At 40.9% G+C, this 59,294-nt stretch overlaps 1 protein-coding gene and 1 long non-coding RNA gene across 4 annotated transcripts; one reads left to right on the forward strand and one right to left on the reverse strand.

Moving 5' to 3' along the window:
- Positions 1–386: 386 nt before the first annotated feature.
- Positions 387–34,004, reverse strand: SERPINB6 (serpin family B member 6). Of its 3 annotated transcripts, none has more exons than XM_015073572.3 (7): positions 33,848–34,004; positions 13,253–13,427; positions 10,023–10,169; positions 6,353–6,470; positions 5,180–5,322; positions 1,114–1,269; positions 387–930 (listed from the first exon to the last, which is right to left on the reverse strand). In XM_015073572.3, the coding sequence occupies exons 2-7, from the start codon at positions 13,415–13,417 to the stop codon at positions 526–528; spliced, it is 1,134 nt and encodes a 377-aa protein (XP_014929058.1). In that variant the 5' UTR covers positions 13,418–13,427; positions 33,848–34,004; the 3' UTR covers positions 387–525. The 3 variants fall into 3 exon arrangements, with proteins under 3 accessions (XP_014929058.1, XP_026895978.1, XP_014929057.1); XM_027040177.2 differs by lacking the exon at positions 33,848–34,004 and adding an exon at positions 33,548–33,690; XM_015073571.3 differs by lacking the exon at positions 33,848–34,004 and adding an exon at positions 33,152–33,358.
- Positions 34,005–38,114: 4,110 nt separating this feature from the next.
- Positions 38,115–43,410, forward strand: LOC106976160 (uncharacterized). The gene is made up of 2 exons (XR_008298684.1): positions 38,115–38,616; positions 38,970–43,410. It is a non-coding gene; the product is annotated as an uncharacterized LOC106976160 (long non-coding RNA).
- The last annotated feature ends 15,884 nt before the right edge of the window (positions 43,411–59,294 follow it).

Raw genomic sequence — 59,294 nt, forward strand, 5'->3', positions numbered from 1 at the left:
GCTTTCTCTCCTAAGTTAACTGCTCTCCCTGCTTCTCTGCAGACTTCTGGGACACTCGCTTGCAACAAGTTTTGGGATAGAGCTCACCACAGGGGGTCTCCAAGGCCTGCAGCTCCTCACAGGGTGTGTCACTAACAGTGCCACCGAATAGAGAAGAGAGAGGCACTAGGTACCCTCTTGTGCCTGGAAAAGAGCCACACTCTGCCCAAGTGAAGACCTGAGGGCCTCGCGGCTACGAGCATGGATGGGACCTCTCAGAGCAGGGGGATTTGCTAAGCGGCTAGTGCTGGCCCGGCCGACATGAGCACAGACCTTCCTGAATGGCAGTTTCGGATCCTAGAGAACATCAGACCTATGAACACACGAACATACACGAGTCCAGAACATGGGATTTCAAAACGGGGCCTTTTATTTTTGGATTGTCACCAAAGGTCACTTTGCATTGTAGGCACATTGTGAAGTGTCAGAGGAAAAGTGGGTCAGCAGGAGAGAGGAGAAGGACCACGAACAGTGCCAACCATCTCCTTATGGGGAGGAGAATCGGCCACAGAACAGGATACTGTTGGTTTTGCTGTGCTGGATGAAGAAAAGGAAGGGGTGGTCGGCACAGAACCTGGGCATGATTCTTGCACATCGCAACATCATGATGGCCGCAGTGGCAGCCGCGGCCTCTGTGCCTTCCTCGTTGACCTCCACAAAGGACTTGTGCACCACCCTGGACAGATACAGGTCTTTCCTGGACGACATTCCAGAAAAGTCTGCCTTGGCCTGCTCGAAGGCATCGGTCATGCCCAGCGTGCAAAGGACGTTCTCCATGTTGTAATTCTCCTCCAGTTTGAATCTAGGGAGGAACACTTCCACCTCTTCTTCATCCAGCATGTCTGGCCTCGTCCATTCTGTGAATTTCTCATAAGTGATTTCTTTCTCCACCTAGAAGAGAGTAGAAGATTTTTAGATCCAGACCCGTGCTGCCCAACAGAACTATCTGCTGGGATGTGAATGCTCTGGGCTTTGCGGGGCGAGACAACAGTAACAGGAAGTGACAATAGCTTTAGAAACTGTTCGCACAATCCCCTTGCGATCATAGCGTGATTATTGCTCAGCATTTGTTACCGTTTTCAAATCGATGTTTTCATCTGGAAGCATGATGATCATATTCAGCTCTTTACCCACATAGGGAAGCACCAGAATTTGGGTGAATATTTCTCCAATATAGGTTATTTTAAAGGTGGATTTTTTAAACATCATTTGCACAGGTTTCTCCTCATTCTAAAATGGAAACAGATAAATGTTAGGTTGAAATAAGACCCAGTGGACACATTGGACAAATCGACAGAACTGGCCAGCCTGGGTTCTACAAACACTTACTTCCTTGGTTTCCAGAATACCACCTCAGCCCCCTCTTTTGCCAGCCCATCTTCATTGCCTCAGCCTCCAAACCCTGGGGTACTCAGGGCTCAGTCCTTACACTGCTTGTCTCCTGGTGACCTCAATCCTGTGACTTTATATTTTTTTTTTAACGTTTTTTATTTATTTTTGAGACAGAGAGAGACAGAGCATGAACGGGGGAGGGGCAGAGAGAGAGGGAGACACAGAATCGGAAGCAGGCTCCAGGCTCTGAGCCATCAGCCCAGAGCCCAATGCGGGGCTCAAACTCACGGACCGCGAGATCGTGACCTGAGCCGAAGTCGGCCGCTTAACCGACTGAGCCACCCAGGCGCCCCAATCCTGTGACTTTAAACAGAATCCCCCAACTTAGATTTCTAGCTGGGACTTCTCCCATGTACTCCACATATATTACACTCCCAAACATCTTACTGCTTACTTGGGACCTGCATTTGTACATTAAAGAAACCTCCAATGTCATATGTCACACTGGGCTCTTCATATTCCCTTCCAGGTCTGCTCTACCTACAATTTTCTTCATCTCAAGTGATGGCAATGCCACTCATCCCATTGTCAAAAACTAAGGAGTACCCCTGACTCCTGTCTTTTACCGCACAATGGACTCATTAACAAATCACATTGGCTCTGCTTTTAAAATATTAACATAAATGAGATCACACCTTTCTGCAGCTCCCCCTCTACTCCCAGGGAGTAAAAAAGCTCAAGTCCTTAAAAAGACCTGTAATTCTGACAAGAGCTTGTCCCGCATGCCCTGTGCTCCCATCTCCCTTTGCCCCTTGATGGTTCCATGGTCAATCCCAACAAGTTCGACCCCAAAACCTGGAGAGCCCACCTGAAACCGTACCCCCATCCACAACCTGTGTCCCTCCTCTGTGTCTGTCTCTGGATCACTACCACTATCTCATACACTCTTCTTTTCTTATTTACGCTGTCTCACCCCCAGAAAGACCTAATCTTCATGGGAGGGATGAGTCGCTGGTTTTGTACACACTGTGATAGTACCTTGCACGAAGCCTGCTCTCAAACCAACATCTGCTGAATAAATGGATAAACAACTAAAGGACAGGAAAACTGAAAGGACCAGGCAAAATGAACACATCTTACTAGGAGAAAAATGCATTTGCCACCAGTGCATCCCCAGCCAGGCAGTAAGAAAGATCCAAGGACAGCAACCACATCTCAGCCAACAGCCCTCCTCCGCTCCTGATTCATGTGCAGTGTAAGACCTACAGCTGCTGTGAATCTGTCTGGCCCCAAGCTGCAGTCCCCAGTTCTCTGGGGCAGCACATAATTCTGTATCAGATGGAAGAAACTTCTGTTACCGCCTTCCATTGGTGCCTCTCAAAGGCTCGCCTGAACTGGCCTCAGCCACACCTGCCCCCTCGTTCCTCGTTCCTCATTCAGTCCTCGGCCAGTTATCAGCACACTTGTTCTATAATAACAGGCCAGGTAGTAAATATTTTCAGCTTTATGGACCATACAGTTTCTGTCCCAACTGCTCAACTCTACAGTTGTAGCACGAAATACCTAAACAAATAGATGTGCCTGTGTTCCATTAAAACTTTATTAAAAAAAAAAAAAAAGTGGTGGGCTGGCTTTGACCTCAGGGTGCATGCAGTTTGCCAAGCCTTGCCTGAGGCAATTTCTCCTTCTACCCATCCAGGGCTCAAAGCCCCTAGTCTTAGAATATAAAAGGATCCAATCTCAGAAAGGGAATGATTCATTAAATACACAACTGTGTATATAAATTTAATCTTATTTAGAAATAAAGTCATTTTAAAAATCCAGATGAACTAAAACCTGTTCACTTTCAGACACAATGACCTCCACCCCCCAAAGGCCTGTGCACTCAACACCTACTACCCTCCTTCTGTCTTTCTCCACTGGGGAGATGAGGAAGCAAGACAGAAGTCTTCACCTCCCCCCAGCTATGGCAGAAGCCACACCTGACAGAAGACCTAACTCTGGCCCATGAGATACAGAAGACAGGTTTCACTTTCTGAATGTCAGAACCCTGAAGGAGGCTTTGCTCTGCCTTTTGTCCTTTCCCTTCCTCCTGCCTGGATGACAGATACCATGACGGTGACCCTGAAAAAGGGCCACATGCTAAGCATAGCAGATCAGGAAGAGAGACAGTTGGTTCCCTGGGAGCGCCTGCTACCCCGGTACCCCGGCAGCCCTACTCCCTGCCCACCTGCAGGTCTCTGCTAGGGGACATGAACTTTCCATGAATCAAGTCCTAATATACATCTTATTAAAGATTAATTTCAAGGAAAGAAATAATTTCCCCAGGTGAAAACAGGGCAACTCATTTCAGAATAAAGCTCAAAGGGGGGCAGCTGGGTGACTCAGTCAGTTAAGCATCTGACTTCAGTTCAGATCCTGATGTCACAGCTCATGGGTTCGAGCCCTGTGTCGGGCTCTGTGCTGACAGCTTGGCGCCTGGAACCTGGAGCCTGCTTGGGATTCAGTGTCTCCTTCTCTCTCTGTCCCTCCCCCACTCGTATTCTGCCTCCCTCCATCAACAGTAAACACTAAAAAAATTTAAAAAAAAAAAAAAAAAAAGAATAGGAGCACCTGCATGGCTCAGTCGGTTGAGCATCCAACTTTGGCTCAGGTCATGATCTCATGGTTCATGGGTTCAAGCCCCAAATCAGGCTCTGTGCTAAGAGCTCGCTCAGAGCTTGGAGCCTGCTTCGGATTCTGTGTTTCCTTCTCTCTCTGCCCCTCCCCTGATTGTGCTCTCTTTGTCTCTCAAAAATAAATGTAAAAAAAAGTTTTTTTCTTTAAAGAATAAAGCTCAAAGGAAAATACATTTCTTGAGAAACTGAAAGTTCAGGCTCATGTCTGCTTAGAAGATCTAACTCATGGTCAGTGATCCAGAACAGGCTGTAATTGATCTATTCTGTCTACTTAAGGTGTATGTGCAAAAATCTCTACAGTTAAAGATAATTTAAAAAGAAAGAATATACTAGATTCGGTGACAGAAAAGATATAAGGCCACCACAAATAACCTCTTCAAATGTGGGGATAGCTCAACATGATGTCTATCCTATATACATGTCCTTTTGTTTGCTTGTTTTTAAACAAAAATTAGTGTTTGTTATCCTTATCATCCAAACAAGACTGCAGATGGGACATCTGTTCAGTATTTATTGAGTACCAACTACATGCCCGGCACTTGTGAGACAGCCATCTATCTGCCCTCCTCAGGTGGTGCTGGGTATCCAACCTCTGCAGTGCTACCCTGAGGACCCACAGGGGGCACTGTGGCCACTGAGAGGAGTGGGACAGAAATCCCCACGGGGAAGGAGGACTGTTAGGGAAGGTTTCCAGATGCTCCTGGAAAGGAAGGAATATATAGGTACTCATGGCAATGAAGACAGAGAAATGGAGATAAATGGGTAGGATCCAGGTCTGCAAAGAAACTTATATACCATATTTTGGTCCAAACTTTATCTCAAAAGTTCTAGAAAGCCAAAAAGACCTTAAGACTGACAACTGACATCAGATTTGTGACTGTAAACAGAACACCTGGCAACAGTATGGCAGGTGACATGGGGAGCCAGACCGGAAGCCTCTGAGTTCAGAGCTACTTTTGATGACACAGCAAAGGAGAAAGGGAAGGCGTGATGGGGAGCCCTTATGCTGGACTGCTGAAGGCCATACAGGCCACAAGCTACTTGAGATGAGCTTTCTTGCAAGTTTTAAAAACCAGGGTGAACACAGGGACTGTTTCCAAGAATCTCCTTTGTTAATGTGAAATATTTACCTTGCTGACTTTAAACGGTCTTTCTGTGGTCTGGCTTTTGTTAAACTGACTATCCCAGTTTCCTTTGAAATAGATGGCATTCACGAGAATCAGGTTTGTCACTGGGTCAACTGAACCTGGAGATAACAACTGTGTAATTTTACCTGAAAAGAAGAATTAAAGAATCAATGAATTTCCCGATGGTCAGAGAAAGACAAATACCATGTGATCTCACTGATATGTGGAATCCAAGAAACAAAAGAAAGGAACAAAGGGGAAAAAAGAGAGGGAGAGACAAACCAAAACAACAGACTCTTAACTACAGAGAACAAACTGATGGTTACCAGTGGGATGTGGGCAGGGGACAAATTGAAACAGGTAAAGGGGATTAAAAGAACACTAATCTCGATGAGCACTGAGGAATGCACAGACGTGTCGAATCAGTATACTGTACACCTGAAACTAATATTATGCTGTATGTTAACTAACTCGAATTTAAATTAAAAAAAAAAAAGAGTTTCCTGATACATTCATCAGGGATAATATTTAAATTGGGCAATCCCCTTGTGAGGTACACAGATAAAGGAGTTCACAGTCCCCCAAATATAACCACATAAAGGGATTCTGGTCCTTATAACAACAGTAGCAACAAAAACTTAAAAAGCCCTGGTAAGAAAAATACCATGCCTTGAAGAAAACATAAGATGAACAAAGAAGTATGTGCAGGCTGAATTCACAAGTTGGACAGAAGGGAATGCTTGGTCCCTTGACGAAAGAGATTTGATGGACAGTCAGAAAGGTGAGAGGCTATGAGTGCACAGAAGAGTTTAAGAGCTGCAGGTGAATAAGGGCCTAACCAAGGATCCTGCAATAACACACGGTAACTATACAGGATGAGACCTGTATCTGGCTTTTTCTTTACTGTACATTAACACTAACAACAACAATGGCAACAAAGTGGATCATTCTGGAACAGCTGTACCGAGTACTGAGAGATATCACAGACACATTGACAAAAACAGGGAAGAGCTAGAGAAAATAAGCATACACTGACAGTATTTCAGAAGCAGATTTTAAAAATTTACAGTTATTTAGAGAAAAGCATCATTCCTCTTTACATTTTGATGGTCTTGTGAAAGAGGACAGTGAGACCAACTAAGCTACTATTAAGATAGAGCAATGGTGTATTTTCACCTTCCGTCTTTTCGGCTACCCAGGTGTTGATGTGTTCCCTGGACTCTTCTGTAGCGTTAATAAAGTCGAGCTCTTCCATCTCTGCCTGGTAGAATTTACGGCAGGAGTCTTTGAAAGACTAGGAGAAACAGAGCAACATCATCACATGGCTGCAGAAATAATCAACACTTACAGCTTATTTCTTCACTGCACCAAATCAGAATGTAGGCAATTTTGATTTACATACGTAACATACAAATAAATACGAGGAATTAACTGAAAATCCTATTTCTCGTTTTTCAGCTACGTTTAAACTTAGCTTCTAAACCAAGTAAAACAGTTGTCTGAACATCAAATATCAATAACTACCAGATTCTTTGAGGGATTAACTGCACATCAGTGAGGTAAGTACAAAGACACGGAGACGCAGCTACTACAGAGTGTCGTTCCTGACAAGCCGCTGCGTTTGCTCTGTGAGTCCTGCCCACAGCAGGAGCCACAGCTGCCTGTGCATTTCAGAACAATGGACTGGAAACAAGGGCCTGCTGTTCCATACAATGGTGGAAAGTGTATGATTCTACACCACCCCTCCCACTACAACGTTCTGTGATGATGGCAATGTTCCAAATCTGCACTGCCCAAAACAGTGCCACGTGCTGCTATTGAATGCTTGGAATATTGTCAGTGCCACTGAGGAACTGAATACTGAACTGTAATTTTAATTATTTACACTGAAATTTAAATAGCTACATGTGTCTAGTGGCTACCATTTTGGATGGCTCAGTTTTAGAGAATGAGCAGCTCTCAAAAAAAAGTACAAACTGTATCATGTTAACAAAGTCTATTAAATGATGATGACATTAGTGAACACATACTTTATGCCATATAAAAGCAGAAAATCTGATAGAGAGTAAATGGAGTGAAATAACTAATTTGTGGAAAGCATGCTATGGAATGGTTTCCCAATCCTTCTTTTGACCAGCTTACAGCTAAATATTTAATTTCCCTTTTCAGGACTGTTTTTCTATTACAGGATTTCACATTGCTCCTTTGATATAGTGTCAGAGAGGTCACGTGGCACAGTAATGTAGCTACAAACACAAGTCCTGCAACTTATTAGCTGTGTAGCCTTTAAAAAGTCACTTTGTTTCTCGAAGCTTCCTTGTCTTTCCCTGTAAATGAGGATTCGGCATCCATCCGAGGACCAGATGAATTCTTATCATCAATGCTGTTTTATGAAATCTCAGCATGTCACAGACACTGCACTAGGTGATCTAGGTATATCGTTTTACTTAGTCCTCAGATACTTTGCACTCCGCCAACTTTGCTGCTCTGCTGTTGCTCAATGCCTTTGAAAATGTTTTCAGTCTCTCAATCTAAGAAAATAGTCTGGAAGCAAACTGGGCACTCATGTATTGATCCTTGGGTGATTTCTACAACTTTTTATTTATTTAAATCCAAGTTAGTTAACATATGGCGTAATCATGATTTCAGGAATAGAATTGAGAGATGCATCACTTATATATAACATCCAGTGCTCCTCCCAACAAGTGCCCTCCTTAATGACATCACCCATGTAGCCCATCCCCCTCCCACACCCCTCCAGCAACCCTCAGTTTGTTCTCTGTATTTAAGAGTCTCTTATGGTCTGTCTCCCTCTCTGTTTGTATCTTATTTTTCCTTTCTTTCCCCTGTGTTCATATGTTTGTTTCAATTTCTATAACTTTTAAACACACTTGAAAATAATTGTTTGCGGGGCGCGTGGGTGGCGCAGTCGGTTAAGCGTCCGACTTCAGCCAGGTCACGATCTCGCGGTCCGTGAGTTCGAGCCCCGCGTCAGGCTCTGGGCTGATGGCTCAGAACCTGGAGCCTGTTTCCGATTCTGTGTCTCCCTCTCTCTCTGCCCCTCCCCCGTTCATGCTCTGTCTCTCTCTGTCCCAAAAATAAATAAACGTTGAAAATAATTGTTTGCTATTTAAATTACTATTTTATAAGCAATGACTAGTCAAACTGAGGGAATATCTAATTATTAGTTGTGATTGGTATTGGATTCTTGGAACACTAAATTGATAAGAAATTATTGAGAAACACTCCTAAACCCTCTATCTTCTATTTCAATATCAAAATAAGATTTGAAACATCAATGATTTCTTAAAAATATCCATCAGAAAAGAAAGTAAATTAAAGAAAATCAGCCAATTCTTTGTGTTTATTGGAAGTTTTGTTTCTTCTTTATACCAAAGGCTTATAAAAAAATGAGGCAACAGCCTAGGAAGTAGCTAAGACTGATAAAAATAAGTAAAACAGGCTGTAAAAAATTCACACCATAGTGAACAAATCTTAGCATTATTTGACCTCGTGCTTGACTACATTTACTTTACTCCAAATATTTTAAAACAGTGAATCTGAAGCAAGTTTAAAAACTGAAAAAAAATCATGTAATAGAATAAGATTGATATCCCAAACATAGAAAAAGAATAAATCAGTAAGAAAAAGACAGCCCAATAAAAAGTATGTAAAGAAAATTCTCAGAAAAGATACAAATTTCCAATAAACATAAGGAAAGATGATCAATCTTTTAATAATAAAAATTTAAGAGGTTAACAACATGCAGTGTTGATGATGAAGAGTTGAAATGAGCACTCCGCTGGTACCCCTAGAGAGAATGTAAATGGCCACAGTACTCTGGACAATTTCAATATTTGCTATAGCTTCAAAGCTTCACTCCCTTCCTCCCTGCTACAAATCCATCTTAGAGTAACACACATACATAGGGCACAGGAGTCACGTACACTAACATTCACTGTCTGAATGCCCATCAGTGGGGGAATGGCGTACTAAGTATGTTTCAGTACATCCATACTTAAGAATAGCAGATAACAGTTAAACAGAGTGAAGTAGATCCTCATATATGCAAAGAATTTAAGACACAGTGTTGGGTGAAAAGAAACAAGTACAAAATAATACTTTGGTATAATGACATGACGTAGAGAAAAAACCCACACAACAGATTTGTATATGTACGGGGGATACACATCAGATCTATGAAAGCTTACACCGGGGAGGGAAATGATGAGGTGTGGAAGCGGGTGTGAGGACTCTTGTTTTGAGTGCTTTATTTGCATTTTTATGTAACAAGAATATAGTCATCATGCAACAAACATATACTCACATACTCACATATTACTTGAGTAGTTTTTGAAAAATGATAAAAAGCATTAAAGCACTATAAATAAACAGAACCAGTATAATTAGACAAGTAACTTTACAAAAATTCTGCACTGGAAAAAACAATAGAAATATTTGCATGTGTAAAAAGTTGAACAAGTATCACAATGCATAAAAAATTACTGATATATAGAAAACAATGATTAGAAATACTCATTTTGATCACTTCTTTGTTTCAGCCAATTCACTTTGAATTGTGTTTGTTCCATGTTAGTTCTTTTGTAATTGTCTCATCAAAGCCTCACAAAAATCTGGACATTATTTGTTATAAGGCTCATTTTACAGAAGATTAAAATTGAAACAGGGTTCAAGGGAATGCATGAAGTTAGTAAGTGGAGACCTGAGTTCATGTGCACCTGTATGAATTCATAACCCACAGGCTTTCTGCTATACTGCGTGACCCCTCCTCCCCACTACCCCGGTGTCTTTACTTTCTTAGTCAAAAACAGCAAGTATGACTTACTGAGAGGAAATCATAAGACTTCTCTCCAAAGAGCCTGTTGGCAGTTCTAAGCAAGTACCGTGCATCAGTCCTGTTGATTTCAGTAAGAAGCGACTGGAACCCCTGGTGGACATCACCTCCTCCGCTGCTCTTACTTAAAGAAAGTGTCTGAAATGAAAAACAGAATACAAATACCTAACTTAAGTGTGCCTCGACTACAGGAAATGGATACAACACCAAACTCTGCCTAAGAACTGTACAGATCCTAACTAGAGCTTAAAAGAAGATGCATCCAGTTGAAGACAAAAAGCAGCTCGAAAGCCACCCAGTTTGCCATCCTCCAGCACTTTCTGCAAGGAGTCAGGGCACTGCCCGCACTGGCATCAGTGGCAGTGCCCCTTCACACACCGTATTCTATGTGCTCTATAGGGCTGCAAATAAGGCTGCCAACAGGCCTCCCATCTCTGCAAACACATGCTGCTCCTCATACTGAAAGGTCTGACCTCTCCCATCCATCCTTGGGTATGGCTGGTGCTGTGATGGGGTCTGGCCACCAGAATGCAGAAGGGACACTATTCCAGGCCGGGGCCTTACAAGGTCTGGCAGCTCCATATTTAATCTCTCACACCCCAGCCACCATGATGTGAGGAAGCCCAGGGTATCCCGCTAGAGGCCACATGGAAAGTCCTGGAGAGCTGACACCACATGGGGGAACTACCTATAGGAGAATGGAGGCCCCAGACACATGATAGAGGCCTTCCTAGATCATGCGTGATCCCAGCTGACACCATGTGGGTCAGACCACAGAATCTGAGAAATAATCAGCCTTTGCTATTTCCAACCACTAAGTCTGGGACAATTTGTTTTGTAGCCATAGAAGTTCATGCAGCAATCCAGACATGGACTTCTGCCCTGACAACATCCAAAACATGGCAGCAGCTTTGGGCCCAGGCAGCTGGCAAAGGCCGGGAGGAAGGAGAGTGAGGAGATGGTAAGCAGAGGCTAGAAAGCCACTGAAGAAATCACTAGCAGTGGCTGGAGAAAAGGGGCTCCTGGCATGTCCCAGCAGAAGAGACTGTAACCTGAAGTGGCGAGGAAGGTTGGGCGTTTCCCCAACAAACCAGGCATCTGGCTAAGTAGATGTCCAGAAGGAATGGGGCTTATAGCTGCCTAGGATAGAGTACAGGAAGGGAAAGAAGAGGTAAAGAAGGAAAAGTTTCATTTTCTTTTTTTTTTTTTATTTTTTTAATGTTTATTTTATTTTTGAGAGGGAGAGAGAGACAGAGAGTGTGCAGTGGAGGGGCAGAGAGAAAAGGAGACACAGAATCCGAAGCAGACTCCAGGCTCTGAGCTGTTAGCACAGAGCCCGACACGGGGCTCAAACTCCCAAAATGCAAGATCATGACCTGAGCTGAAGTCAGAGGCTTAACCGACTGAGCCACCTAGGCTCCCCTAGGAATTATTTCATTTTCAAGCAGAATTTAAAGGAAAATTTTCCAACCTAAGACTTGGTGGGTAGAAAATTAAAAGGTTTCTTATTCCCAGCCTCTCCAGCTGGCAAATGATTCTAAATGTGAGAAATGGCCTCAGAACAAAGATCAAGTCCAAGGTATGGGCTTCAAGGCAGGATCAAGTTCTACTTTACTAAAACCTGAGAAAGATGAAGGCAGACTAGGTGCCTCACAGACCCACTCAGCTAGACAAAGGGGCTTCTGAGCATCTTAAGGACATTGTCAGCCAGTACTCTCATCCCAGGCCAACACAGAGTCCTGCCTCAAACAGGTTTGTGCATATTATCATTTATATCACTATGTCAATTATAAATTGACACATAGAAACCCCACAACTGTTTAGAGGAAAAACTCTGCCGACATCTCGATCTCACACTTCCAGGCTCCAGAACGGCAAGGAAATACACTTCTGTTCTTTAGGCCCCTCGATCTGTGGTACCTTGTTATAGCACCACTAGCAGACTCAGACATCCCCCCGCCATTTTTGAAGAGAATGTCACAAAACTCTGCACCCAGGAACCATACTAAACAACCTCATAGCCCTGCTCCTCCTGGACTTCAAGCCCAAGACTGGACCCTCTGGGGTCTTGGGAAGGGGGTAAATGTACCTTACCTGTGGAGGACTGGGAATCACTAGGGGCCAAAGGGCAGACCACGGCAGTCATCAGTAACCCAATGAGTTAATGCCTTCAGTATTCACATCGTTATACAGCCCCTCTTTGGCTGACTTTGGACTTGGCCACCTGACTGATGTCAGCCAACAGCACGTTAGCAAACATGATGTACCAGAGGCTTGATAAGCATTTGTACATTTAAGCTGTTCCTCTTGGAAGCTGGGTACTGTCCTGTAAGGATGCCCAGGCTACCCTGTCAAGGAGACACCACATAGAAGCCGAAGGGAGGAGACAGCACATGGAGGAAGCCACATGGAAGAGGCCCAAGACCCCACACCAGTGACCCAGCTGGGACTGAGTGGAGCGGAGGCATCGCCCAACACATTCAGAATCCTGTAACAGTAATTATCATCTTAAGCCACTAAGTTTTACGGTGCTGTTACTCAATAAGAAACAACTGAAATACTACTGAAAACATTTTTGGCTGACAAGTGTCACTCTAAGAAGGTTTTACACTTAAATGAGAAAATTAAAACAAAAATTTCTAATAATTGGGGTGCCTGGGTGGCTTAGTCGGTTAAGTGTCCGACTTCGGCTCAGGTCGTGATCTCACAGTTTGTGAGTTCGAGCCCCACGTCGGGCTCTGCTGACAGCTCGGAGACTGGAGCCTGCTTCCGATTCTGTGTCTCCCTCTCTCTCTGCCCCTCCCCCACTCACACTTTGTGTCTCTCTCTCTCTCTCTCTCTCAAAAATAAATAAACATTAAAAAAATTTTTTTAATTTCTAATAATTGAAAAGCAAGTGACAATATCCAAAATATATCACAGAACTCAACTTGAACCTTGTGACTTTACCCCTACTCAAAAACTCAAACTCATGTATAAACTATCATCAGGGTCAGTGAGATCACTCATTCTTCTAAATGGAGCACACCACTTCTTCCCCAACAGATCTGAGACATCCATTCCGGGGTGCCCACTCGCACAGCGCTAACTCTCTGTCCCCATCCTGCAACACCAGCAGAGGGATCTGTCAAGAGCAAATCCTGGATGTGAAAGTGGAGGACCAGCCCAACTGACAAATTAATGGCATTTACGGTTGCCCAGAAGTAGCTTCAGGTACATACCTGGGCCATCTGGGCTGCAGTGTTTCCCTTGGCGCCCATGAAGACCATGGACAGGGCAGAAGAGATGCTCATGGGCGAGAAAAACACATTTTTTGAGTTGTCTTCACCCAGCTTTTTCAGCAGACTTAAGGCAAAGGTGCCGTTTGCTTCTGAAAGAGTATCCATGATGGTGAGCCTGAAACAACAGATTTAAAATCAGTATCACATAAGTACAGGCTTACATGCTGACTGTATTTCACTCTGTTATTAATAGTTACCGTTTTGGTTCAGTGGGCAAATGGGTACCTACACAAAACTCTATTTCTTTTGTGGGACCTCAAAATTATTTTGCATGTTTCTAATATTACATGAAAAAAAAAACCAAACAAACAATGATATTAATAATACAATCCTGTTTTGGGGGGGAGCAGGGGACTGCTACATGCACTTATCTGTGAGCACAGAGAAAGCGTGGAAGGTTGCACACTTGACAGCTTACCTGAGTTACTTCCTGGGGGTGGGACCAAGAAAGGACTTAATTGGCTTTTGCTTCTATTTCTGTATTGTTTGGCATGATGTGGGGCTTATATGTGTTGTTTTATAATTTAAAAACCATTCAAATGATAAATCCAACCACAAGGTTACACACACAAAAAAATATGGTTGAATGCTTTTATCATGTGGGAAAGAGGAACCCAATTTTAGGGTAGCCTGTGGCCTGAAGATAAGAGATAAATCAAACCACATACGAAGTCATACAAATGCCTTAAAAACAAGGACTTTTGACCTTCAATTCTCCTTCTATGAAACCTGTGCTTGTGTCAAAGCCCAAACCCAGGGCCACGTTCCCCAGATCTGTTACTGCCCACAGGCCCAGGCCTTCTTGCCCTTTGTTCTGGACAAGGGCACTGGATAGCAGGTGCCTGCCCATGGCCGCCTCTGGTTACAGGCTTCAGAGGTCAGGGGTCAGACAGCACATATTGGGCATGTAGGGCATGTGGCCACATCCCTGGTGGCCTAGGCAGGGTCCAGAGGAGGAACAGTTCTGGGCAGTCAGGGATAGGGTGGATGTGAGAGTCTTCAAGCAGGTTAAAGCACAGTACGTCTTTAGAAAGACCTATTATTGACTCCCCTTTGCCATGGGGGATCTGGAGTTCACAGAAGTGAAGTGATGTTTCCAGGCTAAGGAACTGAATAGCTAAGGCTGAACTCAGGGCCAACAAACTGTCTTTCCACTGCTCCTCTAGATATCCCCACTTCAGGAAGAGCCTGAAGTACAGCACAGAGGGGTCAGGAGAGAAGGCAAGAGGCAGCAAGGGGTCCGAGCAGTCAGTCAGCTGTAGATGCAGCAGAACAGGCTGGTGGGGAGCAGATTTTGGGGAAAGCAGCACCTGCCTGCTCTGATATCACTTACAGAAGTTTACAAACTATGTTTCCCCAGATTGAGGAAATGACTCAGTTGAGCTATGGGGGGGAATCTACAGAACAAGGAAAGGGAGAAGCAAGAGGGGACATCTTCATGGTGTAGAAGGGAAAGGGAAGGAGGTATCTAACAGAAAGACCCCGTGAAGAGAATGAGGAGTTAACCATTCTTCCCCGAGGATGGCTTTATGATTATAACTACAGTGGTTGGCTGCATATGGGCAGCAAAGATATGCCCATACTAACCCTTGGAACATGAGAATGTTCCCTTACACAGCAAAAGAGACTTTGTAGATGTGATTATAGAAAGGATTTTTTTTCATGTTTATTTTGAGAGAGAGAGAGAGAGAGAGACAAAGCACAAGCAGGGGAGGGGCAGACAGAGAGAGAGAGGGAGAGAGAGAATCCCAAGCAGGCTCCTCACTGTCAGCACAGAGCCTGATGCAGGGCTCAGTCTCAGAAACCATGAGAACATGACCTGAGCCAAAATCAAGAGCCTGACACTTAACTGACTGAGCCACCTAGGCACCCCTAAATGAAAGATCTTGACGTGGGGAGATCATCGTGAATTATTCAAGTGGTCCCTAAATGTAATCACATGTATCCTTATGAGAGGCAGGCAGAGAAGAATTTGAGCAATGAAGAAAGCAATGTGGGGACTGAAGCAAAATGCTACCATGCTGGCTTGAAAACTGGAGGAAGTGGGGACAAACAAGGAATGCAAAAACTGCATCTCTAGAAGCTGGAAAAGGGGTGGTGACAGACTCCCCGCTACAGCCTCTGGGGAAAGCACGACCCTGTCAAAACCCCGGTGTTGTTCAGTGAAGCCTGTCAGCCTTGAGGCCTCCGGAAGCATGAGAGAACAAATGCGCTGAGCTTGCGGGCATCTGCTACAAGAGCCACAGGAAACTAATATTGCAATTTACATACCTGATAAATTTTATTTACTATCCTTGTTTTAAACATTTTGTTTGCAAACTCTATTCACTATAGAGAATAGCTGGGGTGCTGAGCACTCCTGGTTTGCTCAGACTTTCCATACATATCTGAAATTACTAATTTCTAAGAGAAGTACACAGAACATACACCTTATTAAAATTCTTCTGAAATAATGGATTCTTTGTTGATACAGAAATAACTTCAAGATTTTGCAGACCCTTGGGAACATCAATAGAAACAAAAGTAGCTATTCGATGGAACTGATGCAAAAATTATATTGTTTATTTGGATTTTACATCAGCAAGTGCTGCCTGCTTCTCAATTTTAAGAGAAACAACTGTGAAAACAGGTTTAAGAATGAAGAATTAGGTACAAGGACGTACCACAGGGCAAGAGGCACAGTCCCAAGCATTCCTGACACAATCCAATGTCAAGACTCAGGCAGGTGTCTGTGGGTCCCCCACCACACAAATCTTCCTCTTAGCTGGGGACAGGGACACCTCTGGCCTGGCCCCCAAGATGGCTCAGCCCCCACTGATGCTGGCTACCCAGCCCCTCAGCGAATTGAGAAAGCTCAAAGAGCAGTAGTTCCTCAACATAAAGCAGCTTCAGTCTTCTGGCTTTAAACACTGATGCTGGAAAAACCAAGCCAGGACATTCAGAGGAAAAGGCACAAGTCAGGAGGGAGATGAGGTTTTCAGTTCCGGCTCTGGGACTCTGAATGTGTTACTCGGTTCCTGCTCCCTGCATGAGGAAGAGGAGGCCAGGTAATATGTGTGCCCTGCCGTCTTCGATGTCTATTGTTAATATCAATGCAGAAAGAAGAGCCAGAGAGGAGTTTACTCTTCAAAGCCCAAGGTGAAGTCTAACAGCATTCCATTTCTCAGCTGACAACGACGGATAGCTGTTAAAAGTGAAATTATGTTCACACTCAGGGCGCCTGGGTGGCTCAGTTGGTTGCGGCAGACTTTAGCTCAGGTCGTGATCTCACCATTCGTGGGTTCAAGCCCCACATCAGGCTCTGTGCTGACAGCTCGGAGCCTGGGGCCTGCTTCAGATTCTGTGTCTCCCTCTCTCTCTGCCCTTCCCCTGTTCATGCTCGCTTGTGCTCTCTCTCTCTCAAAAATAAATAAAACATTTAAAAAAGTTATATCCACGTCCTATGAAAATTGTTAAATAAGAAAGAAACATGAAATCAATGATGGTTGTAGGCTTATTCCAGATATGCAGGATAATCTTATAGCAGAAAATAAGTTAATCTTGAAATAACTGAATTGCCCACTCATAACAAATGTCCTTAAAACAAAAAGAAAATGGTACTTCCTATACTTCCTTAATGTGACAAGGAGTATCAGCCATCATCAATGATAAAATGTTAGAAACAGTTCCCTTGTGCCTCAAACAGGAACAATAACTAGTGATTACATTAAAAAGTTTTAACTTCAGAAAAAATAAATACCCATTTTTGAGTATATACTACACACTGGGACCTATATTAGTACTTTTCCTAAATGACTCTTATAACCTTGTAAAGCTGGTTGAGAATATCAGCATTTGAAAAGCAAAGAAATGGAGCCATTGCTCTTTTATCACAAGGCTATACAAATGGTAGAGTGAAGGCTGGAAACCAGGTCTGCATGGCACTGGAGTTCAATCACTAAGGCATATACCCTTCCAAAAAAAACAAAAAACAAAAAAAAAAACAAAAAAGGAGAGGTGGAGAGCAAATTCAAGATACCGTTTTAAAACACAATTTTTGAAAGTTAAAAAACCATTAATTTCCAACAATGACTAAGATAGGTATTCCTTCCTATACTGTGTAAATGATCCTATAAATTGCTATGCCAATATTTCCAGAGCATAATTTGCAATTAAAAAAATAAAAATAAAGGACAGGGCGGCAGCACATGGAGAGGTCGCCTCAGCGTCTCTCACTCTACAGAGACTGCAATGGAATCTGCATGGCTCAACCACTGGGAATCCATGATGGAGAAGAGGGGAGGGGCTTGTGACAACCAGCACATGGATCTTTGCAGACCAAGTTCATGCCTGCAGTGTCCACATAGTAATCCCACCCGGAGGCTTTGCTCATCTGTAGAACTAAGTCAGAGATGCACTCTGACCAGGGAACACACCAGAGTGGAGATCTGCCTGATTCAGATCATCAAACGAGGAGTTCTGCCAGCCCTAGAGCCCAGTCTGCCCATGCCTGGGCAAGATGCTGAGTCATAGCCCCACTCGCAGCTGCTGAGAGTGCCTTCCAGCCCCATCTGACCAGAAGGCCTGGTGACAACTCCTGGAAGCTGTGCTGTCCAGTGGTGCTCAAGCTGAGAAGTGGGCAGGCAGAGCTGACTGCCCCCAGAGCAAAGCCAGTACCAGGTACCGAGGCAGTGGGATTAATTCACAGAGGATTGAGGGTAACTCCAGGACTCTCCCAACCAGACAGCCTGTTTGGGAAACTGAAGGTAACTTGGAGCAGCCTTCCCTCTCCCACCCAGGCAAGGTAGCTGAAATCACAGCCCCACCTGCCTGTGGAGAGTATCTCCTGGCCCCACCTGAATAAAAGGGCTGGAGACAACTCCTGGAAGCTGTGCAGCCCAGGGGTGCTGAGCCAAGAGAAGGGCAGATAGAGCTGAGAATCTACAGAGTAAAGCCAGTGGCCCTGTTTAGCAGGGAAATTAGGGTGTGGATCAGCTTGAGTTAAGACAACAAAAAGTTTTGGGCCCCTGGGTGGCTCAGCTGATTAAGTGTCTGACTCCTGATTTCATCTCGGGTCATGATCTCAGAGTCATGAAATCCTGCCCTGCCTTGTGTCAGGCTCCACACTGGGTGTGGAGCCTGCTTAAGATTCTCTCTCTCTCCTTCTCCCTCTCTCCCTCCTTCTCCCTCTCTCCTTTGTTCCTTCTCTATCTCTTAAAAAAAAAAAAAGACAACAAAGAGTTTTACCAACTCTAGACCTGCTTCTCCCACTGCCTTGGAACAGGGATTTTTATTCATAGCCCCACTTGTTGAATATAGCCTTCAGCCTGTCCAACCAGGGAACCTAACCAGAGCACATGAAAAACATCCCTACACACAGAGGCACTTGAACAGAAAGCACTGCCTGTGCCTTCTACCATCTGCAGAGTGAAACCAGTGGCCTCACCTGAGCAGGGAACTCAGTGCATGCTCTGGCCTGATTCAGCCCCCAAACAATGAGTTGTATAGTCCCTGGGTTCTGGCTGTCTGTCCTGCCAAGGCAGGAAGTTATTAATTCACAGCCCCAACTACTACTGAATATAGTACCCAGTCCTGACCATCTACAAAGCCAGACCAGAAAATGCAAGCAACTGCTGAGTCTATCCTATAGCCTCACTTAGGTAGGGAACCAAGCCAGTAGTCCTATCCAACTGTTCTTAGCCAGTGGCACCCCACCATCTCCATCTTCAGAGCTCAAACAGTTGCCTCACCCCAAAAGAGACCATAATAATAAGCCCTACATACCCCAAAACATTAGCAGCAGATGTAGCCAGAAACCCAGCTGGGCTTACTGGTGGAGAGCTGTCTCTCCCAAAACAAATCTATAAAGTCTAGAAGAGGAACCCCATTCATCAAGTGCACAAATACCAACATAAGGAATCAAGATCATGATTAATCAGTTAAATATGAGACCATGAAAGGAAACTAATAAAGCTCCAGTAACTGACCTAAAATAAATGGGGATCTATAAACTGTCATAAAAAGAAATCAGAATAATCCTCTTAAGGAAGCTTAGTGAACAAAAAGAAAATGGTGACACACAACTAAACAAAATTAGGGAAACAATGCATGAACAAAATGAGAAGTCTGAAAGGAAATAACAACCACCATAAAACCCCAGAAAACTGAAATCCTAGAGTTGAAAGTACAACAACTGAACTGAAGAATTCAGGAGTTTCAAAGGTAGACTTGACCGGGGCACCTGGGTGGCTCAGTCAGTGTCTGACTCTTGGATTTCAGCTCAGATCACAATCCTGGGGTCATGGGACTGAGCCCTGCACTGGGCTCCATGCTGAGTGTGGAGCCTGCTTGAGATTCTCTCTCTCTCCCCCTCGGCCCCTCTCCCAAAACTTGTGCACTCTCTCTCGAATAATAAATAAATAAGTAAGTAAGTAAGTAAGTGGGTAGACTTGTTCATGCAGACAAAACAATCAGTGATCTGGAGGACTAGACATTGAAAGTTAGGAGAAACAAAAATTTTCTGTGAAGCAAGTCCATAGGAACTATAGGACACAACAAAAAGAAACAATATTTGCATTATGAGAATTCCAGAGGGAGAAGAGAAATAAAGCGACAGGGAGTTTATTTAAAGCAATAATGGCTGAAAACTTCCCAAACTTGGGGAGAGAAATGGATGTCTACATCCATGAGACCCAAAGGACCCCAAATAGCTTGAACCTGAATAAGGGCTACACCAACAACCATAATTGAATAGTCAACAAAGAAAGAATTTTTAAGAGCAGCAAGAAAAAATAGAGAAGTTACATCCTTAAGGGAACCCTTGTAAGACTATGAACAGATTTCTCAACAGAAACTTTTCAGGCCAGGAGAAAATGGGATGACATTCAAAATATTGAAAAACAAAGAAACAAACAAAACCTGTCAACAATTCTATGGCCGATGAAGCTCTCCTTCAGAAACAAAGAAGTTATAAAGACTTTCTCACACAAATAAAAGCTGAGACATTTCATTACCACCAGATCTGACTTACAAGAAATGCTAAAGGGCTAAACGCTAAATGCGTCAGGCTCTGAGCTAAAAGCTCAGAGCCTGTCTTTGGATTCTGTGCCTCCCTCTCTCTGTGTCCCTCCCCTGCTCATGCTATCTCTCTCTCTCTCTCAAAAATAAATTAAAAAAAATTTTTTTTTAATTTAAAAAGGAAATTAAAAGGATCATAAGAGGTTACTATGAATAACTATATACCAATAAACTGGACAACCTAGCAGAAATGGAAAAATTCTTAGAAACATAAAACTTACAAAACCTGAATCAGGAAGAAATAGAAAAACCTGAATAGACCAATTACTAGAAAGGAGATTGAATTAGTAATCAAAAATCTCTCAACAAAGAAAAGGCCAGAACCATAAGGCTTCACTGGTGAATTTTACCAAACATTTAAAGAATTAATACCAATCCTTCTCAAACTCAAAAAGAAGAGAACACTCCTAAATTCATTTAATAAGGCCAGCATTATCCTGATACCAAAACCAGAAAAGGCTTTCCCTACTATTAAGGAAGACAACTATAGGCCAACATCTTTGACAAATGTAGATGCAAAAATTAATAAAATACTAGCAAACTGATTTCAGCAGCATATTAAAATGATCATTCAGCAATCCCTATCAAAATAACACCAGCATTCTTCACAGACCTATAACAAACAATCCTACAATTTTTATGGAACCAGAAAAGACCCAGAATAGCCAAAGCAATCTTGAAAAAGAAAACCAAAGCTGAACGCATCAAAATCCCAGACTTCAAGCTATATTACAAAACTGTAGTCATCAAGTCAGTATGGCACTGGCACAAAAACTGACACTCAGATCAATGAAACAGAATAGAAAACCCAGAAACGGACCCACAAATGAACGGCCAACTAATCTTTGACAAAGCAGGAAAGAATATCCAATGGAATAAAGACAGTCTCTTCAGCATATGGTGCTGGGAAAACTGGACAGCGACATGCAGAAAAATGAACCTGGACCACTTTCTTACACCATACACAAAAATAAATTCAAAATGGATAAAAGACCTAAATATAAGACAGGAAGCCATCAAAATCCTAGAGGAGAAAGCAGGCAAAAATCTCTTTGACCTCGGCCGCAGCAACTTCTTACTCAAAACATATCCAGAGGCAAGGGAAACAAAAACAAAAATGAACTATTGGGACCTCATCAAGATAAAAAGCTTCTGCACAGCGAAGGAAACAATCAGTAAAACTAAACAGCAACCAATGAAGGGGAGAAGATATCTGCAAATGACATATCAGATAAAGGGTTAGAATCCAAAATCTATAAAGAACTTATCAAACTCAACACCCAAAAAACAAATAATCCAATGAAGAAATGGGCAAAAGACATGAATAGACACTTCTCCAAAGAAGACATCCAGATGGCCAACCGACACATGAGAAAATGCTCAACATCACTCATCATCAGGGAAATACAAATCAAAACCACAATGACATACCACCTCACACCTGTCAGAGTGGCTAAATTAACAACTCAGGCAACAACAGGTGTTGGCAAGGATGCGGAGAAAGAGGATCTCTTTTGCATTGATGGCGGGAATGCAAACTGGTGCAGCCACTCTGGAAAACAGTATGGAGGTTCCTTAAGAAATTAAAAAATAGAACTACCCTACGACCCAGAAATTTCATTACTAGGTATTTATCCAAGGGATACAGGTGTGCTGTTTCAAAGGGGCACATGCACTCCAATATTTACAGCAGTGCTATCGACAATAGCCAAAGTAAGGAAAGAGCCCAAATGTCCATTGACAGATGAATGGATAAAGAAGATGCAGTGTATACACACACACACACACACACACACACACACACACACACACACAATGGAGAATTACTTGGCAATCAAAAAGAACTAAATCTTGCCATTTGCAACTATGTGAATGGAAATAGAGGGTATTATGCTAAGTGAAATTAGTCAGAGAAAGACAAATGTCATATGACTTCTCTCATATGAGAAATTTAAGATACAAAACAGATAAACATAAGGAAAGGGAAGCAAAAATAATATAAAAACAGGGAGGGGGACAAAACACAGGAAACTCTTAAATACAGAGAACAGAAGGTTGCTGGAGGAGTTGTGATGGGGGAATGGGCTAAATGAGTAAGGGGCATTAAGGAATCTACTCCTGAAATCATTGTTGTACTATATGCTAACTTGGATGTAAATTAAAAATAAATAAATTTTTTAAAATAATAAATAAATAAATAAATAAATAAATAAATAAAATGATAATTCACCATGATCCCTTGGGTTTATCCCTGGGATGCAAGGATGGTTCAACATACACAAATCAATCAATGTGATACAACACATTGACAGAATGAAAGAAAAGAACCATAAAATCATCTTTTATGATAAAAGCTCTTAACAAATTAGGCATAGAAGTAACATATCACAACATAACAAAGGTCATATATGACAAGCCCACAGCTAACATCATACTAAACAGTGGAAGGATGAAAGCTCTTCCCTAAAATCAGTAACAAGACAAGGCTGCCCACTCTCACCACTCCTATTTAGTATAGTACTGGAAGTCCTAACTAGAGCAATCAGGCAAGAAAAAGAAATAAAAGGTTATCAGAATTTAAAAGGAAAAAGTAAAACTGTCTCTATTTGCAGGCATGATTCTACATATAGAAAATGTTACAGACTCAACCAAAAACTGTTACATCTAATCAATGAATTCTATAAAGTTGCAGAACACAAAATTAACATGCACAAATCAATAGCATTTCTATACGCTAACAACAAAATTGTTGGGGAAAAAAAATAGGTATCATTTATAATAGCATTAGAATTAATAAAATACTTAGGAATAAATTTAACTAAGGAGATGAAAGATATCTGGGCTGAAAATCATTAAGATGTTGATGAAAAAAATTGACAAAGACACAAATTAATGGAAAGCTATCCCATGTTCACGGATTGGAAGAATTAATATTGTTAAAATGTCAATGCTACCAAATGCCATCTGTAGATTCAAGGCAATCCCTATCAAGATCCTGAGAGTATTTTTTATAGAGGTAGAAAAAACACTCCTAAATTTATACGGAACCACAGAAGATCCTGAATAGACAAAGAGATCCTTAGGAAGAACAAAGCAGGAGGTATCACACTTCCTGCTTTCAAGCTATACTATAAAGCTATAGTCAGCAAAATAGTATGGTACTGGCATAAAAACTGGCAATAGACCAATGGAACAGAATCAAGAGCCCAGAAATAAACCCAAGCATAAACCGTCACCTAAGAGTTGACAAGGGAGCCAAGAATACTCAGTGGAAAAAAGACAGTCTTTTCAATAAATAGTGCTGGGATAAGTGGATATTCACATATTAAAAAAAAAGGAAATTGGACCCATATCTTATACCACTCACAAAAATTAATGCAAAATGGATAAAAAAACTTAAATGTAGGACCAGAAACCATGAAACTCATAGAAGAAAACATAGAAACAAAGCTCCTTGACATGAGTCTTGGTAATGAGTTTTTGGATGTAACACCTAAAACACAGGCAACATAATCAAAAATAAACAAGTGGGAATACATCAAACTAAAAGCTTCTGCACAGCAGAAGAAACCATCAACAATGTGAAAAGACAACCTAGGAAGTGGGAAAAAATATTTGCAAATTGTATTATCTGATAAGGGGTTAATAGCCAAACATATAAAGAACTTATTCAACTCAACAGCAAAAAAAAAAAGCAATTAAAAAATGGCCAACAGACCTGAAAATAGACATTTCCCCAAAGAAGATATAGGAAGGATTAACAAGTACATGAAAAGATGCTCAACATCACTAATCATCAGGGAAATACAATTTAAAATCACAATAAGATATCACCGCATGCCTGTTAGAATGGCCATCATCAAAAAAGACAAAAGATGACAAATTCTAGTATGCATGTGGAGAAAAACGGGACTCTTGTGCACTGCTATTGAGATTGGTATAGCCACTATGGAAAACAGTATGGAGGACCCTCAGAAAATTAAAAATAGATCTACCATATGATCCAACAAATCCACTTCTGGGACTACATTCAAAGGAAACAAAAATACTAACTGGAAAAGATAATCTGAACTCCCATGTCCACTGCAGCATTATTTGAAATAACCAAGACATGGAAACAACCTAAGTGTCCATCTGTGGATCAGTAGATAAAGAAGTTGTGATATATATATAGATATATATCTATAGATATATATCTATAGATATATATACACAGTACAGTTATGCAATGGAATAATATTCAGCCATTAAAAAAAACAAGGAAATCCTACCATTTGCAACAACATGGATGGACCTTGAAGGCATTATGCTATGTGAAATAACTCAGAGGAAAAACAAATACTGTATGATGTCACTGATATTTGGAATAACACAAAACAAACTCATAAGAAACAGTTTAGACTTGTTACCAGAGGTGGGAGTTGAAGGGAGAGGAAACTGGAGGAAGGTGGTCAAAAGGTAGAAACTTCCAAATACAGGATACGTATCACGGATGTAATGTACAACATGATGCTTGTAAACTAATATTGCCATTAGCTATGTCAGAAGGCAGTTAAAAGATAGTTAAAGGGGTAAGTCTTAAGAGTTACCACCACAAGGAGAATTTTTTTCCCTTTACTCTTTTTTTCTTATCACATCTGTATGAGAAGATGAATGTTAGCTGAACCCATTGTGGTAATAATTCCACAAAATATGTATATCAAACCATCATGCTGTATACCTTAAACTTACACAGTGATATATGTCAATGATTTCTCAATAAAACCGTAAAAAATATTATGGACATTGGATGGAACTGGAGAGTATTATGCTAAGTGAAATAAGGCAGAGAAAGACAGATACCATATGTTTTCACTCATATGTGGATCCTGAGAAACTTAACAGAAGACCATGGGGAGGGGAAGAGAGGAATAAAAACAGTTACAGAGAGGGAGGGAGGCAAACCATAAGAGACTCTTAAATACTGAGAACAAACTGAAGATTGATGGGGGGTGGGGAAGAGGGGAAAGTGGGTGATGGGCATGGAGGAGGGCACCTGTTGGAATGAGCACTGGAAACCAATTTGACAATAAATTTAATATAAAAAAATATTATGGACAAAAGCAACTACTAACTACTTCATATGCTATAGAAAAGTTTTAAATGCCCAACAACAGAGAACCACAAATTCTGTCACATTCATGATGGATAGTAAAGGAGGTATCAATTTTTTAAAAATCATACTAATGTTCCAGGCTATAAAAAATTAAGCTGAAAAAGAGGATATAACACTATAAATACAACTTTTAAATGTTCTCCATGTTAACTAGGAAGAAAAGTACATGTAAGCATACTTTAAAGACAGAATGGAAAGAAATATTGTGCACCCAATGTTTCTCAGCTACAGGTCATTTTATGTTTTTTATATTTTTCTGCATTTTCACATTTTCTACAACATGCCTCTATTATTTTTAGGGGCCAGGATTTGGTTCATTTGTATTTTTGTGAAATTAATATTCACACACTTAGTTTAAATGTCAGACAGTGCTCAAAGAGATATAACAAATAACTACAGGTTCTCTTACACTGCTGCCCTTGTCCTTCCCCACCCATGGCTTGCTTTATTAGAGTTAGTAGTGATCAGTGCTAAACCAAGTAGTATCCTAGGGGCACAATTCCTATCACTTAACACTGCTTTTCCTTAGGTTAATATTGCCTTTCCCCCCACATTTCTTTAGTTTTCTATGTAGCTATGGCAACTTCTCCCAAATGTTCTACATGTCACTAGACCTTTCCACTAACTGTTTCATATGCTCAGATACACAGAGTCATCTACTGGTCCCCTTCTCCTCTCCCAGTCTATCGCCCTGCTGGTGAGCACAGGGGCCTTCCTGCCCAAAAGGAATTTTCATAGACAGGGAACAACATTCCCTACTAAAATACTTTCATTAATTGTCAATTGTTTGGCAGTATACGGCTTACACTGCAAAGAAATTATTGTGCTTAAATATTTAAGCATCGGTTATTTATTTTAATATATCAGATTTTTTAATGCTTTTGACATCTTTCAAAGCAAACTTAATGGTCCCTGGGTGGGGTTAAGCATCTAACTTCTGCTAAGGTCATGATCTCATGGCTCATGAGTTCCAGCCCCCTGTCAGACTAACTCTCTCTCCCTCTCTCTCTCTCACAAGAATAAACATTAAAAAAATGAAAAAAAATAAATATTTAAAGCAAACTTAAAAATGTTTAAACCTTAGTAAACATTTAGACTTCTATAAACCTTATAAATCAAGACTTACATATCCAATAAGCTAGGATAATCTAAGACTTTCAAACACGTTTAAAAATATACAAAACATGGGAATGCAAGCTGGTACAGTCACTCTGGAAAACAGTATGGAGGTTCCTCAAAAAACTAAAAACAGAACTACCCTACCACCCAGCAATTGCACTACTAGGCATTTATCCACAGGATATAGGTGTGCTGTTTCGAAGGGACATGTGCACCCCCATGTTTATAGCAGCACTATAAACAATAGCCAAAGTATGGAAAGAGCCCAAATGTCCCTCGATGGATGAATGGATAAAGAAGATGTGTTATATATATATACAATGGAGTATTACTCGGCAATCAAAAAGAATGAAGTCTTGCCATTTGCAACTATGGGGATGGAACTGGAGGATATTATGCTAAGTGAAATTAGTCAGAGAAAAGACAAAAATCATATTACTTCACTCATGAGGACTTTAAGAGACAAAACAGATGAACATAAGGGAAGGGAAACAAAAATAATACAAAAACAGGGAGGGGGACAAAACAGAAGAGACTCATAAATATGGAGAACAAACTGAGGGTTGCTGGAGGGGTTGTGGGAGGAGGGATGGGCTAAATGGGTAAGGGGCACTAAGGAATCTACTCCTGAAATCATCGTTGCACCATATGCTAACTAATTTGGATGTAAATTTTAAAAAATAAAAAATTAAATTAAAAAAATAAATAAAAATAAAAATACACAAAATGGGCACCTGGGTGGCTCAGTTGGTTAAGCATCAGACTTCTGCTCAGGTCATGATCTCGCAGCTCGTGAGTTCGAGCCCGGCATCCGGCTCTGTGCTAACAGCTCAGAGCCTAGAGCCTGCTTCAGATTCTATGCCTCCCTGCTCTCTGCCCCTCCCCAGCTCATGCTCTGTCTCTCTCTCAAAAATAAACGAAAAAAAAAATTTTTTTAAGACACAAAACATTAGTTACAAACTCATTTCTACCCCTGTGCTCAAGTATTAACACCACAGGTTTAACATATTTTAACTTTGTTATATCTTCTTATATATTTCCTAAGGTGATATTAATGCTTTGGGACCATCTCCCCCACACACACAAACACAGGGAGCCTGATTCTTGGTCACCATGCCATCCCAGCTGCTCCTTGGAACCCAGCACTCACTCTAGTGAGTAACCAGCACATTCCAGTAGGTGGGGGAGTTTTGAGCTTCACTTCTCCCTTTGCTGGGATTTTACAAGGCCTCATCCAAACACCAAATTTCAGTTACTGGTAACCCAATGTCTTTCTTTAAAATGAAGTGCTATGCGTTTTCCTCTACCTGCATTGTAGACTCTGTCTATAAGTACTTTAGTTGAATTTTTAGGCCTTTATGGTTGTAGAACTACTGTGCTAATGTTAGCCTAGGAACCTGGAATAACAGAACTTTTTACATAACAATCACATAATGGATCATCACACAGCATTTCCTGAAAAACATTATTCAAATTCTTCTGTGCCTTTTTAAAACTCATTTTGTCTGCCTCATCTGAACTTATTAATGGACTCAGGTATTTTGACAATGCATTTAAATTAGCTGATCTTGGTTTTCTTGTTGGCGTTCAAACGGTCATTAACTGTGCTAGTGGGGGGGGTCTCTTGAAATTGATTATTTTATCTTGACATGTTGATCTCAAACATCCCTGCTCTAGGGCAACAACCCTGGTTCTTATCTATCTATCTATCTATCTATCTATCTATCTATCTACTTACCTATCTTTTATTTCCAGTCCAAAGACATGAGGTATCAGCCCTTCTCCTGGTTTCTTTTAATGGAGAATTGTAAATACAAAATCTGAATCTTCAAGGAGTGTGAGTTTTGGTGTTATTGTTTGGGCCACACCCATGGACAAAGCTGGATAGAGGTTTCCTTGCAAGTCCTTAAGATGCTATGCTGTAAATGAGACTGCCACATAAAGTTTTTATACACCTAATTTTTCTAAAACATAATTGCACTTAGGGGCACCTGGGTGGCTCAGTCAGTTAAGCATCTGACTTTGGCTCAGGTCATGATCTCACAGCTTGTGGGTTCGAGCCCCGCATCAGGTTCTGTGCTGACAGCTCAGAGCCTGGAGCCTGCTTCAGATTCTGTGTCTCCCTCTGGCTCTCTGCCCCTCCCCCGCTCACATTCTGTCTCTCTCTCTCTCTCTCAAAACATAAATAAACATTAAAAAAATTTTTTTAAATACAAAAAATTAAAAATAAAATAAAACATAATTGCACTTAGAGGTGTTCATCTGGGCTGCAAGTGCATCACTTTTCTCTTTCACTATACCTACATGTTGATTCAACTGTTTATCAGCCACATTTTGGACTGCTCTTCAGCCTGCCACACTGCTATCTTCTCTGAGGTATCTCTTTGCTAAACATACCCTTTGTGTCAGACCCCAATGTCTTCCTGCTTCATTGTTTACCTCATTTTGATGAAGGAAATCGTCCAATAGTTTTCTAAAACAGAATGCATACATTTTGGGATCTTGCATGCCCAGAAGTCTTTACCATTCCATATGACTGACAGTTTCTCAGGGTCTGGAATGCACTACGCATTATTTTACATCCAAATTTCTGACACATTGCTTTATTGCTTTCCAGCCTTCAGCTCTGCTGTTGGGAAGTGTACAGCTCCATTCCCCCTTCCCCACATCCTCATTCTTAAAAAGCTCACAAATTCTTATCCTTATCCCTGATGTTCTGAGATATCACAGTGTGTCCTTAAGAGGGGCCCCATTTACTTATTTTGCTGTGCACTTGGGGGACCCTTCCAATCTAGCAATTCAAATTTTCCTTCCTCTCTGGGAAAAAAATTAAGTCAGGAGTTACTTCCCTCAGACTGACTCTGTTCTCTTTTTCTGTATCCTCTATTAGTCAGACACTAGAACTCGTGGACTGATCTACCAGATACTAAGCGCCTTCATCACGGCACACACTGAAAACAGTATTTGTAGGGTGCTGTGAGATGGGCAAGGCTGCTTGCTACAGAGGTGGAAAGCTCTGCTCTTCCTTCTCTTCTTCTCTTGCATTTTCCATCACAGTGCCATTTTTGTTCCATTTCCGGAAGGATGTCCATGACTTTATCTTCCAAGTTTTCTACTGATTTTTTTCTAATTTGAGCCATTATATTTTTAACTTCCAAGGATTTCTTCTTATTCTCTGCTGTTCCTTCTTTACAGCCCTCCATTCCAATTCCTTGGAGAACAACATTACAGTTTTATTGAGATGTCTTCTGCTCCCTACACTCACCATCTCTCTCTGAGGCTTTTGTTGTTGCTGTTATTGTGGTTGGTGTTTGCTTTATCTAAGTCTATTTCATACACAGGCTTCCCACAAATGGGGGACAATCCTTGGGGAGCAGTCACATTTAAGAGGAAAACACAAAACAATGTTGCAAATTCTGTTTACATGGAGAGGAAGTCAGCTGGAGGCTTTCATGCAGTGTGATCACCTGATTGCTGCATTTTTTTGTTGTTGTACAGCAAATGGGAGAAACCTTCTGATCTGGCTGCTGGTGGTGTTCTGGAAGCAAGCAGGGTAGGGCTGGGGAATTTCTATCAGATCAGTAATCTCCTCAATTCAACCCAGTGCTTGGGGTCCCTGAGTTTGAGCATCAGATCCCATATGGCTGAAACCCGATCTTCTGGCAGGTGGCTGCCTAGTTGCCAGGTTCAGGGATACCAGGGGGTCTAATGGATCTGGCAACACGCTTTCTAACAGGGCCCCATTTTGCAGCCCTGCACTTCATTCCTGCCTTTGCAGGTACTGGAGCCTCCAACCTTGACCAATGTCATGGAACTCCTCCTCCATCACTTTCCTCCCAAATTCTGACATCACTTGGCCACTGTTTGTCCCCTCTCCTTTTCTTTGTCCTTTGTTTTTAATGCTTTCAAGGGCTCCTTGATGTCATTTTTAGTAGAGTTTTATGAGAGAAAGGAACTGAACACATATGATCACAAATTTACCAACTACTTTTGTAAGCACAGTTAAACAATAATGTTTAAAAGCCATTTCTTTGGCTATTACCCAATTCCTCTTTTACTTGTGAAATAAATGCCCACGCATTGAATGCTATTTATTAAAATCTATCTTGTCCTAAAATGTGAATTTGTTTTTTTTTTTTAATTTTTTTTAACGTTTTATTTATTTTTGAGACAGAGAGAGACAGAGCATGAACAAGGGAGGGTCAGAGAGAGGGAGACACAGAATCTGAAACAGGCTCCAGGCTCTGAGCTGTCAGCACAGAGCCCGACGCGGGGCTCGAACTCACGGACCGCGAGATCATGACCTGACCTGAGCTGAAGTCGGCCGCTTAACCGACTGAGCCACCCAGGCGCCCCATAAAATGTGAATTTGAAAATAGCCCACTAATTATAGGCCACTAGTACATAATCATAGAACAACTTTCATTATCACTTTGTAATAACATACAAATTCTTAATAATCATAAAAGATCAAAGTGATCTTAGTTCTAGAAGAGAAACAAAAATAAACTCAAATTTAAATAGTTTACCACTCACTACAATATTTCAAATATCAAAGAAAATTATAAACAATCTAGTGAGATTTTTATAGTGTGGGATTTCTTTTTTTTTTTTTTTTTAAGGAAGTGCAAGATTTCTCTTATCCATTCAATGAACACGCCAGTAATAAGGATGCATATCTCACAGATCACATTGGAAACTCAACACCTATCACTGGCTTTCCAAGTCCCTATTATTTTGGTTTCAGTAAGACAGCCAAAAGTGTCCTTCATACACAACACACAGATGTACACATACACGTGCAAAATGCATTATATATTCCAAAGTTATTTATGGTTTTAATAACAGTGTACCTTTTAAAAATAAAAACAATACTTAATCACAAACATAAAAATTGGGTAGTAAGGTTTTCCATTTCACATATGAGTGTGTGTATAAAACAAGACTAACAAATCAAATCTGTCCTAGCACTATTATTTTCCCCATAGCACTATCAGTATCTTTGAGCAATTATTGTTCACAATTGATTTGATTCAACTGATTGTTAACTTTTTAAGGTGTCACTATTTGTGCTTCTTGGATTAAAGATGCCTTAATTTCCTACAAAATCCAACCATTTAAAGATTGGCTTAATGGAAATGTGGGCTTCCGCTTCATCCCTACCTTTGTTTTCTGGTGTACTTGTGTGTATACTGTGTGTAAGCATATGTGTATTTTACTTCTCTGAACAACAGTTCTCTAGTATGTAAACAGGGGATGGTTCTTTCTATTTTTTTAGTTTTTTTTCATGTTTATTTATTTTTGAGAGAGACAGAGCACAAGTGGGGGGGGGGGGGGGCGGGGCAGAGAGAGACAGACACAATCCGAAGCAAGCTCCAGGCTCTGAGCTGTCAGCACAGATTCCCATTCAGAGCTCAAACTCACCAACCATGAGATGGTGACCTGAGCCGAAGTCAGAAGCTTAACCACCTGAGCCACCCAGGTGTCCCTGGATGATTCCTTCTATTTGCAGGTTTACTGTGAGGATTAAATAAAGTAATGTCTGGCACACAGTGGGTATTCAACAAATGGGTAGGATTATACACTATTTCCTTTCTTCTGTCTAGGCCTGATCTCAGGTCAGCAAGCGTGGAAACATAAGGTGTGTGGTTCCTCCCCCACCCCCTCCCCAGGTCTTACAACACACACTTGGTGTGATAGAGGGTGCTCTTAGTATGAACAGAAAATAATGATGACTCCATTCATTCTAATTTCACTCTACTCTTACAGGTGGAGCTAACTATAAGATGCTAAAATGTAATAAAATGCCTTGAATTGGAATTGGCCTTGTATAATTTTAAATATTTAGTTTATGTGGCCAAGTATGACTAAAATTGCACCCTTTCTCTGTGATGGTATAAACTGAAGGATACAATCACTCAAAAGTAATCATGCAATACTGGAACACACCCTGTAATACTGATAACAGTTTCATTCATGTCAACCAGAGTGCACATTTCTTAGCCCCAGAAATACAATGCAGCAATACAATGCTGAATCCAAGGTTATTTTTCTCATCTCATCCCATCTCACCACACCAGTCCTAAACCACACCCAGGAGGAAGCAGATAGCCTCGGGTCATATTCCTGTCCCCAGGTACAGTTGTACAGGCCCAGGCAGCAAAAGTACCAACACTGACCCAGTTCCACCCTGGCATCTAGGTATTCCTGGCAGCATATGAATATTAATTTTCCATACTTCTCTTTTCTAAACTTGAGCTTTATGTGGGGAAGAGGGGGAAGAAAGTAATTCATGTGCCAATTTCATCTAGCACACAAACCCCAAGTATGATTAAAATTTTCCCCATTGTCCTCTTAGCCCTGAAGACACCACATCTTGTAATATTTTGTCTGCAGTAAGTTTAATAAAAAAAAAAAAAAAAAAAAAAAAACAGAGGTAACAATATCTGGCTTAACTGACTGAGCCACTCAGGCGCCCCAGAGGTAACAATACCTGGAATGATGCTCACGATTATCTTCGCAGGCCTGAGTAACCTGGAAGGTGCTGCGGAATTTGCGAAGCACCTGACCACAGGCCAGCAGGCCACACCGGGTGGGCAGGAAGATCACCAAGGAGCAGTTTCAGTGAATAGGCACTGGGGAGCCCAAATTCGGCCGCCTTTGGCACCGACCCCTGGCCTTCTCTCAGGCCTCCAAGCCCCCCACCCTGGGTTCCCAACGCCCGGCGCCTCGCGGACAGAACAGGCGAGGTCACCTGTGGCCGGAGGCCTCGCGGGGTCACCTGTGGCTGCGGGGCCCCGCGCAGCAGCTCTGGACGCTCAGCGCAGCCCCCATGCCGGCTCCCGCTGCCTCCACTGCGGACGCGGGCCTGCGCGTCCGGGTCTGGGCGGCCAGACACTACTCACCAGATGGTGTCACTGTCCGCCAGACCACTGGACTTCTCAAGGGAACCCGAGCCCAAACGCTCATACCCCACCCCCTCCCCGTCAAGATTTCGAGGGTCACGGCCCCGCGTGACCACGCCCCTACCCACGCGCGCCCCGACCCCGGGAGGCCACGCCCTCCCCACGCGCGTCCCCGACCCCCGCGAGGCCACGCCCTCCCTACGTGCCCCCGTCCCCCGCAAACCCTGATCCCTGAGCTACCAAGCTCAGCCCCTCCACGCGCCCCTCGCGGCCCCACCCTGCCTCCGGCGCTTTCCTGGCCTTGGAGTGGAGGACAGGTCCCCGCGGGCCGGGGCAGGTCCCACACCACACGGTACCTCGGAGGGTTGGCGCGGCGGTCTGGAGAGAAGGGAGAAGCTCCGGGCCTCAAATACCGGCGGAGCCGGAGGGCGGGCGGAGTCAGGGGAAGCGAGCCAGCGCACCGCCCATCCCCAGATCCCAGGGCGGCTGTCCTTCAGCAGCCTGGGGCTCGCAGGAGGGCGGTGAAGGGAGGTGACCAGGTGTGCTCCAAGTACTCCACTGCACTTTGACCGCCACCCTGGGGCCGGCCTATGGGCCGCGCGTACTTTTCTAGTCTAGTTGCGTTGACCTCGCCCACTGGGCCACCAGGTAGGTGAATCAAACGAAAACCTCTGGAGTTTTCAGTCAGAAAGCGACAGTACGCGGACACACCAGCGCTTTACTGTGACTTGGTAAAGAGACTGTGACTTAATGTTGTCAGTGACCAGAAAAGTGCCAGTTCTTGGTACGTAGGCATAAGTTGCACAGTGCGGGACAGAAATTTTAAATAAAGCCTACGCGATCATCTTGTGTGTTCATAATGCAGTAGTCTTCTGGCCCATGTGAATTAAACTCCAGGGTACTAACAAATTATACAAATGTGTACAAAGTCCATGTTTGCCACCTTGGAGCAGTCATGGAGAACGGAAAGGTGAGAGGAGAAGGGGAAAACGCTAGCCACGTTTTAACAATGAGTTTAATTTTGGAAACCTCAAATTGTTTTTGCGTTTCCTCCATCCTTACCCTAGGCCAGGGTTTCTCAACATGGACACTGTTAACACCTGAGCTGGATAATTCTTTGTTGTGCTGTGGCACTACAGAATGTTTAACAGCATCCCTGGCCCCTCTACCCACTGCATGCCTGTAGCATCCCTCTCCCAGTTGTGACGGTTTAAATTTTATTTTTGGAGTAGTGAAACATAAAGTAATGCCCAGAGATACCAACCCAGTTTTGTTTAGCTTCAGGCTTGTCTTTCCAGCTGACCTTTTTGCAAACATGTATGTGTGTATGCGTGTGCACGCTTATCAAAAGAGTGTCATTCTATTACCTATCCCTTTGTTATCTGTCGATAGTTCTGCAACTTGCTTTTTTCACTTGACAATAAATTTTGGAAATCTCTGTATTTGCTACACAGCATCCTTATTCCTTTTCATGGCTGATCGTATTTCGTGTGTCACTGGTGGCCATTTGGGTTGTTTCCATTGGGGTCATTACCAATAATGCCACGAATAACCTAGTGCAGTGCTTCTCAAGCTTGAATGCACATGTAAATGATCTGGGGTATTGTTCAAATGCAGATTCTGATTCAGTAGGTCCTGAGACTCAGCATTTCTAACAAGCACCCAGGTAGCTGAGGCTGCTGTTCCGTAGACCATGCTTTCACTAGCAAGATATTAGTGTAAATACTCTTTTGTATTGATGGAGAAATATCCACCAATCCAGATTCCTAGATTCCTAGAAATGGGATTGTTAGGTCAAAGGACAAATACACATATATTTTTGTTAGCTATTGTCAAATTTCTCTCTATAGGGCTTGTATCATTTTGTCCTCTCCCCAGCTATATCTGAGTGCTTCTTCACAGCCTTACTAACAGTAATACATGGACATCTTTGGATTTTTACCAATCTGATAGGGGAGAGATGTTTTATCTCCTATAGTTTTAATTACCATATCCTGTATTATGAGTGAGGTTGAACATCTTTTCATATGTTTAAAAGCATTGCCTCTTTGTTGTTTTGTCCCCCCACCCCCACCCCGCCATGAACCGTTCATGACTTTTGTTCATTTTTTAAAATTGTTTGGTCTTTTTCTTCTTAGTTCTTACATGCTCTTTATATAGTAGCATTAGTCCTTTGTAGTATAAGTTGCAAATATTTTCTCCCAGCTTCTCATCTGTTTTCTGACATTGCTTTGGTGATTTTGGCATATTTTTTGTTTTTAATGTAGTCAAATTTAATGATTTTTCCTTTATTGCATCTAGATTTTTGACTCCTAGTTAGAAACTCATTCTCCAGATTATACAGTTCACCAATGTTTTCTTCCAGTATTTGTATAGTTTCAATTCAGTCCCAGCTGATGGCTGGAGGAAGAGAGGGCAGTAGAGTGGAAGGCAAGAATATCCCAGACCATTTGCCAAAGGCTAGTTGCTCAGGAGTATTCAGTGATCCATTGGTGTCTAATGTTTAGAAAACTCAGTTCAGATACAGCAATGATGTCAACAAATAGATCTGGCTCCAGAGAATGTCTTTTTCATTCCAATCCCGGTTTAATTGCTCTCTGTTGTTAACCCTGCCTGAAACCATATAGCTCAGACTCTCAGCAACAGCATGGCCTTTCATCTCCCAGGACTTCCCTGGATGGGGGACTGGGACTTTGGTAGTCCAGGTAAAATAAAAGTAAACAGAACCTTTTAGGTGTTTATAAAGCAGTCTGAATTTACAATCGGTAAATCGGAAATAAAGATTGACCAAGAATCTTGATTATGATACTAACACAGCTCATTTTACTTAGGAATCTGGGACTGTCACAGGTAAATATTTTGTTTGGTTGTGTTTTATTTTTGAAAATAATTCCCCTTTTAAATGTTGGAAATAATAGATTGACAAAAACCCATTCAAAGAGCGTTCGGCAACCTGTATTCAGCTCATTGAACACAAGTTGATTTTGACATTAGCGTACAGCACAGTAACTCACCCGTGACCAGAACAGTGACTAAAACATCACCCTGAATAAATTCATTCTATTCTGCTGACGTTTCAACCCTAACACAAAAAGAGAAGAAAGGATGCTCCCCTTTTAACTGGGGACATTTCACCGTGACATTTATGTTATGTAATTCTATTGTTCTTTATGTATATTCTCAGTGTTGTGTAGGCTAACTGGAACTAATTTCCATAAAACTGGAAGAGCATTTCTACCTTGATCTAAGCAGTAGAGATGGATTCATATTGATTTAACTAAATGAGCCAAATGTCTAAATAGACACCTGAAGCCTTAAGTGATTAAAAAATAAATAAATAAATAAATAAATAAATAAAAACCCTAATGGATGGAACTATCCCAGATGAGGTCAATTGCTTAGCAAACTCAATTTAATTAAATGGATATTTACCACACATCTGCAATGCAAAATTCTGAGACTAGCCCAGAACTAGAACCTCTGCCCTTCCATTAAAGGCCATAAAATAAGTTCCCAGGCAACTATCTAACATCTATTTGGTTTTCGTTACAGATAGTAAGCATTGCAATGTTTCCTATGAACAACATAAAAGTTATTCAAATGACATGGCAATCCTGTTAGCAATATTACAGTACTTAATGGTTCTTCATATCTAATGTTCTTTCAAAGAAATTGTAGCCACCTCTCCCAGAGATTCACTGGACAAACAGCTTGGGTTCGTGAGTCACTTCTGAAAGACAGACCAGGTAGGTAAGACACTGAAATTGGGGTGCCTGGGTGGCTCTGTCGGTTAAGCATCTGACTGTTGATTTCAGCTCAGGTCACGATCTCACGATACATGAGATTGAGCCCCGAGAGCGCAAGCCTGCTTGGGATTTTCTGTCCCTCTCTTTCTGCCCCTCCCCCCCAAATAAATAGACTTAAAATAAAATAAGACACTGAAATCAAAACTACAACGAGACAACCTCACACCTGTCAAAATGGCTAAAATCAACAACACAAGAAACAACAGGTGTTGACGAGGATGTGGAGAAAAAGGAACTCTCGTACACTGTTGGTGGGTATGAAAACTGGTGCAGCCACTCTGGAAAACAGTATGTTTGAGCAGGTTCCTCAAAAAGTTAGGAATAGAACTACCCTATGATCTGGTAATTGCACTGCTGGGTACTTTTCCAAAGAATACAAAAACACTAATTCAAAGGGATATATGCACCCCTATGTTTACAGCAGCATTATTTATAATAGCCAAGACATGGAAGCAGCCCAAGTGTCCATTGATTGATGAATGGACGAAGAAGATGTGGTATATATATACAGTGGAATATTATTTGACCATAAAAAAAGAATGAAATCTTGCCATTTGCAATGACATGGATGAAGCTACAGTATAATACTAAGCAAAATAAGTCAGAGAAAGACAAATACCATATGATTTCACTCATTTGTGGAATTTAAGAAACAAAACAAAGGAAAAAGAAGAGACAAACCAAGAAACAGACTCTTAACTATAGGGAACAGTCTGATGGTTGGGGGGGGTGGGGGGGGAAGGGGGGAGGAGGTTGGCTGGGGGATGGGTGAAATAGGTGATAGGAATTAAGGAGTGCACTTGTGATGAGCACTGAATGATGTATACAATTGTTGAATATATTGTACACCTGAAACTAATATAGCACTGTATGTTAATTAACTGGAACCAAAATAAAAACTTAAAAAAGATAAGACCCTGCTCAAAGTGGGCAAAATGTGAGAAGCAGAGATCCAATGAGTCTGCAGGTAGTGGGTGGACAAAGGGTGCATACTCCCTCCCTCTGGGAGGTGGTGACACTCCCAGGAGGAAGCCATTTGGAAAACTGAGGTCTTGATTTTTTCTACCCCAGAAAATCTGGCACAATATCTAAAACAAGCTGAAAGGCTTTTCTGGGTTTTCTGTTTAAGGAAAGTTTGGGGAGTATCCAAGACTCTGAACCTTGCACAATCCAGCTTGTGAGGGCTGGCCAGCAGTGCTCCCACCATTCTCCCTGTTCCTGCACTCACTGCAAAGACCTGGGCCTCCTACCAGTGCTTTCCAGGTACCTGGGACTAGGGCAAAGAACCTGTCTTAGAATGGGGAAGGAAGGAAGGAAGGAAGGAAGGAAGGAAGGAAGGAAGGAAGGAAGGGAGGGAGGGAGGGAGGGAGGGAGGAAGGGAACGAGAAAGAAAGAAAGGAAAGGAAGGAAGGAAAGAAAAAAGAGAAAGAAGAAAGAAAGAAAGAGAAGAAAGAAAGAAAGAAAAAGAGAAAAAGGAAAAGAAAAGAAAAAGAAAGGGAGGGAGGGAGGGAGGAACGAAGGACCTACCTGCCTTCTTTTTTCAAATACCTTAGTGGAGGTTTGGGCGCCAACACTGGGACATGTTTCTGGGTGATCACCCCCAGATTTCCTTCCAGACTCATAGGGACCACGTGCTAGAGAAGATACCTTATCACACTGGCTTTCCTTCCCTAAAATGCGAGGTAAATCCATGGTCATTCAATATAGACCTAACACTGACTTTTCTTTGCCCTTACTGGAATTCTTGGGGAAATCCAGCATGGATTTTCCTCTTTTACTCTCACAATTAAAATAACTCATTTATGAGGGTAAGGCACCGAGAGATGCAACCTGGCAGGGCTCTCCTACTCTACTTTACACTTTTTATCTTACCATTTTTAAAAATGAGAAAGGTGACTTTTTTTTTTTTTTAACCACAAACCATTTTCACATTCAGATCCTTGGGTTTTGTAAATCTTCCCCGGCAAATTCACACCCTCAGAGCCACACTAGATAGAAGAGCTGGAAAGCCCCAAACTTCTTTTATTAAACATTTATTCTACTGAGTGTGGGACTGTGCACTGAAACTGCAATACGTAACTGGTCACAGGAGGTTACAGCCTCCACTAACTGACCTCAATGAGAAATCAAAACTGGAAAGAACTGGAAAACCAGTCAAGCAGAGGCAGGCAAGCAACATTGTCAAACAATCAGATATAACAGAAATATAATGTATTTAGATGACCTAAGGGTCTTTCTCAGGTCTACATGTAAATCAGTAAACCTTACTTTTTCCAACCATAGCAAATTATACCTTGTAATGTGCAAGTATTTGGAATACTGATTGAAAGCAGGTCCCCCTTTCCTCTTGTAACAAGCTTTGGAGCAGCTCTTCAGAGCAATCAGAAAGGCCACCTCCCAAACTATAGTCCTCAGGAAGACAATGAATAAAGCATTCACTAACCTACTTTGAGGTTGGTTTTCTTTCAGTGGACAGGATCAGGTCTCAAAGAAATGGAAAAATAAAACTGAATAAAACATGGCCCTTCCCTTTTTTTTTTTTTTTTTAGCAGTTCAGATGGATGCAAAAGAGAGATTGTGTTTGCAATATTCAATCGTGGGGAGATCTGTTCCAAGATCCCCAGTGGATGCCTGAATCTGTCTAGTACCAAACCCAATGCATATTATGTCTTTTGCTGTACATACATGCCTATGATAAGGCATAATTTATAAATGAGGCACAGTAAGATATTAACTAATAATAAAATAGAACAATTATGGTAATATATGTAATAAAAGTTTTGTGAATGTGATGTCTCTCTAACAGAATAAGTAGAGTTAAATGGGCAAGTTAGGGCTGGCCTGGAAAGAGTTCTTACGCCAATCTAAGGAGTTTGGGATTTATTGGTCAGGCAATGGGGAAGCATTGTAAGATTTTAACTAGAGGATTAACCGGATTCATTCATTCGCTCCTTTCCCTACTTTCCCTTCCTCTCTCTTCCTCCCTCCCTTCCTCCTTCCCTTTTTTTCTGACTTTAGCATCAGCCTTTAGGATGGTTTGGATGCAGAAGAAAGTGCCCAGGGGTTGGTTAGTTAGGAGTTGGCTTTAGGCCATTTGGGCCTAAGCCTAAGTAGTGGCAACAGTGAAGCAGGGAGCTAATCAGGAAGCAGAAACCATAGGATCTAATGTGCAAGTGGATTTAGGGGGAAGGGACAAGGAAAAGAATGGAGTTCCAGCAATGTTTCAGTATTCTAACTCAAATAATTAGACACAAGATGATATAATTAACTCAGAGAATATGAGAAGAGGATAGGTTCGGGGTCAAATAAAGAATTAGTTTGAGTCAAAAGCGCTTTATAGTGCTTGTGACACATTTAGGTGAAGATGTCCAGGACACAAGTAGAAAAAGACAAAGCTATGGGATACAGGAGCTAGAAGCCAGAAGAGGGATGCACTCAGCCCAGTGGAGCTTCCTGATCAGGAAGGCATCCGTCTGATGACAGAAGCCCAGGAAATAGCAACCAACATTCTAAAAGGTTGCTAGGGAAAAAAAGCACAAAAGCAGATGGAGAAGAGCAGAAGCTGGACAATGGAGAGCAGCTCGCGTTAGAGGAAGTGGAGAGTTAAAGCAGGGAGAGTCCATTTGACATTCCCACGTCAACACTTACCTTGGTGACAGTTAAGACAACCATCAAAGTGAGTGGGATTTAGGATGAAAAGAGACATGTGGAGGTGTCTAAGAAACTCTTTGAAGAATCTTCACTGTGATGAATAAGAAGGCTAGGTAGAACTGGAGGTCAGCTAGAAGGACTGTGTTTTAAGGCCTGAACAGAGTTGAGCATGCCATTTGCTTTCTGCATAGTCACAGTCAGAAGCAGCCAGGAAAATACTAGGAAATTGTCTGATTTAAAGGAAAATCTAATCTTTGTCAAGAATATGATGGTGAAGCAAAGCAATGCTGCTTCTGTCTATCTTAATGGTTATTCTTTGTTATTTTAGGCCATCTGTAATCCAGGGGCTCAGGTGAAATTTGCACTTTCTGGCCCAGCAGGTTAACCTAGTACCTGAAAGCCAGGTGTCCATAGGAAGAGGCTTAGAGCTGGTTCTGTGTGAACACAGAAGGTGTTTTCCAGAATCTATGTTTGTTATTTTACTTCACGCATTTTTTTATTCACTTATTTCTTTTGAAACCATGCTCTCTTATTTAAAATCTGAGTTCAATTAAGAGAATCTTATTACTCTGGAGATTTTTTTCATATTCATGATCATATGATTTTAAGAAATAGCTAAATCACTAAAGGTTCCTCTTTCGCTTTTTTTCTCTTTCTTTTCCCTCATCAAGAGAAGCTTGTCTTATTTGATCTGGAATCACGTGGGTGGTCCATTTCAGAATGCAAATAAAAAGAAACATGAATGGAAACCCATCTTCCTGGGATAGGGTGCCGCCAACTCTGGGCCGTGTCACCCTGAGGTCCAGGGCACTGCTGAAGCGAGCTGGATGAATTTACATGAGAAGCCCAAGGAAACTGTTTCCCCAAATGCAAAGTTAGAGAGACTTAGTGTGCTTGACCAGATCAGTCCTGACCAGGGCCCTGTGGTAACGAAACTCCTAAAACTTAAAAAAGCAAGCAAATGAACAAAAACTGTTGAGAGAAGGGCTCAACCATCAGGAGGCTAATTTCAGTCCATTCATGGCTTGTGCTGAGATATAAAAAGTCCCTGCAGACCCTACCATTCTGTCTCTCAGAAGGTGCTAAGGGAGGCAAGGGGCTGAAGCTAGGACTCACAACACTGAGTGGTGACCTTGGAAACCCAGAAGGGTGCCTTCTTGGCCAAGCTTAGTGCTCAAGGAGTGCAAAACCCTTGATGATGCACTAGATTTTGCACAAAGGGCATGAGGTTTAATTTCAAAACGCAGGCTTGGGTATCGTAGAGTGAAAGCAAACGGACACACGACGTGCATTTTCAATACTCCTACTTAGTGAAAGCTGGTGAGAACATTTTCATTCTTTTTAAACAAAGGCAAGCAGTTCAACTACTTTCTGGGTGTCCATCCACCTCAAGGTAGAGAACCTCAGTCCCTCATGAGGGAAGGAACTATTCATTAAGCCCCGAAAACAGCAAGGGCTGAGGGCGGGGCTCTATCACCTGGCCACTACTATGCGACATATACACTTTCTCCCCAGGCCATCATGGATTCCAAAGGCAATATAAGATCCTCACAAAGACAGGGAGTTCTTATCTTGTGAGTTATTTAAGCAATATGATGAGCAAAGTCTTTCAGATCATTTGCAGTGTTATTCTTGGATAACTTGATGTTTGTTCATCAGCCTTAATAACTTTATTATATGAATTCCTGGCATTCATGAAATGGTACGTGACCTCCTAACTGGTGGTATGACCAATGATTTCATTCACGCCGCGAACTTTTATTGAGCACCTACTACAGGCCAGGAGCTACACTAGGGTCTGGCAATATAATGATAGAAGACAGGTCCCTGACCTCAAGATACCAAATAGATATTAAGAGATAATAGAAAAAATATATATTGGTCTCTGCCCCGGCTCCTGACGCAAGGCTCCTGAAACCTTTGTAATTTCCTAAGTGATAAGAACACTAGGAACTTCCTTTGTTGTAATATTTGGTCGTTGACTTGAGCTACTGACATAGGACTTCTGAAACCCTTGTATTTCCTCGGTTAATAATAGTGTCTTTTTTCTCCGTGGGGTCCTGGATGGCTCCTGGATGAGAGCTGGTATTGGAAAGACCAAGCTGTGATTAGAAACTTGGAATTTTCAGCCCTTCCCCTCCCCCATTCTCTTGAGATGGAAGAAGGATGAAAGTAGAATTAATGACTGATTATGCCTATATTATGAAGCCTCCACAAAATCCCAGGAAGATGGGATTCGGGGAGCTACTCCATTGGCGAACACATCCACCCTGGGAGGGTGGTGAACCTCCAACTCCAAAGGACAGAAGCTCCTGCACTCAGGACCCTCCCAGACCTCGCCCTATGTATCTATTCATCTACATCCTTTATTTATATTTTAGTAAACTGATAAATGTGTTTCCTTGAGTTCTGTGAGTCACTCTAACAAATTAATCAAACCTGGGTGGGGGGGGCATAGGAATCTCCCATTAATAGCCAAATTGGACAGAAATTGTGGGTAACCTGGGAATCCTATTACTTGCAACTGGCATCTGAAGTTGAAGGTGGGTGGGGAGCAGCCTTGTGGGACTGAGCCCATAACCTGTGGGACCTGACATGATCTGTAGGTAGAATGTGCTAGAATTTAGTGGAATTATAGGACTTTAGCTGGTGCTGCGAAGACCTGCTTGATGTGAGAAGTCCCCCACATACATTTGGTGACGAGAAGGGTCAGAAGTAAAGTGTTTTGCATGAGAAGTAAAGGAGACACGCGGGAGAGAAACACAGGAGAAGGAAAGGACTGAGTTTTTCTCTATTCAAGAGAAATACTGAACTGTGGCTTTTCCTTATACAGATATGCAAACAAATGAAATAGTGATATGTGCTCTAATGGCCCTTAGTATAAGGGGTAAGAAAAAGTAGAAGCAGCAACAAGGAGTCTGGCTGGGGAAATCAAGAAAGGCATCACACACTCCATAACACTTGAGCAGAGATCTGAAGAATGATGCTGAGCTAATCAGAGGACAGTATTCCAAACCAGGAGTCAGAGAACTTTGCAAAAGTATGCCTGTTGGAGGAAACAACAAATATTGCAATATCATAAAATATGAGGCAGTTTAGACATCTATAAAGGGCTTTATATGTCATACCAGTAAATTTTTATTCTATCTTATAGGCTGCAGAGACTCTCTGAAGAATTCTGGACTGTGGGTCACATAAGCAGTTATGTACTGGGAAGACTGCTCTGCAGGAATGCAGACAAGTGGGATGGGAAAAAACAGAAGTATCAGAGCTGCAATACTTGAAATGAAAGACCCCAATCAGGGCAGTGGCAGGAGGGGTAGAGGGGATGGAAGTATTAAAAAACAAAATTCAAGTGAGTAAACCTGAAGATCTAATTGGCTGTGTTAAATGATTCCTGAATCAGGCAGCATCCCATCTAGCAGAGGGGCTCTCTGAGGAATTGTACAAAATGAAAACTCTCAAAAAGGAGTTATTTTTATGGCAAGGAGGGTAGGGCCAGAAGGTTACAAGCAAAAGAAAGGGATCAATCTGGACAAGGTCACTCTCCCTTAGGGGGAAGCACAGGGAGTTTTATCAGATTTACCCAGAAGTGGAGGGGCGGGTCATGGAGAGGGCCATGTGACAGACTCACTGACAGGCATCAGAAAATTCCAGATCGACCTGTTAAGACATTTCTGGGGGAGTTTGAAACTGCAACTGTATTAAGCTGTGTTTCGGTAACCTGGTCTGGCCTAAGTAACACCATTTTGGGCCTATGGTTTTCTTTTTAACAGAAAGAAAAGCTGTTCAGGAAGAAGGTAGGACAAGACCTGGAAATTGTTGGATGAGTGGACGAAGGAGGAATCTTCGCCGATTTTCAGATTACACTAGGAAGAGCTAGTGAATGGCAACATCAGTGAACAAGATTGGAAGTTTGGAAACAGGAAGGCAAATGACTTTGGAGAAGGGAATGAATTTTGCTTTGGTTAGGGTAGGTTGAGTTTCCATGGAAGGCTCAGGTGAGGGGTCTAGGCACCAGAGGTCAATGTAGGGGTCATCAGCAAATGGATGTCAGTGAAGTTACGGGCTGGAGAGGTTTGCCGGGGACAGCATCCAACCCTCAGGAATACCAATACATAAGGATGAACAGAGGAAAAGAAGAGCCAAAAAAAGACAAAGAGAAGCCAGAGGCATGAAATGAATCTGGAAAGAGAATTACTAACAACACACAAAAGAGAAGAGAGTTTTAAAGAAGGAGGCTAACGGTCTGTGGTTGAGTGGCAATGTCGTCGTTAGAACTGAGTAGGTGTACAGATGAACACAAGGGAAGGGAAGCAAAAATAATATAAAAACAGGGAGGGGGACAGAACATAGAAACTCCTAAATATGGAGAACAAACAGACGGTTACTGGAGGGGTTGTGGGAGGGGGGATGGGCTAAATGGGTAAGGGGCATTAAGGAATCTACCCCTGAAATCATTGTTGCACTATATGCTAACTAACTTGGATGTAAATTTAAAAAAAAAAAAAAAAAAAAAAAGAACAGAATAAGTATAGGGTCTGATGCAGACCCTAAAATCTGCAGAAGTGTGAACTTGTGATCCCAGAGGGATGGGTCGTGAAGAAGGTGAGTCAAATGCTGAAATGCTCAGCCTGTGGGGATGTGGGGGCTGAAAGGAGGGGGTAGGTTGGTAACACTTGGTGGCTTGGGAGGGGCCCCATCCGTTCTTCCCCAGCCTGGGCTGGAGGGATCAGAACCTGCGGTGTCTGCAGGAAAGGCTGCAGGGAAGGCCAGGCGGAGGGGGTTGGGACGCCTCGGTTATGGGTAACCTAGAAGGCGACAAGGGTGAGTTAGCGGGCGGAACTCGGGGTTGAGTCATCGAGGGCAGATCACGATGCTCCCGGAAAAAGAGGAGAGGCAGGCTGGGAAGGGCTCGAAGCGGCCTGGGAGTTGAGCTGGACTGGGCGATAACGGAGCACGGAGTTCCGAAAGCTGTCAGGCAACCGCCCAGCCCCCTTGGCGACCCCGGCCCGCTTCCTAACCCCCACCCCCACGCCCGCCCCCCGCCTCTCTCGCCCGAGAGCAGAGCGAGCGAGGCTGCGAGGCTGAGACGCCGGGATCACTTGCCTGCCGCCCACTCCCGACGCGCCCCTTCCTCCTCGCCAAGCCCCTGGCACGCCCTGCACCGGCCAAGCACTTCCGGCCGGCCCTCCCGGGTTCGCGCCCGGGAGAGCACATCCCGGTCTCCGCCGCCCTGCGCCCAGTTGCAAGCCGAGCTCCCGGAGGTCCCGCTCACCGCGCCTTGGAGGGGCGGCGGGATCCCAGGCGGAACCCGGCTAGGGCCGAGGGTTGGAGGGGAGGACCTGGGACCAGGGGGAGGCACTTGGGCGCCGCTGCAGCAGGGCCTGGAAGGAGGATCACATGGGGTGACTCACCTGGGGCCAGGGCCAAGTAGAGGAGGGTCAAGTGACACCTCATACATCCTGAGGAGGCCTGTTAGTTTCTACCACAGCTTCCTGTGTATTTCCTACACGGTACTAGCCACCGTCTGTAATTAGTTGTATTCGCTCGTTCTTGGTTTCTATTAGAAGGTAATTTCCAGGAGAGGCGGCCAGTTCTCCTCGAGTTCTCCGCAGCTGCAACCGCGCCAGAGGTGCCTCGGCCAGGGGGGAGGGAAGTGTGGTCAGGCCGGGGAAGCTGGAGTACCCGGAGAAGAGGAGGAGACTGGCGTTCAGAGTGAGCTGAGCTGGCACCTGCCCTGACCAAGGGGGTGCTGGCATTGACTGTGTCCGCCGTCCAGCCTAAGGGGAAGACTTCCACACATTACGCCAGAAGACTCGCGGGTCGACCTTGATGCCTTTCAGACCTCTGCCAAGGTCACGTCCTGTGTGATTGCATAAAATTTCGTTCCTGCACAGGAACGACTCCGTTTTGAAGCTCTATTTCCTTTCTAACTAATGAATTCTTGAACTGTACCAGAAGCGGTGATTGTTTTACAAGCAGTTGCTCATAAAATCCAACAGAATAACTGGCATTCGGGCCATAAAACTGTTAATATGAACTTTATGAAGACATAAAAGTTAACTAACGCATACCAGGTATAGTTCTTTTGATAGCACCAATAAAATAATCGATTAGATAATAATCAAAATTAGCACCGAATTGGGAGGTTGGTCTTCTTTTTCTCTAAATCATAAAATGACCCCTTCTTTCTTTCTCATAAAAACCCCTTGCTTTCCCACAGGAGCAGGACACTTTTCTGATTACTCCAGAATCGGTTCTCCCCAAACTGCAATTCTGAGACCCTAAATAAAGACCTTGTTCTGTTTTAGTTTGACTCCTTTTCTAAGTTAACAGCCCTTAGACCATCAGGTCCTCTCCCAAGTCTCAGGGCGACTGGGACTGAGTGTACAGTCTGTTCATGGAAGTCCTGAGGCCCAGCTTTATGTTGTCCCTCTAATTTCTAATTTGATATTTGAGATCTTAACTATACCTTAGACTGTTTTTGTGGCACTTTCCAAAACAAAACAAGGTATAAATAATTTAACTTCAACGCAAAAGTTGAGTTTCCATTATCCTATGCAAATTCTTAAAATACTAGATGAATCTTGCTGGTCACTTACCTTAGTGTACTATGCTCAAAGTAGCCCAAATAAGAATTGTAAAGTTTTGCTATTCACATGGGTAGGCGAACAGCACTGTTGTTCAAGAGCTGATCTTCCTGATTTCTCCTGCTGGGGTCCCTAAATCAGTCACCTGAAGTGAGTTACCTGAGACCCAGGGTACTGTACCTGTATCCCTGTCCCCACCTAGGGTACAGGGCAGGCCTGGGGCTTTCTTGGAGCTGTTCCTACCTTCTATAACCAGATGCTCCTGTGAATGTTTTGATCAGTGGCCTTTGCTAATCCCAGATTTCTTTTTTTTTTTTTTTTAAGAGCTTTTTCTGATCCACCAAGGGTTCTCCTGTTTTCCAGTGGGACTAGGGATTTATTCGTTTTTGAAATATTTTTTTTCTATTTGTAGGGATGGGGATGTGAAGGCTTCAGCATGAGCTCAGTTTGCCCTCCCCCAACAGAATGTTTTCATCCTATTTTAATTCTGCAAATGTTAGCCTCTCCCCTTCCACTCCAAGTTCAGCCCAGATTGTTCTACATACACTTTACCTCTGTAAAGTTGCGAAAGCAACATGTCTTTATAACAAAATCAAGCAATCCAGGTAAATAGAAAGTAAAAAATGAAATATTCCTCTCCTTTCTCCCACAGACACCCTTAGGTATATTAAAATATGTATACGTGGAAACATCTACATTTATATAATATTTTTACAAAAATAGAACCATACTATCAGTAAAAGGTAATATGCAAAAAAAAAAAAAACCAAAAAACCAAAAAAACCCCCAGAAAACCAAAAAACCCTAACAGAAACTGAGACCCTTTCTGACACTACTATGAAATTGTTTTATTTTTCCCTGGGAACAAATGAGGTTAGCAGATCATGAATATTATCTGTTCCTAAGGGCTGTGAAAAAGACAGACTATATATATTTGCATTTAGGGAAAACATGTAATGTCAGCAAATAATTCCTTACTTAAAACCTCTTTTAAAATCCTGACATGAGGGCGCCTGGGTGGCGCAGTCGGTTAAGCGTCCGACTTCAGCCAGGTCACGATCTCGCGGTTCGTGAGTTCGAGCCCCGCGTCAGGCTCTGGGCTGATGGCTCGGAGCCTGGAGCCTGCTTCCGATTCTGTGTCTCCCTCTCTCTCTCTGCCCCTCCCCCGTTCATGCTCTGTCTCTCTCTGTCCCAAAAATAAAAAAAAAAAACGTTGAAAAAAAAAATCCTGACATGAATTAAAAATACATGTACACACACATGCATACACACACATTAATTTCTTTTGCAATCATTCTTTGTACTAGCTCCTGTTCCAATCCATTACCCCATTGGTTTGTACACTAGGGTACCAGGGAACCAAGGGATCAGTTGTCTGTTTTTGCTCAGAATTGAATCCCTCATGGTGACTGACACAGAAAAGGTGGATAGTAAACACTTTTTGAACGAATGAATGAATGAATGACTGTTACCAATCTGAAGCTTCTAGAGTCAACCTTTACTTTTATTGTTTTTTTTTTAATATATTATGTTTAAGATCTAATTGTCAGCCTTTGAGATAGTGTTGTGCTCGTCCTCCTTTATTCTGCTTTGGTTTCTATGTTCTCAGTTCACTTGTTATCTACTTGTTTTTTGAGTTCACAACAATATACAATAGTTAAAGACTTTTAATTTACTAGAACACAAAAATAAAAGATTTCTTCCATTGATACTTAATGTGAGATATTATGATAGAGGCAAAGTGTTTCATAAAGATATGATAAAATGCCGTAATTTTCTACCTTTGGTAGTAAGGCATAACACCATTCTTTAATTCTGTATTACAGGACCAAGATATGATTCAGAAAACAGATTTTCTTGTACTAATTCATACACTGTTTGTGTCAGATTTGATCTTTCTTTTTATTAGATAAATATGGGAAAAAACCCAACCTAGAATAACAAACCAGTCTCTAAAATTAGAATAATGGCTGATAAGCAGCTGTGGAGTAGGGGTTTCAAAAGAAATTAGAAAAACACATTTTTTGGAGATCTTAGTATTACTAATAACATCTTCTTATAATTTGTTTCATATATTTATGAAATTTACTCTTCTAGCCCATAATATTTTTTAAAAGCAGGGATGTTAGTATGTGTAAACTTTTACATATAATAATTATTTTAAATACAAATTTTATTTTGATTCACAAAAAAGTTGCAAAGGTAATACAGAGAGGTTTCCATACACCCCCAACACAGTTTTCTCTAATCAGTCTTATATTATCATGGCACATTAGTCAAAATTAAGATACCAGCATTGGTACCTTACTATGAACTAAACTCCAGATATCATTTGGATTTCCCTAGTTTTTCCATTAGTGTCAGTATACATATTTTAAAAATAGGTAGCAGAGAAGGGGGATTTAATTTTATTTCCTTTTTTATAAATTTTAAATGTTTATTCATTTTTGAGATGAAGAGAGAGATAGAACGCAAGTGGGGCAGGGGCAGAGAGAGAGAGAGGGAGACACAGAATCTGAAGCAGACTCCAGGCTCTGAGCTGTCAGCACAGAGCCCCACGCAAGGCTCGAACTAACAAACTGTGAGATCATGAACTGAGCCAAAGTTAGTTGCCCAACTGACTAAGCCACCTAGGCTCCCCAAGGGAGACTTAATTTTAGAATGGTAATTTATAAACTATCAAATATATTCTTGAGAAACTTTAATAGCATACCTTTAGCTATATATTATATATTTTCTTTATGATAAAACCAGTAAGTTTGGGGTTTTTTTAATGACACATTTGTATCAACATGAATCTACATGAATCTACAAATCCAAGAAGCTCAATGAACTTCAAGTATGGACTCAAAGAGACCCACACTAAGACACATTATAGTAAACTGATTATATGACAAAGAGAGACTCATAAAGACAGCAAGAGATGCAATTCTTCCCATACAAAGGAGTCTCAATAAGATTAACAACCAATTTCTCATCAAAATTATGAAGGCCCAAAGGCAGTGGGATAACATATTTGAAGTGCTGAAAGAAAAACTGTCACTCAATACCCAAAGGCTCCTGGGTAGCTCAGCCGGTTAAGTGTCAGACTTTGGCTCAGGTCATGATCTCACGGTTCATGAGTTCGAGCCCTGCGTGGGGCTTTGTGCTGACAGCTCAGAGCTTGGAGCCTACTTCAGATTCTGTGTCTCCCTCTCTTTCTGTCCCTCCCTGCTCACACTCTGTCTCTCTCTGTCCCAAAAATAAATACACATAAAAAAAAAAAAAAAGAATTCTATATCCAGCAAAACTGTCCTTCAAAACTAAGGGAGAAATTAAGACATTCCCAAATAAACAAAACCTGAGGGAGTTTGTTACCACTAGACCTGCCATAAAAGAAACACTAAAGGGAGTCCAAGTTTAAATGAAATGACATCAGGCAGTAACTCAAAGCTGTATGAATAGAGATTCCAGTAAAGGTAAATACATGGGCAAATATAAAATCGAGTATTGTATTTTTATTTTGTAATTACACTTTTTATTTCTACATGCTCAAAAGACAAATGTATAAGATATAACTCAATGTTATTAGGCCCAAAATGTATAAAGATATAACCTATGACAACAATAAAGGAAAGGACAGAGCTATATAGAAAAGAGTTTAACTATTGAAATTAAGTTGGTATCAACTCAAATTATATTGTTATAAGTTCAGATATTAAATGTAATTGCCACAATAACAACAAAATATCTAAAGAATATACACAAAAGGAAATGATATGGGAATCAAAATGGCTCAGACAAAAAAATCAACTAAATGCAAAGGAAGACAATTACAGAGGAAATGAGGGACAAAAGTTTGTAAGACATACAGAAAACAAGTAGCCAAATGGCAGAAGCAATCTTTCCTTATCAGTAATCACTTTGCATGTTAATGGATTAAAGTCTCTAATAAAAGGCAGAGGTTGGCAGAATAGATTAAAAAAACATGATCTAACTATATTCTATCTACAAGAAATTCAACCTATATCCAAATACACAAATAGATTGAAAGTGAAAGGATACAGAAAGATATACCATGGAAAATGTAATAACAGAGATCTGTGTTGGCTATACTAATATGAGAAACAATAGACTTTAAGTCAAGAACTGTAACAAGACAATGAAAGACATTATATATTGGTAAAAGTTTCAATACAGCAAGAAGATACAATCGTTTAAAACATTTACACACCTAAGAACAGACCCTCAAAATATAAGAGGCAAAAACTGACAGAATTTAAAGGAGAAATTGATTATTGTATATTAAGAGTTAGAGACTTTAATACTCCACTTTCAGTAATAAATAAAACATCTAAACAGAATATCAATAAAATAGTGGACATGGGGGCACCTGGGTGGCTCAGTTGGTTAAGCGACGGACTTCAGCTCAGGTCATGATCTCATGGTTCATGGGTTCAAGCCCCACATTGGGCTCTGTGCTGGCAGCTCAGAGCCTGGAGCCTGCTTCAGATTCTGTGTCTCCCACTTTCTCTGCCCCTCCTCCACTCACACTCTGTCTCTCTCTTTGTCAAAAATAAAATAAAAACAAAAAAAAGTAGTGGACATGAACAAAACTATAAACTGACAAGACCTAATAAACATACTGTACTCAACAACAGCAAAATATATATTCTCTAGGATAAACCATATTTTAGGGTATAAAAACAAGTCTTAATAAATTTTAAAAGATTGAAAACACAAAGTATATTCTCTGACCACAATGGAATGAAGCTAGAAACCAATTTTCTTTAAAAAGGAAATTGAAAAACACAGTCTTAAATAGAAGAAATCACAAGGGAAATTAGAAAATACTTAAAGATGAATTAAAAAAAAAATACCAGGGCACCTGGGTGGCTCAAGTCAATTAAGTGCCTGACTCTTAGTTTCGTCTCAGGTCATGATCTCATGGTTTGTGGGTTTAAGCCCCACATTGGGCTCTGTACTAACAGTGGGATTCTCTCTCTCTCTCTCTCTCCCTAAAAATAAATAAATAAACTTAAAAAAAAAAGATGAGAGATCTCAAATCAAAACCTTAACTTTACACAAACGTTTTCTAGTTGAGGAACTAGAAAAGAAAATGAAATTAAACACAAAATTAGCAGAAGGTAGGACTTAATAAAGACTAGAGCAGAGATATATAAAATAAAAAATAGAAAAACAATAGAATCAATGAAACTAGAAGCTGGTTGTTTGAAAAGAACAACAAAATTGGCAAAACATTACCCAGACTGACAAAGAAAAAAAAGAGAGAAGATATAAATAACTAAAAGCAGAAGTGAAAATGGTAACATTACTACTGATTTTATAGAAATAAAAATAATGGCAAGAGTGTACTATAAACAATTGTATGCCAACCAATGTAATTACCTACGCAGGACAAACTCCTAGAAGCTCAAAAATTACATAAACTGACTGAAATTAAAAATAGGAAATCTCAACAGATATATAACAAATAAAGAGATTGGATCAGTAATTGAAAACTTCTCAACAGGATGCCTACTCTCACCACTTCTATTCAACATCATATTGGGACTCCTAGCCAGAGCAAATAGGCAAGAAAAAGAAATAAAAGACACCAAAATTAGGAAGGAAGAAGTAAAACTGTCACTATTTACAGATGGCATGATATTATATATAGAAGGTTGTAAAGACTTCACCAAAAAACTGTTGGAATAAATAAATTCAGTAAGATTGCAGGATGCAAAATCAGTGTACAAAAATCTGTTGCATTTTTAAACACTAATAATGAACTATCAGAAAGAGAAATTAAAAAAAAACACTCCCATTTACATTTGCATCAAAAACATATGTAGGAATAAATATAGCCAAGGAGGTAAAAGACCTGTACACTGAGAACTATAAAGACATTGGTGAAAGAAATACAAAAAGACAAATAAATGTAAAGATAATCTATGTTCATGGATTGGAAGAATATTGTTAAAATGTACATACACCCCAAAGCAATCTATAGATTCAATGCAATCTCTATCAAAATTCCAATGGCATTTTTCACAGAAATAGAATAAACAAATCCTAACATATACATGAAACTCTAAAAAGCCCTGAATAGCCAAAGTAATCTTGAGGAAAAAGAACAAAGCTGGAGGCATTGTGCTCCCTAATTTCAAACTATATTACAAGGTATGGATATCAAACCAGTATGGTATTGGCATAAAAACAGACACATTGATCAATAGAACAGAATAGAGAGCCCAGAAATAAATCCACACATATATAGTTAATTAAGAATATACAATAGGGAAAGAACAGTCTCTTCAATAAATGGTGTTGGGAAGACTGGACAGCCACATGCAAAAGAATGAAATTAGATCACTATCTTACATCTTACACAAAAACTAACTTAAAATGGATTAAATACTTGAATGTAAGACTAAAACCATAAAACTCCTAGAAAAAAACCATAAAACTCCTGGTAAGCTCCTTGACATAAGTCTTTGCAATAAGTTTTTGAATCAGACACTAAAAGCAAGAGCAACAAAAGCAAAAATAAACAAGTGGGACTACATGAAACTAAAAAGCTGTACAGAAAAGGAAAGCATCAACAAAATGAAAAGACAACATACTGAATGGGAGAAAATATTTGCAAATCATATGTCTGCTAAGAGGTTAATATCCAAAATATATAGGAACTCATACAACCCAACAGCAAAACAAACAAATAATTAAATTAAAAAATGGGCAGAAGATCTGAATAGACATGTTTTCAAAAAAGACATAGAGATGGTCAACAGGTATGAAAATATGTTCAACATCACTCATCATCAGGGAAATGTAAATCAAAACCACAGTAAGATATATCACCTCACATCTGTTAGAATGGTTAGTATCAAAAAGACAAGAACATAGTTCTTCTAACTGCAGTAGAAGCAGTTATTTTATTTTATTTTATTTTATTTTATTTTATTTTATTTTATTTTATTTTATTTCATTTCATTTCATTTATTTTTTAATAAAATTAACATTAATCATTTTTTAAGTTTATTTATTTATTTGGAGACAGAGAGAATGGGGAGGTGCAGAGAGAGAGAGAAAGGGAGAGAGAAAATCCCAAGCGAGCTCTAAGCTTTCAGCACAGAGCCCAAAGTGGGGCTTGATCCCACAACCCTGGGATCATGACCTGAGCCAATGATATCAAGAGTCTGAAGCTGGACCTACTGAGCCACCCAAGATGTCCAAAAGCAGTTTATTTTGGAGCTTGGGTAAGAAATAGCCAAAGCAAAGATTGAGTGGAAGGCTAAAAAAATTTTTTAAATCATTCTCTAAGCAATAGAAAGACATCCAAGCTTTTTGAGTATTGTGTGACAAGGAAAAGCAATGATTTAGAAAACTGAATTATCCATGATATTTAGAATAGCCAGGAAATGGGAAAGTGTATCACAGGGAAGTAAAAATTAAGACTGTAACTTACGAGGTGGTGAGGACCTGATTCAAGTATACAAGTTTCTTAGCCCCTCTCTTGCCCCTTGACTACTCCCCACAAACCAAATATCCCAATTTAATGTTAACTTAAAAAAAAGAAAGAAAGAAACAAAGAAAACCTCTCAACAAAGAAATGTGCAGAACCATATGGTCTCACTGGTGAATTCTATCAAACACTTAAAGAATTAACACCAATCCTTTTCAAACTCATCCAAAAAATTAAAGAGAGAACATGCCCAAACTCATACCTTGATACTAAAGCAAGATAAAGACATTGCAAGAAAATAAAATTATAGACTAATATTCTTATAAATATTGATACAAAAATCCTCAAGGAAATACTAGCAAACTGCATCCAACAGCATATTCAAAGGATTATATATCATGACCAATTGAGATTTAATCCAGAAATGCAACATGAAAAAATCTCTTAATGTAATACACACATTAATAGAGTGAATACAAAAGAAACCACATGATTATCTCAACTGACACAGAAAAGGCATCTGACAAAATTCAACACTCTTTCATAATAATTTTAAACACTCGGAAAACTAGGATTAGAGGGAACTTCCTCAAAATGATAAAGGAAATTTATGAAAAAAAAATTTAAATCATTCTCTAAGCAATAGAAAGACATTCAAGCTTTTTGAATTTATGAAAAACCTATTTCTAGCCAGAGCAATTAGACAAGGGAAAGAAAACTCATCAAAATTGGCAAGGAAGAAGTAAAACTACTGCTACTCACAGATTACATGATCCTATATATAGAAATATATAGAATATATTAAATATCTAGAAAATCTCAAATATATAGAAAATTCCAAATACATAAAATATGTAGAAAACCCATAAGAAAGCTACTAGATCCAATATACAAAATTTAGCAAAGTTGCAGGATACAAGATCAATGTGCAAAAATCAGTTGTGTTTCTATACATGTGTAATGAACAATATGAAAAAGAAACTAAGAAAGATATTCTATTTGTTAATAGCATCTAAAATAATAAAATACCTAGAATAATAAATTTAACCAAGGAAGTTAAATGCTTGTGCATTTAACTGAAAACTACAAAACATTTCTAAATTTAAAAAGAGCTAAATAAATAGAAAAACATCTTGTGTTAGTAGATAAGAAGACTTTATTGTCAAGATATCAGTACAACTCAAAGCAGCCTACAGATTCAATGCAATCCCTAACAAAATTCCAACAGCATTTTTAAGGTTTTTGCAGAAATATAAAAGCCAGTTCTCAAGTTCATATAGAATTAATTGCAAGGGGCTCTGAATAGCCAAAACAATCTTGAAAAGGAGAACAAAGTTGGAAGACTCCCACATCCTGATTTCAAAACTTACTACAAAGCTACAGATATCAAAACAGTGTGGTCCTGGCACAGGTACAGACACACACACTAATGGAATGGTATTGAGACTCCAGAAATAAACCCATACATCTATGGCAAATTGATTTTGATAAGGGTGCCCAGTCCATTCAATGTGGGAAAGAGTAGTTTCTTCCATAGATGATGCTGGGACAACTGGATTTTCTCATGCAAGGAAATCCCTTACTTCATACCATATATAAAAATAATCAAAGTCAATAAACAATCTAAATATAAGAGCCAAGACTACAAAACTGTTAGAAGAAAACCAGGAGTGTTTTTCATGAACGTGGATTTTGCAATAGGTTCTTAGCTATGACACCAAAAGTCCAAGGCCAAAACAACAAAATGAATAAAACAAGATAAATTAGATTTCATCAAAACTAAATTATTTTTGTGTATCAAAGGACATTATTTAAAAAAGTGAAAGACAATGGAAACCAAGCTTGAATGAAGAGCCAACCATGCAGACATGGATGTGCGATATACTTACACCACACAATTACTTTGAATCAGGTTAAAGGCTTCTGGGGCATAGAGGTTGATGAGCTCTTTTTATGGTTGCTGTTGCCCTACAAAGCTGAAAAGTTAGAAGATATAAAGAGTTGCACTTCTCTGGAAGTCTTCGATTCTCAACTCCTTTGGAAATAGACTCCATTTTTATAGGGTTTGTGGTTCTGATTTTTCTTTGCTTTAATCTTACAAAAAATGAATAACCTCCTACTTTCCCACAGCTTCCTTTTATCCCATTGGGTATACTTTAATTCATTATCATCATAAAAGATGGGCTCTGGATCCAGGCTGCTTTGCATCTTTACTAAACTCTTTGGACCTTAGTTTTGTCATCTGTAAAATGGAAATTATAATAGAAACTGCATTCTGGGTGCTGCTGTGAGGATGTAACACACAGTAAATAACCCTGCATACTGCCAGTACATGGTAAGCCCTCTGCAAATGCTAATGATTATTATCACACACTATTCTTATTTCTAATAATTACGCAGAATATTAAGTTGCTTTCTCAGCTTAACTTTAAATAGCAGGGAGCACTTACTGAATTCACATTCCCTCATCCAAGTTTCATTACTCTGAGTCATGAAGAAAGTGGGAAAAAAGTCATAGAACAGAATTTTGGCCTAATTATATTTGCAATTCCAATGGTATAATCTTTAAAGTACCATTTATCTCCAATGTTTCATCAAAATTTTACCCACTATACATCAGTGTGTACTGTGAAAGCCTAATACCTCTATTCATACAATTGTCAAAATGTTCTGATTGATTTGGGGTAGTGATACAATGTTGAAGGTTTGGTTGGGTCCAAGTATATGCAAAAGTGATTTCTAAAGGCTTCTTGAATTTGCCAGTATTTGGCTGTCAACTAAATCCTTAGTTAAAATAAGATGAAAGGTTTGTGTTCTCATATTTGAGTAGTCAATTATGCATGGTATGAATGGCTACTTAACATCAAAAACCTATTTAATAACAAAATGTGAATCTAGTCTCTACCATTTTATCTAGAGCTATCCACTTGACACTTATTATTAATGCAAAAAGCTAATTCATACCATGTTGCCATTAGAATTCTACCCACAGCTTTTGAGGAATCAAGACTGACCACTCTTGACAAACAGCAGACCTTTCCAAAGTATCATAGGGAGAGAACCTTCTCAGAAACCAGGGGTATTATAAGGAGATGGACGTAATGGCTCATTTCCCAATGAAACTAGCAGGGATCAATGACTTCCAGTTATGTTTGAGGAAAAAACCATTAGATTTCCTCATGACATTTCAGAGTTTGGATGATCTTCAATTAGAGACAAAAAAACACCCTGAAAACTGTAGCATCTGCTCACCCTGAAATGTCCCAAGAAACCTGAAAATATTCAAAACTACCAGTATGTTCATTGAACAAATGTTATACCTCCATCCTACCTGTAAGATAGATTTCCTGAGACCTCAGCAGCAAGGTAGAAATAACAACAAAAGGGAATTAAGAAAAAGAATATCTAGTCAATTGCTTTCAGAGGAATAGGACTCCCCCCACCAAAAAAAGTGAAAGACAATGTACAGAATGGGAGAAAACATTTGCAACTTCTCTACCTGCTAATATAGAGAATATATCAAGAGCTACAAATCAACAAAAAATAGACAGACAATCCAATTAAATAATGGGCAAAGGAAATGCACAGACATTTCCCCAAAGAAGATATATAAATGGCCAATAAGCACATGAAAAGATGCTCACCTTTGTTAATCATCAGGGAAATACAAATCAAAGCAAGGAGATACCACTTCACACCTATTAAGATGCGTGAAAATTAATAAAGGGGAATCTCACTAAGAGTCCTGAGGCTAGAAAGGGGAGCCATACTGAGGCACTATGGGGAAAATGAAAGGGACTTAATTCCTGCAAAGTCACTGGTGGGAAGCAAGGGTGAAAAGTTTCCATATGCTTGGAGATAAATACCTCCTTCTCTGAAAGAGAACAAAGGAGAGAGAACAAGTCATCAGGGAGTAATGCTTGTTTGAGCAAAAACCGAAGAAACAGTTTGCACAGAAGTAACAATACTAAGCCTGCCTGAACAAGTATTTGTCTTTCAGGCACCCTAAAAATGTCTGCCAAGAAGAAAAGCATCCTGTGATTGTCTTGTGACCTCTAAAGAGTAATGACCACAAAATAATGATCCCATGACTGAAGGACATTGTCCCACTCCTAGCCCCTCACCCTTTGCAAAAGTGCCTTTTTAAGCTATGCACGCCTGCCTCTTAGGGGAGAAACATTCTTCTTGTCAGGTCCCTGGTATACAAGCTTTCTCTAATAAACTCCACTTGCTTGCTTTCTCCTGAGTTC

This window comes from Acinonyx jubatus, chromosome B2 (genome assembly GCF_027475565.1).
Source record: "Acinonyx jubatus isolate Ajub_Pintada_27869175 chromosome B2, VMU_Ajub_asm_v1.0, whole genome shotgun sequence".
Taxonomy (NCBI): domain Eukaryota; kingdom Metazoa; phylum Chordata; class Mammalia; order Carnivora; family Felidae; genus Acinonyx; species Acinonyx jubatus.

Excerpts from the sequence above, each read along its gene's own strand:
- SERPINB6 (XM_015073572.3), bottom strand. The coding sequence starts at position 13,417 with ATGGATACTCTTTCAGAAGCAAACGGCACCTTTGCCTTAAGTCTGCTG. Across the intron at positions 10,170-13,252 it reads CTGCAGCCCAGATGGCCCAG|ACACTTTCTTTAAGTAAGAG; the intron begins GTATGTACCTGA and ends TTTTCATTTCAG. Across the intron at positions 931-1,113 it reads AAAACATCGATTTGAAAACG|GTGGAGAAAGAAATCACTTA; the intron begins GTAACAAATGCT and ends ACTCTCTTCTAG.